Source organism: Diceros bicornis, chromosome 32, assembly GCF_020826845.1.
Source record: "Diceros bicornis minor isolate mBicDic1 chromosome 32, mDicBic1.mat.cur, whole genome shotgun sequence".
Lineage (NCBI taxonomy): Eukaryota > Metazoa > Chordata > Mammalia > Perissodactyla > Rhinocerotidae > Diceros > Diceros bicornis.
The window spans coordinates 38,951,028-39,023,116 of NC_080771.1; the positions used below are offsets into that span (position 1 = coordinate 38,951,028).

A 72,089-nucleotide genomic window follows, 5' to 3' on the forward strand; every position below is an offset into this window, starting at 1 on the left:
TTTTGAAAATTTCCCCAAAATTCATATCTTAAATAAAGTCTTTTTTTTCATTTTTTTCTTTGAGAATTTTCAAAGGGCCCTGAAACTTCTCAAAGAAATTTGCTCTCTTCCTATAAGGGGAAAGATACTAAACTTATTAGACTTATTCTGTATGTTAAATTACATAGAAAACATTGTCAGACAAGTGATGATAAGCCTGCTTAGGTGGTATTTTGTGGGAAAACATTATTGATATAGGTGTTTTAAAATTGTATAATATTATTAAAACTCTGATCTGTCCTAGTTATCAGTCATAATTCTGGTTATTTTAAAGTGTGTATGTCACAAAATTAACCAAATTTCTCTGTCAATTGCCATTTTGAGGTCTTGTTGTTTACAGACTTATTTCTTTGCTCTAATGCTTTTGCAAAATGTTTCAACTTCAGAAAAATTCGTGGAAAGGACTCTGACATTTACACTGGAGTACAGGTTTCTGACAAACTTTCTGATCATAAAACTGAACTGGGTAAGAAATTATAGAAATCTGATAGAAAAACTGACTTCATAAAGCTGCTAACAAAAAGATTGGGATCAAAAATGGATTACACAGGACTGAATGAACGGATAAGGATGATTATAATTTTTATGATTTTTCGTTTGAAGAATTGCTGAATTTTTAATGTTTTGTTTTTTCAGATTTAAGGAAAACTTTTTCTCTTTTCTCGTAAGCTAGCTATGATTTATAGCAATTTGGCAAATGATACTTTTGTAAGGAAAATTGAGATATTTCTTTTTCTCTCTACCTGATCCCTCCAGAATTTAAAAACTCTTAGTAAGTGAGTATTGTTGTTTTCATGGCAAAATAGTTATTTGCATAAGTTCAATAAGAATCTGTTCTCCTTATAACAGGACACAATTGGAAACACTGGTTATATTACCAAGGTTGTGACTGGAACATCATATTTGCAATATAACCATACAGTTTTGAGGAATGAAGATTGGACTTTATGGAATAAAGCCGCGTGGAAATATTGGCCTGGTACCTTATGTTCCAAGCAGCACTTACCAGGATAAGTAAAGAATGTCACTTATCTGGCAGGTACAAGGAACCTCGAAATACTTGGGGGAAATCTCAAAAGAGAGGAATTCACCCAAATCTGTAGGTATTACAGGCGATGTCTGATGACAAAATCCTTGGCTTGGCTTTCCTGGCCTCGAGAGGCCTTTAAAGTTCAATCTGAGATTCCTTATAAAAAGTTCCAGCAAAGCAGATTTAAAAGAGCTTGTATGATCAATTGCTATTCTTGCTGTACTTATGTAAATAATTGGGCCACATTCATTGAAACTACTTATTTTGAAAACTAGTTAGTTTTAATTTGGCTATCTTAATAAAAATGAGGGTGATTTTAGAGAGAAAAATTATATTTCAGTGAAAACTCTAGTATACATTTGTGGATATTAGATCCTAGTTTTGTTAATTGTCTTTTGAGGTTTTTGTTTTATATCTGTTTACTGGAGTAGATCCTGATTTCTTCTAGCCTCCTAAAATATCTGCCTACAGATGTCCAAACTAACGTTTTTCATTTTTTTCCATCATTTTCATTTGGAATCACTGAAAACTGAACCTACCCTTTTTCCTGAAGCCTTACAAACTGAAGCTGATGGACTTGATATAAACTTAAGAGATTACCCGTTGACATCATCAGAGACATTTTAAACTGCAAAAGACGCTTTGACGCTGACATCTAAAAATCTTCTTCACTGGCTGTCCTCTAAACTCAGAAACTGCTTTACAACTTGCTCCAACCATTAACCTTGTTTTTCTTTCATTTACATAGAAATGCTTCTATTAAATACTTGATTGCTTGCTTCCACAATATAGGCGAAACCTTGAGAGCCCACCTGCATCACCACCTTCTAAAATGAACTTAATTAAACTGATCTGTTATCAGGACAAAGAAATGTGTTCAGTGAGATGAAACAATCTACCAACACAGCTTCTGGACTATGAAACTTCTTTGAGTTTCAAAAGGACTGTGAAACTTCTAGGGAAGTTTCAGAGGAGGGAACTGATGGTGCTCAGGGCAAGCTACCCCAGGAGCCACCACTCTGGTATGTGGATTATTTCAAGCTGAAGACAATAAGGACTCAGAGAACTCAGGAAGAATATTTGAGTTTCCCCTCCCAAACTGCCTAAAGAATTTAAAACAAAAGATTTGTTTCAGGAAGGAGTTATTATCATGATGGCTGTAAAGATAATGTAGGATAGATGGTACAATAGGAAAGGCATCAACCCTCTTTTATCAAAAACTCTGTCTCTCCCTGACCACATTATCTATAGATGACCCTGAAAAGAATTGTCTTCCTGGCCTCTGAAGTCCCAGACCACTACCCACCCCCAACACGCTCCTCGCCTTTAGCTGCAATACTTAAACAAGTAGCTTAGACAGAGGGACAAGTTGCTCATTTCTAAGTTTCTCCCATCTATACATGTTATTAAACTTGGTATTATTGTCTCCTGCTAACCTGTCTTGTTAATTATTTGGCCAGCCATAAGAACCTTAAGGAAAAGGGCAGAGGGAGAGTCTCCCTCTACCTCGACACATACCAGACTGGAAACCAGAAGTCTCATAGACATTTTTTTGACTTCTTTACGGAGATATAATTGACATTCACTCAGTAAGCTGCACATATTTAAAATATACAATTTGATAAGTTCTGAGATATAAATAAACCCATGAAACCACTGTCACAGTCAAGATAATGAAGATATCCATCATGGCTAAAAGTTTCCCCATGTCTCTTGGCGATCCCACATTCTCACCTCTCCTTCTCCCAGACAAATACTGATCTGTTTTCTGTAATTATATATCAGTTTAGAGTTTGTTGAAAATTATAAAAATGGAGCAGTAGAGTGTGCATTCCTTATTCCTGGGTTCTTTCACTCAGCATACATTTTTCAGGTTTATCAACTTTGCAACATGGAAGAACACTTTTTTACTGCATAATTTTCCATTGTAGGTGTATGTCACTGTTAGTTTGTCCATTCATCTGTTGATGGATATTTAGATTGTTTCCAGTTTTCAGCTATTACAAATAATGTTTCTATGAACATGCAAGTCTTTATGTGGATATATGGCTTCATTTACTTTGGGTAAATACTGACGAGTGGAATTAATAATATATGTGGTAAATTTTTGTTTAACTTTTCAAACAAATGGCAAAATTACCAAGTTATTATAACATTTTGTATTCATAAAAACATTGTATGAGAGCATCCATTTCTCCATATCTTTAACAAAATTTTATATTGTCGATTGTTTTTATTTCAATCATCCTAATAGGTGTGATTTTAATTTTTATTACCTATTGACTATTGATGTGGATTCTATCTTTATGTGCTTATTTGCCATCCACATATCTTCTTGAGCAAAATGCTTGTTGAAATTCTTTTCCGTTTTTTTTATTGTGATGTTTTCTTTCATATGATCAAGTTTTGAGAATTACTTTTTTTTTTTTTAATTGTTAGGTAGTTTTATTATTGTGATATTCACACATGCCATTGGCACATAGTAGACACTAAAACATTTGATGGATGAACGAATGAATGAAGGAAAACAATGTTACATTGACAACTGGTACACATACACTATTATTTCTCTCTCTGGTTTGCAGAAATGAATCAATTTCAAAGAAACACAACCAAAACTTTGATGAATGAAGAGACAACTGAACATTTACAAGCCACATTTTGGCCACTAGATACAAGTCTTTTATGAGGTATATTATTTGAAAATATATTCTCCCAGTTTCTAGCTTGTTTTTTCATTCTGTTAGCCATATCTTACAAATATCAAAAGTTTTAATCTTGATGAAGTCCAATTTACCAAATTGTTCTTTTATTGATCATGTTTTTGGTGTCCAATATAAGAAATATTTGCCTAACTCTGTCAGAAGTTTTTCTTATGATTTCTTTTAGAAATTTTGTAGTTTTAGGTTTTACATTTAGACTTATCTGTCAATTTTGAGTTAACTTATGTATATCGTTCAAGATGTGGTTCAAAATTCTTTCCTACATATGGATATCCAATTGTTCCAGCAACTACTGTTTAAAAGACTACTTTGTCCACTGAATTGCCTTTATACCTTTTTCAAAAGTCAGTTGTCTGTATTTGTGTGAATCCATTTCTGGATCCTCTCTTTTGTTCCACTAATCTGTCTATTTTTATACTAATATCATATTCTCTTTATTGCTGTAACTTTATAATAATTCTTGTGTTCATCTTTCTCTCTCAAGGTTGTTTTGGTATTTTAGATCATTCTATTTTTATATGAGATTTAGAATTAGCTTTTCAGTTTTCTGCAGAAATAATTGTTATGATTTTGAGTGGGATTTATTTGAATCTATACATTAATTTGGAGATGGTGTATTTTTCTATTTATTTAGGTTTTCTTTAATTTCTGCCAGTAATGTTTAGTAATTTTCAGTGTACACATCTGACACATCTCTTGTCAGGTTTATTTCTAAATACTCATCTATTTATGCTATTGTTGATGGTTTTTCCTTTCAGTTTTTTGAGATATAGTTAACATACAGCACTGTACAAATTTGAGTTGTACAGCATGATGACTTTACTTACATATAATCTAAAATGATTACCACAATAAGTTTAGTTAATATCCATCATCTCATTTAAATAAAAAAGAAAAAAATATTTTTTCCTTGTGATGAGAACTTTTAGGATCTCCTCTCTTAGCAGCTTTCAAATATACCACAGAGCTGTGTTAACTATAGTCATTATATTGTACATTACATCTTCAGTACCTATTTATCTAATAATTGTACTTTTTACTATTTTCATCCAATTTCCTCACCTGCCATCTCCTGCCTCTTGTACCTACGAATCTGATCACTTTTTCTATGACTTTGTGGTTTTATTTTTCAGAGTCTACATATAAGTGCAATCATACAGCATGTTTTCTCTGTCATAACTTATTTCACTTAAATAATGCTCTAAAGGTCCATCCAAGTTGTCACAAGTGGCAGAATTTCCTTTATTAAGGCTGAATAGCATTTGATTGTGTGTGTGTGTAGATAGATAAATATCACATTTTCTTTATCCATTTATCCATTGATGGACACTTAAGTTGTTTTAATGTCTTGGCTATTGCAATTAAGGCTGCAATAAACATAAGGTGCAGCTATCTCTCCAACATACTGATTTTATTTACTTCAGATATATACTGATGATGCACATATTTAAAATATACAATTTGATAAGTTCGCCTTTAGCTGCAATACTTAAGCAAGCAGCTTAGACAGAAGGATGAGTTGCTCATTTCTGAGTTTCTCCCATGTATACATGTTATTAAACTTGGTATTATTTTCTCCTGCTAACATGTCTTGTTGATTATTTGGTCAGCCAGAAGAACCTTAAGGGAAAGGGCAGAAGGAGATTCTCCCTTTCCCCCTACAATACCCAGTAGTGGGATTGCTCGATCATATAGTAGTTTTATTTTTAATTTTTTAAGGAATCTTCATAATGTCCTCCATAATTACAATCACCAACAGTGATTATAACAACACAAGGGTTCCCTTTTCTCCATAAGCTTACCTGCACTTATTATTGCTTGTCTTTTTGATGACAGCTATTCTAACAAATATGAGCTGATATCTCATTGTGGTTTTGATTTGCCTTTCCCCAATAATTAATAATGTTTCTATGTACCTTTCTATGTAGCTGTTCATCATTTGTATATCTTCTTTGGAAAAAGTGTCTATTGAGGTCATTTGCCAATTTTAATTGGACTATTTGTGGGATTTTTGTGATTGAATTGTATGAATTCTTTATGTATTTTGGATATTAACTCCTTATCAGATATGTCCTTTGCAAATATATTTCTTATGCCATAGGTTACCTTTTCATTTTGTTGATGATTTTTTTTTTGCTGTGCATGAGCGTTTTGTTTGATGAGGCCCCACTTGTTTATTTTTGATTTTGTGCTGCAGGCGTCGCATCCAACAGATTATTGCCGAGACTCATCTCAAGGGACTTTTTCCCATTTTATCTTCTAGCACTTTCATGATTTTACATCTTACATTTAAGTCCTTAATTTATTTTAAGTTAATTTTTGTGAGTAGTATATGACAGGGGTCTATTTTCTTTCTTTTATGTGTGAAAATCCAATTTTCCCAGCATTGTCTATTGAAGAGATTGTCTTTTCTCTACTGAATAATCTTATCTTCCTGCCAAATATTAGTTGACTGTATATGGGCGGGTCTATTTCCATTTATATGTGTCTTTTTTATCTCTTTCATCAGTTTTATAGTTTTCATTGTAAAAATCTTTCACCTCCCTGATTAAGTCTATTCATAAGTGTTTTATTATTTTTGATGCTATTGTAAATGGGATTATATTTTTCAGAAAATTTGTTATTAGTGTATAGAAATACTACCAATTTTTTTATGTTAATTTTTTATCCTTTAAATTTACTGAATTTATTGATTAGATCTAACAGTTTTTTGGTGGAGTCTTTAGGATTTGCTGTATATAAAATTATGTCATCTGTGAATAGAGACAATTTTACTTTTCTCTTTCCAATTCTGATAACTTTTATTTTTTTTCCCTTGTCTGTTTTCTCTGGCTAGGGCTTCTAGTACAATGTTGAATGGGAGTAGTGAGAGTGGGCACCCTTGTATTGTTTCCAATTTTGGGGAATAAAGCTTTCACCCTTTCACCTTTGAGTATGATATTAGCCACGGCTTGTCACATATGGCCTTTGTTATATTGAGGTACATTCCTTCTATACCTAATTTGTTCCTTGATGCTGTTTTCTGCAATCTTGCTAAACTCACAGTTCTAGTAATGGCAGAAGTAAAAAAAGTTAATTTAACAATTGTCTCTATATTTCATTTTTATAGAACAAATCCAATAATGAAATTAAATGTGTGCTGTAATTCGATAACTCTGTAGCTTTAAATTAGAAATAACAATTTTACACTCACACTTGTGCATACAAAAATATCACTTCAGACTTTTTCCATGGGATATGCATTTTTTCAGTGTGATATGGTGTATGTGAGCATGTGTGTGTTTGAGCAGCATTAGCTATATAAAAAGTTTGAGAAGTGTATGTCAATGATAAAGTGTGATTATTGCTGGGAAGGTGGGAGTTTACATTTCCTCATTTTTCTTATTGATTTCATGTTTTCTCCTATGTTTCCCTTAATATATGAACATATATTACTTAAGTAATAAAAAAGGAGAAATTATGTAAATAAAATAATTAATAATAAAATGTTCATATAAATCTAATGTATCAGAACACTAAAGAGGCAAAAATTTAAGTTATTTGAAAATAAATTTGAATAATGTTAAATATTTTATTTCTCATTCAATTCTGGTTTTTTTTATATTTTAAATTTATCCAAATATAGGCAAACTAAGACATAAACAGAGAGCTTCATTCTCCTGCTTCTCTTTCAAGTAATAAGGAATATTGAGTTATTCACCTCTGTTAACTTCAATTTGTATATTGTCACTCTTTAAAGAAACTCTCTTCTGATTTTCCTAATTTGGGGAGACTCCAGACTCCACAGACCTGTGTACTTCTGTTCCTTTACCTGTTCCTCAATGATTTGGATGTCAACCCCTCACTGTTTCTAAAATTGTCACCATCTTTTTTCAGACAGAACCAACATACTTCATGTGGGCTGTGAAACACAAATATTAGTCTAATTTGCTCTAAGAGGTATTCAGTGCATCTTCCTGACTCTCATAGTCTATGATCTAAATGTGACTGTATGTAATCTCCCAAAACACCTAGGCACAATAACCTCCAATGTCTGCCTACAGATGGCTGACCTCTCCTGGGTTGAGGAGCCTCTAAATTTATTCAGTAATACCGCATACACCACTTTCACATTTATGTATCCAGACAAGTACACCACTTCTATTAGGTGATAGCCATCCTAAATTTATCTTGTGAGGGCACATAACCCTACAAGACAATGTTGCTAGTAATCAGTATTGTGTTGTTCTTGATTCTTTAGGACATATCTTGGAATCCTGAATGCTTATCTTCAAAACTGTCTTCCAAAGGGGAGAACTAAGGCCCTGGCCTTCTGCTTATCTCATTTGACCTTTGTGAGCCAATATTTATTCCCCATTTTGGCACACTCCAGAGCAGGACCAAGTTGTGTCTCTTTTCTATATCATTTGCACTCCTATATTTAATCCTTTCATATTTAGTGTCAAAAACAAAGAGATTGTTGAGGCTCTGAAAAAATCTGAGCAAACATATTTTTCTGAAACAAAGTAGACTATAACATTAATAATATATTTTATCAGGAAATATAATTCAATACCTTTGACCAGAATGTAAAGAAGGATAAGGAAAATATTTCTGTTAGACTTTTTTCCCAAAGTATAGGTTGCATATGCAGACAGTAAAATATTGTGACATGTGGATATATTGGTTTCACTATTTTATATTTGATGTCTATAGAATATTTATTTTATATTCTTATTTTTACAACACTATATTTGATTATCTTTATTGAAAAACTATGTTATTGATATTTTTAATTTCATGATTATTTTGGCTTTGTATGAGTGTAGATGCATTATAATTGGAGAGGTCTAGTTTTCATTGCTTTTCATTTTTCCTCCCTAAGAATGAGAAAATGTATATTTAATGGGATATTTCTATTTTGACAGGTTTTAGCAGAAAGATTTTTGAAAGTCCATAGTTAACAATACCATATTTTGTACTTAAACATTTCTTAATAGGATATATTTCATGTTAAGTGTTCTTATCATAATAAAAAAATACAAAAACACTTAAAAAGCATATCTATAAGGCATTCTGGGGTTGCAGTATACCATATTTGTTGTAAACATATTCCCAAATGAAAAGCACCATCAAAAAGACTTTCCCAAAAATAACTGCTCTATTTATTCATTTATTCTAATTACTTTTGATTATGTAATATTCTTTATTTCCCATTCACTTCTACTGTGTGGTTTGAAAAAGGATCCTGTCAGATTTTCAAATGGATCTTGTTTCCTGTTTACACATAGACATGCAGTGCTTGAAGCCACATAGAAGAAAATGCCAATGAAGAATAATTTTTAATTCCATGTTTGCTTGGACAAGAGGTGGGGCATACCAAATAAAAGGCCACAGATAAATATGCTTAATAATCTCCACTCCAAAAGGAGTTATTCATTTCTATAGTTGGAAAAACAACAACAAAATTGTAACACATTCTTCATTTGTATCATAAAAGGAGTTTTTGATAACAAATATTTTAGACTTATTTAAACTTATCTATAATGTAAAAAGAATAAAGAATTTCAAGTAAGTCACTAATTTTAAAATATTTTGCCAGTGGGGAAGTCAAGATGGCAGTGTAGGCAGACTCTGAACTCACCTTCTCCCATGGACACAGCCAGTTTACAATTACTCTTGGAAAAATTACCCCTGAGAGAGAACTGAAAACTGGATTAGAGGAACCCCTGCAATAAATGACAATCTTGATTGAGGTGGAAGAGGCAGAAATTCCCTTCTGGAGAGAAAAAACACCACCTCCACATGCTGCAATGCTTCACGGCCACCCAAGAGCAACCCAAAGGTACACAGCCCTCTCTGGAGGAGAGGGGGCCTGGAGTCAGGGAGCATGCTGCTATAGGCATTTTTCGGACCAATCACAACTAAAATGAGTGGCATAATATCTGACTTTTCTTGCTGTTAGCAACATTGAGGAACACTCCCAGAAAAGCTGGTTCACACAGAAATTAAAGCTGGCTCTTAAAGGGCCCACGCATAACTAACTCGTTTTGGAAAGCAACCTAAAATCACCAGAAAGAAAGATGCACAGTCCTTTGGTGAAAAGAGACTCACCTGATAGGCTCTGAGTGCATCTTGGTGAGAGGTGAGAGCTCTCCAGGGATTGGGACATTGGCAGTGGCCATTGTTGTGACCTGGTGTGGGTGTACTGACACAGATGCTGGCAGGCACCATTGGAGTTCTTCCTGTGGCTTGCTAGACCAGGGTCTGCCCCACCCACTATAGCACCAATTTAATCCAGCTCAGCCAGGGTAGGCAACATACCTTAGGAACTGGCCCACTCAACAACAAGCCCTAAGGCAACCTGTGGGCCTGCTAAGTGAACTGCCTGTAGTCTCTGCAGCCTGGCAAGTGGACCCACCTCTGTGGGGCAGGGCATGCACAAGGAGCAGATGGAGAGTGTGGGGCAGTGGTAGAGTGTGTGGTGCTCCTGCTTTGGAGAGACTGGGTCCACTTCAGCAGGTTCAGGCACGAGCACAGGGCAAGACTGTGTTGACTATGTGTGCAGACTTGTGGGCGGTGGGGCTTGTCAGCTGCAGAAGACTTGTGTTCTCAAAGAGTCACATAAGGGATTGGTCCCACCTTCCAAAGCCTTAAACAATTGGGTGCTCCCATGCCTGGGGCCAGCCACACATAGCTGCAATCCTCAGAGAGCTGACAAGAGACATAAAGGCTGGAGGCTTATAGGAATTGTAAACCCCTGATCCTAGCAACCTTCCACACTGGGAGCCTACTCACTTAATAGATATACTGCAACAGGAATGTGCTATTAGACCTTGCAGCCAACTGTGCTGGGGTTTCCCACACTCGATAAAGAGACTGAAGGGCCCACAACAACTACAAGCAGCTGAGCATTACAACACCTGGCCAAGAGCTTAGCTCAGCCCCTCTGGGCACCTATGCAGAGAGCAACCCTGCCACAACAGAGGGACACATGTAGCCCACATAGGGGTCATTCCTGGAACATTTGGAACTGAGGGAAGCACACTACTGGGCCTCATAAGGCATCATTTATATAAGGTCACCTATCCAAGAGAAGGAGAATTAGCTGACCTACCTAATATGTAGACACAAGCACAGAGAAAGAGACAAAATGAGGAGGCAAAGGAATATGTTCCAAGTAAGGGAACAGGACAAAATCCCAGAAAAGGAACTAAATGAAACATAAATGAGCAACCTACCAGATGGAGTTCAAAAAAAGAGCGTTAAGGAGGCTCACTGATCTTGGGAGAAGAATGGATGACCTCAGTGAGAACGTCAACAAAGAAATGGAAGATATAAAAAAAAAAAATCAGAAATGAAGAATACAATACTGGAAATGAAAAATTCACTAGAGGGACTCAAAAGCAGAGTAGAGGATACAGAAGAACAGATCTGCAAGCTGGAGAAAGGACTAGAAGAAATCACCCAAGCTGAACAGATAAAAGAAAAAAGAATGAGAAAGAGTGAGGACAGTCTAAGGGACCTCTGGAATAACATCAAGCACACTAACATCCGTGTTATAGGTGTCCCAGAAGGAGAAGAACGAGACAAAGGGGCAGAGAATATATTTGAAGAAATAATAACTGAAAACTTCCCTAACCTGAGGAAGGAAACTGACATCCAGGTACAGGAAGCACAGAGAGCACCAAACAAGATAAACGCAAAGAGGCCCACACCAAGACACATCATAATTAAAATGTCCAGAATTAAAGACAGAGAGAATCCGAAAAGCCACAAGAGAAAGGCAATAGGTTACATACACCAAGATGAGACGGGATTTATTCCAGGGATGCAAGGATGGTTCACTATTCGCAAATCAATCCACGTGATACACCACATTAAGAAAATGAAGAATAAAAATCACATGATCATCTCAATAAATGCCGAGAAAACATTTGACAAGATACAGCATCCATTTATGATAAAGTTCTGTATAAAATGGGTATAGAAGGAAATTACCACAACACAATCAAAGCCATATATGACAAACCCACAGCTAATATGATTCTCAGTGATGAAAAACTGAAGGCTTTTCCTCTAAGAACAGGAACCAGAGAAGGATGCCCGCTCTCACTACTCCTATTTAACATAGTGTTGGAAGTCCGAGCCAGAGTAATCAAGAAAGAAAAAGAAATAAAAAGGGATTCAAATTGGAAAGGAAGGAGTGAAACTGTCACTATTTGCAGATGACATGATTTTATATATAGAAAACCCTAAAGAATCCACCAGAAAACTTTTAGAAGTAATAAACAAATATGGTAAAATTGCAGGATACAAAATCAACATACAAAAATCAGTTGCATTTCTATACACTAACAATGAAGCAGCAGAAAGAGAAATTAAGAATACCATCCCATTTACAATTGCAACAAAAAGAATAAAATACCTAGGAATAAACTTAACCAAAGAGGTCAAAGATCTGTACACGGAAATCTATAAAAGATTGCTGAAAGAAATTGAAGAAGACACAAAGAAATGGAAAGATATTCTGTGATCTTGGATTGGAAGAATTAACATGGTTAAGATGTCCATACATCCTAAAGCAATCTATAGATTCAATGCCATCCCTATCAAAGTTCCAACAACATTTTTCACAGAAATAGAACAAAGAATCCTAAAATTTATATGGAACAACAAAAGACCCCGAACAGCTAAAGGAATCCTGAGAAAAAAGAATAAAGCTGGAGGTATCACACTCCCTGATTTCAAAATATACTACAAAGCTATAGTAACCAAACAGCATGGTACTGGCACAAAAACAGACATACAGATCAATGGAATAAAATCAACAGCCCAGAAATAAACCCACACATCTATGGACAGCTAATCTTTGACAAAGGAGCCAAGAACATATAATGGAGAAAAGAAAGTCTTTTCAACAAATAGTGTTGGGAAAACTGGATAGCCACATGCAAAAAAATGAAAGTAGACCCTTACCTTCCACCATACAGAAAAATTAACTCGAAATGGAGTAAAGACTTGAATGTAAAACCTGAAACTATGAAACTTCTAGAAGAAACATAGGCAGTATGCTCTTCGACATCGGTCTTAGCAACATATTTTCAAGCACTATGTCTGACAGGGCAAGAGAAACAATAGAAAAAATTAACAAATGGGACTACATCAAACTAAAAATCTTCTGCACAACAAAGGAAACCATCAACAAAATGAAAGACAACCTAACAATTGGGAGAAGATATTTGCAAACCATACATCTGATAAGGGGTTAATCTCCAAAATATATAAAGAACTCATGCATCTCAATAACAAAAAAACTACCAACTCAATTAAAAAATGGGCAAAAAACCTGAACAGACATTTCTCCAAAGAAGATATACAGATGGCCAACAGACACATGAGAAGATGTTCAAAATCATTAACTATCAGGGAAATGCAAATCAAAACTACAATGAGATATCACCTCACGCCCGTCAGAATGGCTATAATTAACAAGACAGGAGACAACATGTGTTGGAGATGATGTGGAGAGAAGGGAACTCTCATACACTGCTGGTGGGAGTGCAAACTGGTGCAGCCACTATGGAAAACACTACGGAGATTCCTCAAAAAATTAAGGATAGAACTACCATATGATCCAGCTATTCCTCAGCTGGGTATTTATCCAAACATCTTGAAAACACTGATGAGTAAAGATACATGCACCCTTGTGTTCATTGCAGCGTTATTCACAATAGCCAAGACTTGGAAGCAACCTAAGTGCCCATCAAGGGACAAATGGATAAAGAAGATGTGGTATATACACAAGGGAATACTACTCAGCCATAAGAAACGACGAAATCCAGCCATTTGTGACAACATGAATGGACATTTCAGGTATTATGCAAAGTGAAATAAGTCAGAGGGAGAAGGTCAAATACCATACGATTTCCCTCATTAAGTAGTAGGTAATAACAACAGCAAACAAACACATTGAGACAGAGATTGGATTGGTGTTTACCAGAGGTGAAGGGAGGAGAGAAGAGGGCAAAAGGGATAATTTGGCACATGTGTGTGGTGATGGGTTGTAATTAGTATTTGGGTGGTGAACATGATGTAATCTATGCAGAAATAGAAGTATAATGATGTACACCTGAAATTTATACAGTGTTACTACAGTAAACAAAAAATTAATAAAAAATTATCATACTAAATTCAACAAGGCATTAGAAGAATCATACACCATGACCGAATGGAGTTTATTTCAGGGATGCAAGCATGGTTTAATGTCCACAAATCAGTCAATGTCATATACCACATTAACAAAATGAAAGTTAAAAATGCTATGATAATATCAATAGATGCAGAAAAAGTATTTGACAAATTCAACACCCATTTATGGTGAGACTCTCAAAAAAGAAGGTAAGGAGGGAATGTACCTCAACATAATAAGGCCATGTATGACAAGACCACAGCTAACATTATACTCAACAGTAAAAAACTGAAAGCTTTACTTCTAAGATCAGGAATAGGACAAGGATGCCCATTCTCACCACTTTTATCCAACATGGTATTGGAAATCCTAGTCAGAACAACTAGACAATTATAAACAAGGTATCAAAATTGGCAAGAAAGAAGTAAAGCCCTCACTAGTTGTGGACAACATAGTTTTATTTATAGAAAATCCTGAAGCTTCCACATAAAACACAGAACTAATAAATGAATTTAGTAAAGTTGCAGGGTACAAAATCAATACACAAAAGTCTGCCGTGTTTCTATACACTAACAATGAATTATCAGAAAGGGAAATTAAGAAAGCAGTTTTGGGGCCAGCCCGGTGGCGCAGGTGGTTAAGTGCGCACATTCCGCTGCGGCGGCCCGGGGCTCGCCAGTTCGGATCCCGGGTGTGCACCGATGCACCACTTGTTAGGCCATGCTGTGGCAGCATCCCACATAAAGTAGAGGAAGATGGGCATGGATGTTAGCCCAGGGCCAGTCTTCCTCAGCAAAAAAGAGGAGGATTGGCATTGGATGTTAACTCAGGGCTGGTCCTCCTCACAAAAAAAAAAAAAAAAAGAAAGCAGTTTTATTTGCAATTGCATCTCAAAGAATAAAATACCTTGGAATAAAAGTACCCTAGGTGGTGAAATAGCCATACACTAAAATCTAGAAGACAGTGATGAAAGAAAAGAAGAATTAACATTGATTCTTAAATGTTTTGAAAAAATTTGAAGTGGAGGGAACACTCTCAAACTCATTTTACCAGACCAGTATTATGCTAATACCAAAGCCAGATAAGGACACTACAAGAAAAGAAAACTAAAGACCAATACCCCTGTTAAATATTGATGCAAAAATTCTCAACAAAATACTAGCAAACTTAAGTTAACAGCAAATTTAATAGATTATACACCGTGATAAAGTAGAGTTTATCTTGGGATGCAAGGAAGGTTCAACATACACAGATGAATATATGTGATACATAGCATCAATAGAATGAAAGATAAAAATTATATGATTATCCAATAGATGCAGAAAAATCGCTAGATAAAATGCAACATCTTTTCATGATAAAATCTGTCAACACATTGGGTACAGAAAGAATGTAACTCAACATAACAAAAGCCTTATATGGCAATCTCTCAGATAACTTTATACTCACTGGTAAAACATTTTCCTGTAAGATCAGAAACAAAATAATAATGGCCACTCTCACCACTCCTATTCAAAAGAGTACTGGAAGTTTTAGTCAGAGCAAACAGGAAAGAAAAGAAAAGAAAAGTCTGCTGTATTGGTGGAAACGTAAACTGGTTCAGCCACTATGGAAAACAACATGGAGGTTCCTCAAAAATTAAAAATAGAACTATGTTATGATCCAGCAATTCCACTTCTAGGCACATATACAAAAAAATGAAAATAAGATCTGAAAGAGATGTCTCCCCTCCCATGTTTATTGCAGCATTGTTCACAACAGCCAAGATATAGACAACCTAAGTGTCTGTCAGCAAATAAATGAGTAAAGAAGAATTGGTATATACCATACATAATCAATTATCATTCAGCCATGAGAAAGAAGGACATCCAGTATCCAGCTATTTGGGACAACATACATGTAACTTGAGGACATTATACTTCATCAAATAGGACTGATAGAGAAAGACAAATACGGTATGATATAACTTATATGTGGAATCTAAAAAAGCTAAACTCAAAGAAACAGAATAGATGGTTACTAAGGTCTAGGGAGTAGGGGAAATGGGTAGATGTTGGTCAAAGAGCACAAACTACCAGTTATAAGACGAATAATCCTTGAGGATCTATTGTACAGCATGATGAAAATTGCTAATAATACTATATTATATACTTGAAAGTGGCTAAGTACACATTAAATATTCTCACCACAAAAAAAGAAATGGTAATTAGGTGATGTGATGGAGGTGTTAGCTAATGCTATGGTGCTAATCATTTTCTAATATGTGTATCAAATTAACACTGTGCACCTTAAACTAACACAATGTTATATCTCAATTTTATTTCAATAAATCTGGAAAAAATGTACAGCATGTGATGCACCTAATATAAACATTGATATCTCAATCAATTCGAACTTCTCCTAGCAATATTTTGATACATTATGCTAACAAATTTTCTCCTCTTTCTCCACTTGAAATAAAAATCCTTAGTCCAACAGGGCTAGAAGAGGATTACAGGGAAGGAAACAAGACAAACCCAAACTTCCATGAATGAAAATGTTTATTAATATATAACAATCACTTACTATATGTCTACATCAACATTAAAAAGTACAATCAGGGGCCCGACCCCGTGGCTTAGTGGTTAAGTGCATGTGCTCTGCTACTGGTGGCCTGGGTTTGGATCCTGGGCGAGCACTGATGCACCACTTGTCCAGCCAAGCTGAGGCGGCATCCCACATACAGCAACTAGAATGATGTGCAACTATGACATACAACTATCTACTGGGGCTTTGGGGGGAAAAAGAAAGGAGGAGGATTGGCAATAGATGTTAGCTCAGAGACGGTCTTCCTCATCAAAAAGAGGAGGATTAGCATGGATGTTAGCTCAGAGCTGATCTTCCTCACCAAAAAAAAAAAAAAAGCAAACAACAAATATAAAACAAATTGTTTGCATCTTATTAACAACTATTTATAGATTTGAATAAAATAAAGTTTGATTTTTACCTTTGGGAAATAAATGTAGAAATGTATTACTAATAAAATATAAATAAGTTTTGTTTTTTGTATTATTTTTTTGTGAAAGTTGGAATTCTTCATTGTGAAATAAATGAACTCCTTACTTTTATATTTAATTCCCTTCAGTGTTAACACTCTTTTACTATAATTTTAAGAATTTTAAAACATCAGCATTTGAATGAGGCTTGCAGATGTATGCAAGTATAAGTAGTCTTGGCTGTTTTTACCAGTTTGACCTACAGCTCAGTAAACTTTGTTATAGACGTACATTCAGATTTAAGGGCAGTGGTGCCTCCCATGAACTGGTTGATCATAAATAAGTCTCTAAAATAAATAAATATTACTGGCAACTCAAATTCAATATATATTTCTGAAGTTGTTAACTGTTTCCCACTGCCTAGAACCATGCCGTCTTTCTGGTTTTGCTTTACCCATTAATGGTTTACTTTGTTTTAATCATCCTGCTTTAAAAATTAATACTTCATTTCAGTGTTAAGAAGTATGGACAAAGTCTATTCACACTGAATTCCCATTACATAGCAGAGTCTGGGGCTCATTGTATGTTCTCAATAAATGCTTGTTACAGGAATTATTAACTTATGTTTCTATGACCTCTGATATCAAAAGTTTTCAATGATGCATTAATTATATTTACAATTTTAGAGAGTTTGTCTTGTCTCCACAAAAAGGTCTATAATTTGTCTTCAGATATTGGAAGCACTCCATAATATATTCCCTAATTCCTTCATCATCTTATGTTTACTACTTTCTCCCCACTTCCACTAGTCACCAGAAGTTCCCACGACTCTCTTTTATGATTTTTTGCCTAACCAGTCAATCAGGTTTCTGGACTATCCTCCCATGATGCTGGAATGATGGACAAAAATCTTTTATGCCACCCCAGATTGAGAATGAAATCTATTCTTGAACCGAAGAAGAATGCTCTAGTGGTGAGCTTCCTAACTCTAAGTTCAAAGGTGGAGGAAACACACACTACATGTCACATGGCCTTGTCTACGTTTGTGCAACTCTTATCCAAGGTAAAGTTTTTTTCTCTCCATCTAGCATCCAATTTTCCTTGTTTAATAATACTAAAAGTTCAGAAAAGATATTAGCATGAAGTTTACTTCTTTCTTTCTTCTAGAAACTTGTATACTAATCATAGAAGATCACTTTTAGATGTAATTTTTAGCTTTAAATACAGTCATATCTCAATGTTTCCTCCCAGAAAAAAGAAAAACCTTTGTACTTTTACTCAGTGAATGTACTACAGTCAAATCAGTCTTACCATTTTGCTTTTATCAAGATCCTCAAAATACACTATATATTCATTAATTTTTACTTAACTGGACTCAAATTTTTTTTTATTTCTCTACTAGATTTCTCATTATATAAATAAAGCATACAAAATACGTCTTTAAATTTATATTTAACTAGAGGCCATTTACTCACTAATCTTGGTAAGACTACGTATTCATATGTTTAAAAATTATTTATATGTTCCTACCTTATGTCATTACATTGAAGTTTTGACTGTAAAACAAACAAAAGACAAAAACACCAAATCATTTCTTACTGAAAGATGTTTGATATGGAAATCCTGGGCAATATTAAGTCTGAGGTACACATTTATATTTTATACTATATGACACTGTCATTTTTATTTTTGGAATTTTTGTATAAATCTATAATATTGATGACCCACTTGAGGTAGCAATTATAAACTTTATCGTAAAACTTCAAATATCAGACTTACTTGACCAGTGTGCATATGATTCCAAATAACTGGTTATTACTCATAATTCAGTCAATTGCAGTAAAAATTCATGGAAGAGGCAGAAGCCACTGAATTGCGCTAAAAACAAATGGAATGAAACCATCACTCATTTTTAAGGAGTTTATATGAAATATGGGTACAATCAATATATGATAGATGTTACTTAGCCTAGGGAGATGAGTGTGCTATTGAAGAAATAACTATATTAAGAAAGTAGCAATATAAACTAAAAATTTCCTAATGCTTTGAAGAGATAAGAAAATTTAATGCAAGTAAAGTATCTTTAAAATATTTCATTTTATGTCTCATCTTAATACAAAACACCAACCAGATGTGAAATTACATATGAAATTAATTTCTATTATATCAAGATGATAATGGTACCTTCCTCACAGGGTTGTTTTGAAGATTAAATTAGACACATTAAAAAACACATTAAACAACACACACACATATACATACATGCATATGCACACACATATACATACATGCGTATGTGCACACACACATAGAACAGAGCCTGGCACATAGTAAGTACTCAAAAACAATAGTTATTATTGTTATTTTTATTATTACTATTGTTTCTATAGTCTATTAGTATTTCTATTATTACTATATTGTTATTATTTCTTTACATTTTAAATATTCATTTAAGCTATTATATATTTGAGAGAGAGAGAGAGAGAGAAAGGGAGAGAACGAAATACACAGGATGCGAGAGAATATACCTGAGAAAAGAGAAGTGAATTTCAATGAGGTGAATCAGAAGTATAATTGTACTCTCTCTCTGGTAAAATTGGTCCATGAGGCCCCCTGGGGAAGAAAGCCACCCAGCATGTTGAATGAGAATGTGTGGGTTGGCTTCCTCACTCACACACACACATACAGGTAGTGTGAGAAAGTAAGACTGTGTTTCTTATTCTGAAATCAATCTGCTGAGCTTCTCAAATTTTATTTCCTACTAGCCAATTGATGTTTTTATTAACCATTTTCTGCCCTTCTGACTTTTCAGGGCACTGCATCGTGCCTTAAGAGTTATTGCCAGAGTGATATTACCTCTGTCCCTCCTTGCTGCCACTTCACATTAGGGGAAAATTGTAATTAGTGTCTCACAGTGATGTAAAAATCATTGTGCCCAATACTGATCTGCCCAAGTAAGTCCCCTGAAACAATGAATGGAAGCACAATGTATAATTGCCCAACACAGAAATCAGAAAATCATGCTGACTTCTCTTTATCTCTGCTCTCTGCCATGCACATATCACCATCACCTGCCTGTTCTACGTACAGGAATACCACTCATGGGTTATTCTTTCTCATGGGCTGCATACCATGTGCAACCATAATGGTTCTAATATGTCCGTTCTACCACTAGTTTTCAGTTGAACAGACCTGTCTGGGCTCAGCACCACCAGTATACAATCACACACATCTCAGCTCTCCTTGAAGCCAGTGGAGGGTGTCCAGCCAAGCACATGTGGACAATGACAACAGAAGAGTGCTGGAACTGGAGGCACACACCTTCTTGCTCCTTCATCTTGCTGGTTAGCATTTGAATGTGATGATATGTGGTTCTGCATTCTTCCTGGATGAGTTGTACAGAGAACAAAGCCCAGGGATTCAGAAGCAGAAAGCTGTGACCCACCAGACAACATAAAAATGTGGGAATATTAATGAAAAATAAGTCACCAAATTGTTCAAAAAATTTGATTTGGGAAGGGAAAAAACAGGAGGTTGCTCTGTGAAAATTGTTTGCTATCGTTAACATTTCTTTCTGTTGGATCACAAATTTTGGGGAGTAATGGGTCTAATATATTTCCAGTATATTTTATTCAAAATGCATAACATTTGTTTCTATGAGATAGAAATTGAAAGTATTATAATATCATAATGATAATTCAAGTAATGTTCTGCCTCAAACTTCTGCCCACATCAATACACTTTTGCCCCAGTCTAGGTTAATCTTCCTGGAACATACTTTTGAGAATGCAAATAATTTGCTAGGTTACATTTTATGTACATTCCCTTACATTTACATTAAAAAATGACACATAAAATCTCCCTATTTTTAGTTCCCACTTCCAGCGAAACTGAAGTATTTATATCTACATAACATTGTCTTTCTTGCATCTTTGCCCACACCCCTATTCTTTTTTTCACGTAAACAGTCTTCCCCACCATTTCTAAGGGCTTTGAAGTCTTCTAATCTTTCAGGTTTATGTTAAATCTTCCTTCTGTGGAGACTTTCTTGCTCTCTTTAGACTTCTTTTCCTTGCTTGTCTTTGTTGCCCAGAACTAGACAGCTCTGTCAGGATATCATGTTTGATCTCAAGCTTCACCATCCATGTTTAGTTGTACTCTCTGCATGCCGAACATGACCAAGCTTTCTAACTTGGCCCCTAATGTCCCCCAAAGGTTCACATCTCTCACTCCATTTCACTTTACCAGTTTTACACCACCCAGTATAGGACCTTCTTGCCAAGTCTTTTCACGTCTAGCATACTGGGCTCACTGCTGCCTCAAAGGCTGCAAGCACAGAGCCACACCAAGAGGACCCCCTGGGCTTATACTCTTCTCAGTGGGAGAAAGAGAGCCCAAGGTGGACATCCAGCTCTGCCAGCATTGTGGGTCACTTCCTGGGAGGCCCATTTGAGACTCGCCTCACAGGGATTGTGGGGGTAATTTGTGCGGCTGACTGCTGGAGATCAGACTGTGATGGGGAGTGGGAGAGGGGCTTACAGCAACCAGCTCTCAGATTGTGGCTGGCTGAGTTTCTACTCACTGTGGCACCCAAGTAGATATATCAGCCAGGGGATCTGCCCATCTGCAGAGAAAAGGCAGTAGAGCTGTGTGGCCAGGAAAATTGTGAGCAGTTCTGCCTGATTTTCAACACCAAACAATGAGCATCACCAACCTTGGAACCTGTTCTGCTACTGCACATAGGCAGGAAAAATAATTCATAGCTCTGCCTACTGCTGAGTACTACCCCCAACCCTGCTAATCAGAAAATTTGACTTCATCACCTGGAAAGCTGCATATCTCAGCAGCACTTGAGTGGAGAGACTGACCAGTGGATATGTAAGGTGGCAGAGCAAAGATGTAGGCCTCATTTGGCCATGGAACTCAGGGAGAAGTTCTGCCTGATAGGAGACCCCAAACACTGAGCCTCACTGAGGGCCTGTTCTGCCTCCACCTCCAGGCAGGGAAGCTACTTTATTGGCCCACCTACTGTTGAGTGTATCCCCCCAGCTCTGGCAACCAGGAAGCCTGACCACAGCACCTGAGAAGCTGTATGGCCCGGCAGAACTCAAATAGAGAGTATGGCCAGCAGCTCTGGCCAGAATAAGAGCCAGAATTTTTAACGCACCTACTCAGTGACTCCTTGCACAATTTTACCTAACTTGAGACCCAGAACAATGAGCCTTGCTGGCTTTGGTGCCTCTTTTGTTGCCATTCAAAAGTAACAAAGTTAATTCATACCTCTGCCTATGGCTGAAGGTAACTCTCAGGCGTTTCCAATCAGGAAGACATACCAGAGCAACTGGGAAGCTGCATAGCCCAGCAGCACTTGAGCAGAGAGCCTAAAATTGGCTCCGCCCTTCTGCAGAGCCAGCCAGTGGCCCTGTCTGGCCAGGGAACTTGATGTGCAGTTCTGTCTGATTTGGTCCAAAACAACAAACCTTGCCAGCTTTGGGGCATGTTCTGTGGTCCCACTCTGGCAAATATGCTAATTAGTAGTGTGACCCACTGATGGATACAGTCTTCAGCCTGTATCCTTTCCTCACCAGGAAACATACCCAGAACATCCAGGGAGCTAGGTAGCCTATCCTGCAGCTCTGCTTACAGCAGCATATGAGCAGTGAACCCAGGCAGCCAATCTGCTTACCTGTATAGCAAAATTGGTGGTCCTATCTGGCCAGGAACCTTAGTGCATAGTTTGCCAGATTAAGATGCCAAGAAAGAGCCATGCCATCTGTAGAGCCCATTCTGCCACCCACCCTGGCTGGGTGGTAAAGCTAACATAGTGCTTCCTACTGCTGAGTATAGCACCTAGTCATGCCTGACAAGGAAACCTGACCAGAGAATCCAGGCAAATGAAGAGCCCATAACATAGGACTCAAATCAATATAAACAATCAAGACTAAATTAGGAAGAAATAAAAAATCTGAACAAACCAGTAATAAGTAAGGGGATTGAATCAGTAATAAAAATCTCCCAACAATGAATAACCCTACTAGGTTGTTTGTTTCTAGGAATTTATCCATTTCTACTAGATAGTGCAATTTATTGACATATGGTTGTTTCTAGTAGTATCTTATGATACCTTGTATTTTTGTGGTATCAGTTGTAATGTCCACTCTGTCATGCATAATTTTATTAATTTTGGTCCTCTCTTTTTCTTGATTCATCTATCTAGAGATCTTCCATTTTGTTTATCTTTTCAAAGAATCAACTTAGTTTTGTTCATTTTTCTCTTTTACTCTTCTCTATTACATTTATTTCTGCTCTAATGTTTATTATTTCGTTCCTTCTGCAAATTTTGGGCTTAGTTTTTTCTTCTTTTATTAGTTCATTTAGGTGAAAAGTTAGGTTACTTATTTGAGATCTCCCTCTTTTCTTGATGTATATGTTTATAAGTATAACTTCCCACTTAAAACTGCTTATGATGTATTTCAAAAGTTTTGGTACATAGTGTTTCCATTTTTGTCTCAAGATAATTTTTTATTTCCCTGTTAATTTCTTATTTGATCCATTAGTTGTTCAGCAGTGTGTTGTTCAATTTCCATGTATTTCTGGATTTTCCAGCTTTCTTCCTCTATTGTTTTCTAGTTTCACATCACAGTGGTCTCAAAAGTTACTTGATAGAAATTCTGTCTGCTTGAACTTGTTTAGATATGTTTTGTTGCATAATATATGCCTTATCTTTCAAAATTTTCCATGTGTACTTCAGAAGGATTTGTTGACTGTTTGGTCCATTTGGTCTATAGTGTTGTTCAAATTTGCTGTTTCCTTAATAATCTCTGTCTAGACAACCTATCCATTGTCGGGAGGGGTATCAAAGTCCACAACTATAATTGTATTGCTGATTATTTTTCCTTTTTTTTCAATATTTGCTTTATATATTTAGGTGCTCCAATGTTGGGTGCATAAATATTCACAATTGTTATATTTTCATGAAGCATAGATCCCTATTATTATATATTGACCCTATTTGTCTCTTTTTTACCATTTTTAGCTTCAAGTCTATTTTGTCTGATATAAGCAATGCTTTATTTTTGGATATCAGTTGCATGAAATATCTTTTTGTTTTCCTTAACTCTCAGTCTACATACATCTTTAAACTTAGAATTAGTCTCTTGAAGTCATCACACATTGAATCATTTTTTTATTCAGCCATTAAATGCCACCTGATTTAAGAATTTAATCCATTTATGTAACTGTAGTTATTAATAAGTAAGAATATGATATTGCCAGTTCCTTGTTGTTTGGCTGTTCTTAGATCCATTGTTTCTTGCTTTTTATCTTACTGTCTTCTTTTGTGATTTGATAACATTTTGTAGTAGTACGTTTTGACTCCTTTATCATAATCTTTTGTGTAACTATTACAAGTGTTTTCCTTTGTGGTTACTATGAGGCTCACATAAAATATTTTATATTTATAACACTTCATTTTAAGCTAATAACAACTTAACTTTGATAGCATTCCTAAACCTTATAAATTATTTCCCCCTCCTCACATTTTAGGTTATTGGTGTTAAAATGTACATATATTTTTTGTACATATATTTCTATGTCGTGTCTCCAATAACAAATTATTGTGTCATTGTTATGTTTTAATGTTTGTTTTTTAACTTCAAAATAGAATTGTTAATGAATAATGCACCACCATTATAATATTAGAGAATCTGACTTTGACTATATATTTATCCTTAATAATGGGTTTTAAACCTGATTTCATATGCTTTTGCTATGTTAATTCGCATCCTTTTATTTCTGCTGGAAGAACTCCCTATAGAATTTCTTGAAGACAACCCTAGTGGCAATAAGTTACCTGAGCTTATGTTTGTCAGGAAATTCTTTCTCTCTTCTTCGTTTCTTCAGGATAACTTTGCAGGGTATGGTATTCTTGATTGATAGTTTTTTTCTTTCAATATTTTGAAAGTATCTTCCCATTTTCTCCTGGCTCGAAAAGTTTCTGTTGAAAAATCCATCAATAACCTTAATGGGGTTCTGTTGTAAAAGACATGACATTTTTCCTTGCTACTTTCAAAATTCTCACTTTGTCTTTGAATTTGGCAATTTAATTACAATGTATCTAGGTATAGCCCCTCTTGGGTTCAACGTATTGGGACTCTTTTTGCCTTATGACAAAGAAGCCCGGCTGGAGTACTTAGAAAGCTGTGAGCCCAGCAGCACTCAAGCTGAGAGCCCAGCTTGTGGCACTGCCTAGAGAGAGAACCAGGGTGCTGGCCCCATCTATCCAGGGAACTTGGTGCATAGTTCTATGTGATTTCAGACCACAAACAAGCCTTTCTGGCTTTGGAGACTCTTCTGCCACTCTGCCCAGGATCAGAAGTTAACGTCACAATTTTGAAGATGATGTCATGTTCCTCCATTTAGACTTCTTAAAAAAGAGGGATGAAGGTGATGTAGGTTAGAGTTCAGGGAAAAGATAAAAATACTTATTCTAGCTTGTACTTACTGGGATATAAAATGTATCAGTAAGTTCCTATCAAATGAGTAAATATGTTTTATTTTCATTTTCCCCAATGATAATACATGTTATTCTTTAATTTGGAATATTTTTTCTAAATTTCCTGTAACTCATCTTGTAATCACTTCCTTAGAAAGAAAACTTCAGCATTGAAAAAATAATTGAATGTCAGTTTTAGATGGGATACACATTTTGGAATCCAAACACCAAATTTTAAATGAAAAATCTTAAGGATGATTCACACTTGCCTCTACTTAATCATTGATGGAAATATTATAAAATATAAAATACAAAGATGTATATGTGGTGCTTTTCCTCAAGCAGTCCACCATTAGAAAGGTAGACAAAGAGATCATTATGATATAGTTACAGAGATACTCGTGGGTACATTGTGTTCAAGGGAAAAGGCATCTAACCTGGCCATGGCTGGCTACAGAGAAGAGGAAAAGGAGGTGGAGTTGGCACATATTAGGAGGCAATGCTATGGAAGATGTAATAACTAAGTGTAGACTTTGGACATGACTCAATTTTAGAGTTATGCAAATATGTGAGAACATCCCTGGAAAGTTAATATGATAACAATGTTAAACTAAACATTGTAAATATTCAACCTTTATCTAAAGGAAAAATGAGTAACTACAGTGGGCTGAATATAGAGAAAGTATGTTACCAGGGTACAATAATCATTCTGTTAAAGTGAAATTTAGCTCTGATCTCATATTTCCATTTTACTAAATAACAAAAGAAAAAATACAAACAAGAATGCAACAAAAAGTCAAAAGTTAATTAGAACTATGTTTCTTGAAAACCATCTTTCATATGTTGACTTCCAGGAATGACTTCCTCTCTGATATTATACCACTACTTACTTGCACAACTCAGCAAGTAACCCTTTGATCTACGTGCAATAGTCTTCATGACACATGACCTGGTGAATACAGTATTCTCTCCATTATAAAGTAATATAATCATATTACCATGACTAGTTACATTGACATCCTAGATACCTACTCAGCTCTTGGGCATCCTTAAGCATAATTTTCTACATTTTATAAAAATACAGATAATTTTATGGAAACATTTGTTATATAATGTGTGTGACTGTATTACAAAAAATAATTCTTACAAATTTTTAAAATTTTAGGAGGAAGAAGTTGAAGTCTTGGGTAATCATTTACTTTCAATAAGGGCCTTGGAGGATGATAATTAGGACCTCAGAGGGAACAATACATTATATGAGGTGTGTATTTACAAAAACAATCACACATGAAAACTTTATCAGGAGTTTGGAAATGTCTACTTCTTTCTATACTTAGAGTGACAGAGACTTTGATTTTGTTCTCAGAAGAAACTAATAATGGATTTCTTCTCACTATTGAATATAGGAAATACAACAAACATTTCAAGCATTTTTTTCTACTATTTTTATGTGGAAAGTTTTTTTGGAACATATTTATCACTGTTGCCCAAACATTTTTATTCCTAAAGCTATAGATAATAGGGTTAGTGTGGGTGTGACGATGGGGTAGAATATGCCCAGGGGTCACCCTGGCCTGGAGTGTGGTATGACTGAGGCGTCACGCTTGAATGTGGGTGAGAGGATGGGGTAGAACACGGCCAGGCATTACCCTGGCTTGGAGTATGGTAGGACTGAGGTGTCATGCTTGAGTGTGGGTATGAGGATGGTGTAGAACACGCATAGGCGTCACCCTGGCCTGGATTGTGGTATGACTGAGGCATCATGCACATGAAAATATGGTTAGTGTAGGTATGAGGATGGTGCAGAACATGCCCAGGCATCACCCTGGCCTGGAGCGTGGTATGACTTAGGAGTTATGCACGTGGAAACAAATGGCCCATCATGATGACAACCATGTGGAAAACAGGAGGAGAATGACTTTTCTGTGCCTCAGATGATTTCATTTGGAGGACAGTAAGGAGAACCTAGACATAAGAAGGAAAGATTAGAGAGAAAGGGATGAGGAGGAAAATGATGCCACTTCTATAAACTCCTCATTTGTAGTGTCTTGTGTCCACACAGGAGAATTCCAACATTGCAGGGACTTCACAGAAAAAATGAATAGCTCTTGAGCCACAGAAGAAAGGTAGAGTGTGTAAGCTGTGTGAACTACAGAGTTGACCATCCCAACAAACCAGGACCCTCTAGCCATGAGAATGCTGACCTAGTCATTCATAAAAATGGGAGAGTGCAGTGGTGACAGATGGCTACATAGCAATCATAGGACATTGCTGCCAGGAGAAGTCACTCTCCATTCAAGAGGGTGAGGGATAGAAACATCTGGAAGCCACAACCTGCAAAAGAAATAGTTCTGCTGCCTCATAAAAGGTTAGTGACCATTTTGGAAACAATATTGGAAATATGCAAGCTATCCATAAAAGAGAGATGGCTGAGCAGGAAATACAATGGAGTATGGAGTTGTGAGTCCCTGTGGATAAGGAGAATCATGACTGTATATTCTGTTGTAGTCATAATAAAAATAATGAATATAAAGGAGAAGAAAAGCGGACAAATTTGGGAAGAAGAGAAGAGTTCCAGCAGAATGAAGTCACAGCTGAAAGTGTGATTCTCAACCCATGATGTATTTTCCTATGTTAAATAAAAAATAAAAATACAAATAAATAAAAACTAAATAGAAAAGGAAGAAAAAGTAGTGTAAATGTCAAACTCATTTCCATACATCTGCATAATAAAAGAGAGCTAGTGATGCACAGTTTGCCATCAGAGTCAAAGGACCCTCAATCAGCTTTTGAAAAGGGGATGTTTTACAAGATGGGCATTTATTTGTTTAAATTAAGTGATGATACTCATAATATTGAGTGGGCACTTAGCTCTATGTAGAGTCACAAACTCTTGATTCCATATTGTTCACTCAAGTCTAGTCTTTTCCCAAATGTCACCTTCTCCAAGAAGTCTACCCCTGAACACCCTATTTATAACCACAAGGCTTCCACTAGCAGTCCCACTTTCCTGGTCCTCTTTACTGTGGTCATTTCACTTTTTTGCAAATCACCTTTCACTTTTCAGCATATTAAATAAACATGAACTATAATTTCCCTTTATTGTCATGTCACCCAAAAGAAATTAATCTTCATGATGGTAGACCTTTGTTTTGTTCACTGCAATAAACCAAATACCTAGAACAGTGCCTGGCACATAACAGTTGCTCACTGATATATGTGAAATATGTGAAAAACTGAATGGGCCATGGAACTCAATTTTCTCATGCAATTTTTATTCAGATAAAGTTTAAAGAGATTGGAATGTATTGTTTCTAAGATTTTCCAGAAATAATAATAATGAAATGCTGTTAAAAAAAAAAAACTAGCTTAATCTATGTTGGTAACTTGAAACATCACTTATATTTCAAATCAAAAAGAATAAAAATTTTATTCAGTGAAAATCAACAGTCTTTATAAGAATAAATTTTATTTTTGCCAGTTTTATTAACTTATAGAAATTGAATTATATTTTATTAATTCTTTATTGGGGCATCATAGGTGCTAACAATATTGTTTTTACATGGATAGTGTTTACTTAACTGTTCACTTTATAATTATTTGTGCAAATTCAGTATGCATGATCTATCCTTCAATATGAATAAAAGCCAGGAGTTTTTTGGATCTAAGATTTTTTTCAAGGAAGCCTTTATGTGTATATTAAGATTTTGTGTCTTTGTATATATGAAAAGTATTTATCATTTGAAAGAAACAACCAATGACTTCAGTCACTTCAGTGCAAAATTAACCTTTGTTCACTATTTTCTACATAAACTTCTTGTGGCTTAAATTAGCCACTTTATTTTAAGGCAACATAGACTCTGGTTATGGATAAAGAAATATAAGATAACATTGGCATGAATCATGTAGGCTATTTTATACTAGGAAAATTTAATGCAAAGAAACAAATAGTTTTAAAAAAGGTTAGGCTTGGCTTCTAACCATTTGAATAACCTCTGAAGCCCACCACATTTCTAGATGAAAATCTTGAACATTTTAAAATATTAATCCTTCCCAAATATTTTTTAATTACATTCTAATCAAAATTTTATTAGATCTTCTGAACCTGACCAAGTGGTTTAAAAGATCAACTTAAAGGAGAAACGAACAGGCAAGAAATTGACCATTTTGAACTTGAATATAATGATAACAAGGAGATTTGTTCCACTAGATGTTAAAAATTCTCATGAACAACATCAATAAAACAAGATATTTTAGACGAGTTTGGTGATAGGTCATTCGAAAAGAAGGGGGGAGATGGAAATTTAACCTTGTCTACACTGGCTCCTGGTGTGAGACATCTTCTCTCCCTTCTCATGCAATCCCATTGCTTCCTCCGTGCATTGCTCATCCCCTAACCCATGACTTCAGGCCTGTCCTCCCCTTTGAACTCTTGACTCAGTCATCCAGTGGCATTGCCTCATCTCCATGCACGTGTCTACTGAGTAATTTGAGTTTCAAACTCAGTTCTAAGTTTCCCTTCCAACTTGCCCAGCCCCAGTGTCCTGAGTACATGCATAGTGTTTCAACCTAACATTCTCCATCACCACCCTCTCACTCAGTCTCCACATCTCTCACCAGGACTCACTCAAACCACTCCTTGCATTCTTGCTTCCTGGATTTATTCTCCATTAAGCCTCTGGTGATGGTTGTACACCTAAGTCATATCACGTCCTTCTTCTCAATCCTCCAGTGGCACCTCAGAGTGGGATTCACTGAGAGCTAGGAGAGCTGAAACTCTAGGGCCCCTCACTCTGTGGGGCTCTGTGAGTGCTGCCAGTTCTTGGGAGTTGTAGCATGTTGTGGTGGGGAGGGCAAGCCAGGCTGTAGTCAGGACAGAAGACAATGTGAGCATGTCTGGTGAACTGTCCAAAGAGATGTTACAAGAAAGGGACCGTTGGTCGGTTGTGATTTCTTTTCCTTTTCTAAATACACATTCACTCTTTTGAGTTTTATACATGTGGTTTTTTTAACCATTTCCCTAAACACATCTTGAGCATCCCTGATTCTTCTGAAGCTCCTCACAATCCTGGAGACCTGCCTCTTGACTCCATGTGTAACATCATTTTCTATGTTTCTCCAACTTTCTCACCACAACCTGGAGGTGTGGATCTTCTTGCTGTCATTAAACATGGAAAGTGAGTATCTGTCTCAGGGCCTTACTTTTCCTGTTCCCTCTGCTTAGACATCCCTGCCCAGACGTTTAATGGCTGGCTCCCCCTGTTTCATTGGTGGGTCTGAGGAAATTTCACATTCTTATCAAATAGATTCCCCCATGATTCTCACCCTGCCTTTAATTTTCTTCACTGTAATTATTAATACTTGATATAATATTGTGTATTTAGTACTTTATTGCCTTTATTTACCACTAGAATATGAGCTGTATGAGGGCAGAATCTTTGTTTTCACCATCATGAACCCATAAGAGTGGCTGGAACATAACTGGTACTGAATAAATACTTTTGGAACTAATGACAGTGAAAAAAGGATCATTTAGCACCTGAAGTTAGTCTCTACTTGAAAACAATCATGTTAGAAATCTAATTCATATCACACCCCCAATAAGTTCCTGCTGTATTAGAAGTTAAATTAACAAAATTATGCTCAAGCTCATTCTTAAAAAAATGTCGAGGTGAAACTTTTAATGAAGCGTGAGGACTTTCTCCCCAAAAGTGTGAGGACTTTCTAAACACAAAGGTGCTGAAAGAAATCATTAAAGTTAATATGTTAAACTAAATACTTTCTAAAGTTCTTATGGAACAAAATGTCAGAATTGAAATTGAAATAAATATATAGTCCATACTACTCAGAAAGTGTTACTATAATTAATATGTAAACACTTTTATATTTATAAAGAAAAGCTTTCAATAGAATAAATGTACAAAAGATATAAATAGATATCGGCGTAAGTAGTTGCAAGGATAAACATATGAAAGTCACATAAACATATTATTAATCAAGAAAGGAAGGTTAAACAATGATTTACTTATCGTATTGACTGAGATGAAAAAGAACAGAAAATTTAATGCTAGTTCAGATGAAATTTGAGGTCATAGCACAATTTGAAGAGGCTTTTGGAAAAGCAATTCAGTGTGGTATATGAAGAAACTTGAAACACTTTATAACCTCTGGTAAGTTGTCTAAGGAAAAATTACATTCACAAAGTGCTTTCTATATAAGTACTTTTACTTCAGCAAAATTTATAATTTAGAAATCTGAATGCAACATAATTATTCAATATTAAGGGAGGAAGTCAAGATGGCGGCATAGGCAGACTCTGAACTCACCTCCTCCCGCGGACACAGCCAATTTACAACTACTTGTGGGAAAATTACCCCTGAGACAGAACTGAACACTGGATAAGAGGAACTCCTGCAACAAAGGACAATCCGAATTGAGGTAGAAGAGGCAAAAACTCCCTTCTGGAGAGGAAAAACGTCACCATCACAAGCCGCAGCTCCGCACGACCACCCGGGAGCAGCCCAAATGTACGCAGCCCTTCCTGGAGGAGCAGGGCCCTGAGCCGGGGAGTGCCCCTGCTGTGGGCATTTTGTGGACCCAGCACAATCGAGACAAGTGACATTATATCTGACTTTGACTGCTACTAAAACATTGGGGAGTACCCCCAGAAAAGCTGGTTCACAAAGAAATTAAAACCGACTCTTAAAGGCCGCACGTGCAAACTCACCCATTTCAGAAAGCAACCTAAAATCACCAGAAAGAAAGATGTACAGTGTTTTAGTGAAAAGAGACTCACCTAATAGGCCCTGAGTGTATCTCAGTGAGAGGTGAGATCTCTCCAGGGACTGGGACATTGGTTGCGGCCATTGTTGTGGCCTGGTGTGGGCATGCTGACACAGACGCCATTGGAGTTCTTCCTGAGGCCTGCTAGCCCAGGGTCTGCCCCACCCACTACAGCATCATTTAATCAAGCTCAGCCAGGGCAGGCAGCATACTCTAGAGACTGGCCCCACCCAACAATAAGCCCTCCGGCAACATGTGGGCCTGCATAGATTGGTGACTGGATTCTCTGCAGCCTGGCAACTGAGCCAACTTCAGTGGGGCAGGGCGTGCACAAGGAGTGGGTAGAGAGTATGGGCAGGTGGTGGAGTGTGTGGGGCTCCTGCCATGGAGAGACGGGGTCTGCTTCAGGAGGTTGGGATGTGCTCACGGGGTAGGACTGTGTTGACTGTGTGTGTGGACCTGTGGGCAGCAGGGCTTGTCAGCTGCAGAAGACTTGTGCTTCTCAAAGACACACACAGGGGTTTTGCCCTACCTTCCAAAGCCGGAAACATTTGGGTGCACCCATGCCCGAGGCCAGCCCCACCCAGCTGCAATCCTCAGAGAGCTGACAAGAGACCTAAAGGCTGGAGGCTTATGGCAATTGTAAGCCCCTGAGCCTAACCAACTGCCACGCTGGGGGCCCACTCACTTAAAAGAAATACTGCAACACAAATGTGGTATTAGAACTTGCAGCCAACTGTGCTGGGGCTCCCCACACCTGATAAAGAGACTGAAGGGCCCACAACAACTACAAGCCGCTGAGCATTACAACAGCTGGCCAGGAGCATAACACAGCCTCCCTGGGAGCCTACAGGGAGAGCAAACAGGCCATAACAGAAGGACACATATAGCACACATAGGGCTCACCCCTGGAACATTGAGAACTGAAGGAAGCACACTGCAGGCCTCCTAAGACATCACTTACATAAGGTTACCTATCCAAGAGCAGGAGACATAGCTGACCTACCTAATACATAGACACAAGGCCAGGGAAAGAGGCAAAATGAGGAGGCAAAAGAATACATTCCAAGTAAGGGAACAGGACAAAACCCCAGAAAAGGGACTAAGTGAAACAGAAATGAGCAACCTACCCGACAGAGAGTTCAAACAAAGAATATTAAGGAGGCTCACTGAGCTGGGGAGAAGAATAGATGAACTCAGTGAGAATGTCAACAAAGAAATGGAAGGTATAAAAAAGAACCAATCAGAAATGAAGAATACAATACTGGAAATGAAAAATTCACTAGAGGGACTCAAAAGCAGAGTAGAGGATACAGAAGAACGTATCTGCGAGCTGGATGAAAGACTAGAAGAAATTACCCAAGCTGAACAGGTAAAAGAGAAAAGAATTAAAAAGACTGAGGACAGTCTAAGGGACCTCTGGGATAACATCAAGCGCACTAACATCCATGTTATAAGTGTCCCAGAAGGAGAAGAGCGAGACAAAGGTGCAGAGAATCTATTTTAAGAAATAATAGATGAAAATTTCACTAGCCTAAGGAAGGAAACAGACATCCAGGTACAGGAAGCACAGAGAGCCCCAAACAAGATAAACACAAAGAGGCCCACACCAAGACACATCACAATCAAAATGTCCAGCATTAAAGATAAAGAGAGAATCCTAAAAGCCGCAAGAGAAAGTCAAGTTACATACAAAGGAGACCCCATAAGGCTATCAGCTGACTTCTCAGCAGAAACCTTACAGGCTAAAAGAGAGTGGCACAATATATTTAAAGTGCTAAAAGGAAAAAACTTACAGCCAAGAATACTCTACCCAGCAAGGTTATCATTCAAAATGGAAGGAGAGATCAAAAATTTCCCAGACAAGCAAAAATTAAAGGAGATTGTCACCAAGAAACCAGTGCTACAAGAAATGTTAAAGGGACTGATTTAAGGGGAATAGAGAAGACCACAAATAGGAAAAATTATCTATTTGCATGATAAGAGGGTAATGGATACAAAAGCACAAAAAAGAGGTTAGATATGATATCAAAAACATAAAAGGAGGGAAGAGAGGAGTAAAAGAGCAGAGCTTTCAGACAGATGTCAAACTAAAGAGACCATCAATTCTGTATAGAAGAAAAAAGGAAGAGAGAAGGACTACTAAAACACTGAGGAAAAGAAAAGTTAAAAAATGGCAGTAAGTACATACTTATCAATAGCTACTTTAAATGTCAATGGACTAAATGCTCCAATTAAAAGGCATAGGGTGGCTGATTGGATAAAACACCAAGACCCATACATATGCTGCATGCAAGAGACACACTTCAGACCTAAAGACACTCACAAACTGAAAGTGAAGGGATTGAAAAAGATACTCCACGCAAATGGCAAAGAAAAGAAAGCTGGGGTAGCAGTACTCATATCACACAAAATAGACTTTAAAAAAAACTGTAAAAAGAGACAAAGAAGGGCATTACATAATGATCAAGGGAACAATCCAACAAGAGGATATAACACTTGTAAATATCTACGCACCCAATGTAGGTGCACCTAAATATATAAAGAAGTTATTAACAGACAGAAAAACAGAAATAGACAGTAACACAATAATAGTAGGGGACTTTAACACTCCACTTACACCAACGGAGAGATCATCCAAACAGAAGATCAATAAGGAAACATTGGCTTTAAATGACACACTAGAACTGATGGACCTAGTAGATATATACAGAGCATTCCATTCAAAAACCAAAGAATACACATTCTTTTCAAATGCACATGGAACATTCTCCAGCATTGATCACATATTAGGCCACAAAACAAGTCTCCATAAATTTAAGAAGATTGAATAATACCAAGCATCTTTTCTGACCACAGTGGCATGAAACTAGAAATCAACTATAGGAAGAAAATCAGAAAAGCCACAAATACATGGAGATTAAACAAAATGCTACTGAACAACAACTGGGTCAACAAAGAAATCAAAGAAGAAATCAGAAAATACCTGGAGACAAAGGGAAATGAAAATAAGACATGCCAGAATTTATGGGATACAGCAAAAGCGGTTCTAAGAGAGAAGTTTATAGCAATACAGGCTTATCTCAACAAACAAGAAAAATCTCAAATAAACAATCTAACAATGCACCTAAAGGAACGGGAAAAAGAAGAACAAACAAAGCCCAAAATCAATAGAATAAGGGAAATAATAAAAATCAGAGCAGAAATAAATGAAATAGAGACCAAAAAAAAAAAAAATAGAAAAAATTAATAAAACCAAGAGCTGGTTCTTTGAAAAGATGAACAAAATTGACAAACCTTTAGCTAGACTCACCAAAAAAAAAAGAGAGAAGGCACAAATAAGTAAAATCAGAAATGAAAGACGAGAAATTACAACCGAAACCTCAGAAATAGAAAAGATTATAAGAGAATACTATGAAAAGGTATATGCCAACCAATTCGACAATCTGGAAGAAATGGATAAATTCTTAGAATCATACAACCTTCCAAAACTGGATCAAGAAGAAGTAGAGAATTTGAATAGACCAATCACCAGTAGGAGATCGAAACAGTAATCAAAAACCTCCCCAAAAATAAAAGTCCAGGACCAGATGGCTTCCCTGGTGAATTCTACCAAACATTCAAAGAAGACTTAATACCTATCCTTCTCAAACTCTTCCAAAAAATTGAGGAGTGGGGGAAGCTCCCTAACTCATTCTACAAAGCTGACATCACCCTGATACCAAAAGCAGACAAGGACAGCACAAAAAAAAGAAAATTACAGACCACTATCCCTGAGGAACATCCATGGAAAAATCCTCAACCAAATACTAGCAAATGGCATACAACAATACGTTAAAAAGATTATACACCGTGATCAAGTGGGATTTATTCCAGGGATGCAGGGATGGTTCAACAGTCGCAAATCAATCAAAGTAATACACCACTTTAATAAAATGAAGAATAAAAATCACATGATCATCTCAATAGATGCAGAGAAAGCCTTCGACAAGATACAGCATCCATTTATGATAAAAACTCTGAGGAAAGTACCTCAACATAATCAAGGCCATATATTACCAACCCACAGCTAATATTATCCTCAATGGTGAAAAACTGAAAGGAATCCCTCTAAGAACAGGAACCAGACAAGGATGCCCACTCTCACCACTCTTATTTAACATAGTACTAGAAGTCCTAGCCAGAACAATCAGGCAAGAGAAAGAAATAAAAGGGATCCAAATTGGAAAGGAAGAAGTGAAACTGTCACTATTTGCAGATGACATGATTTTATATAGAGAAAACCCTAAAGAATCCACCAGAAAACTTTTAGAAGGGGTAAACGAATATGGTAAAGTTGTAGGATACAAAATCAACATACAAAAATCAGTTGCATTTCTATACACTAACAACGAAGTAGAAGAAAGGGAAATTAAGAATACAATCCCATTTACAATTGCAACAAAAAGAATAAAATACCTTGGAATAAACTTAACCAAAGAGGTCAAAAATCTGTACACAGAAAACTATAAAACATTGCTGAAAGAAATTGAAGAAGACACAAAGAAATGGAAAGATATTCCGTGCTCTTGGATTGGAAGAATTAACATAGTTAAGATGCCCATAATTCCTAAAGCCATCTATAGATTCAATGCAATCCCTATCAAAGTTCCAACAACATTTTTCACAGAAATAGAACAAAGAATCCTAAAATTTATATGGAACAAGAAAAGACCCCGAATAGCTAAAGGAATCCTGAGAAAAAAGAACAAAGCTGGAGGTATCTCACTCCCTGATTTCAAAATATGCTACAAAACCATAGTAACCAAAACAGCATGGTACTGGCACAAAAACAGATACACAGATCAATGGAATAGAATCGAAAGCCCAGAAATAAACCCACACATCTATGGACAGCTAATCTTTGACAAAGGAGCCAAGAACATACAATGGAGAAAAGAAAGTCTCTTCAACAAATGGTGTTGGGAAAACTGGATAGCCACATGCAAAAAAATGAAAGTAGACCCTTAGCTTACACCATACACAAAAATTAACTCCAAATGGATTAAAGACTTCAATGTAAGACCTGAAACTATGAAACTTCTAGAAGAAAACATAGGCAGTACGCTCTTTGACATTGGTCTTAGCAACATATTTTCAAGCACCATGTCTGACCGGGCAAGAGAAACAATAGAAAAAATTAACAAATGGGACTACATCAAACTAAAAAGCTTCTGCACAGCAAAGGAAACCATCAACAAAATGAAAAGACAACCTGACAATTGGGAGAAGATATTTGCAAACCATACATCTGATAAGGGGTTAATCTCCAAAATATATAAAGAACTCATGCATCTCAACAACAAAAAAACTACCAACCCAATTAAAAAATGGGCAAAAGACCTGAACAGACATTTCTCCAAAGAAGATATACAGATGGCCAACAGACACATGAAAAGATGTTCAAAATCACTAACTATCAGGGAAATGCAAATCAAAACTACAATGACATATCACCTCACGCCCGTCAGAATGGCTATAATTAACAAGACAGGAAACAACATGTGTTGGAGATGATGTGGAGAGAAGGGAACTCTCATACACTGCTGGTGGGAGTGCAAACTGGTGCAGCCACTATGGAAAACAGTATGGAGATTCCTCAAAAAATCAAGGATAGAACTACCATGTGATCCAGCTATTCCACTGCTGGGTATTTAGCCAAAGAACTTGAAAACACCAATGCATAAAGATACATGTACCCCTGTGTTCATTGCAGCGTTATTCACAATAGCCAAGACTTGGAAGCAACCTAAGTGCCCATCAATCGACAAATGGATAACGAAGATGTGATATATATACACAGTTGAATATTACTCAGCCATAAGAAACCATGAAATCCAGCCATTTGTGACAACCAGTATGGACATTGTGGATATTATGCAAAGTGAAATAAGTCAGAGGGAGAAGGTCAAATACCGTATGATTTCCTTCATTAAGTAGTAGATAATAACAACAATAAACAAACACATAGAGACAGAGATTGCATTGGTGGTTACCAGAGGGGAAGGGTGGAGGGAGGAGGGTGAAATGGATAATTTGGCACATGTGTGTGGTGATGGGTTGTAATTAGTATTTGAGTGGTGAACATGATGTAATCTATGCAGAAATAGAAGTAATATGATGTACACCTGAAACTTATACAATGTTATAAACCAATGTTACTGCAATAAACAAAAAATTAAAAAAAATCAAAATAAAAAATAAAAGGAAATTTATGTCACTACTGAAAAAAAATTATTCTTCAATATTAGAGTGGATGGTAAAATTGAGTTATAAGTAATTTGACAGAACATTAGTCTCACTATTTGTCTCCAATCATATACAAGCACTTTACACATTTCAAACTGAAGGGATTTAATGCAGGAGATTGGTTACAGAGGTGACAAAAGGCTGGAGTGAAGGCTGGGAGAGCATGAAGGAGAATGTTGTCACCCAAGGACCAGGAGTCCTTACCAACCACTGGAGCCCCATGTACCCCTCACTGCTGAGCTGATGAAGACTGTGCATTCTGGGGATGATGGTGGGACCCCTCCACCCACCGGCTGCCACACAGATGCCTGCACCCCACCAATGCCACTGAAACTGCCTTTGGGGTGCTGGATCCTGCAGCTCCCCCATGGTCCTCAGTTGTCTACAGCTGCTGCAGCTGCCAGAGACTATCACCAGGAGCAGGAAAAAGGAAGAAATTTCTTTCTTCCTCCCACTGTCCAGTGCCCCCCAATACCTGCACTCTCAGAGCCTTATGGGAAACCAGGTGACAAAGGGGTCTGGATAAACCATTTGCAGGCTGAAACCCTGGAGGACACTGGAGGCTCCAGCTCCCAAGTGTGGGCCTTACAAACAGAAGTCACAATCTGGACAAAGGATAGCATGGGAAAATGATCAATATAGTTCCAGAACATGCATACAGAAAAAGATTCAGAAGAATTTGGCTGGAAGTTCCATAAGAGTGGGTTTGCTTCTGTCTTGTTCCCTGGTTTATCTCAACTGCCTGGTACATGATATATACTCCATACATATTTGTAGTTTGAAGACAAGACGTAACATTTAAGGCATGATTTTTGTCTGAGTGATTGCATTATGGTTGATTTAAATTTTGTTTTGTAATTTTGTTTTTATATTTTTCTATAATTATCATTCAACATTTAAATTAAATACAAGTGCCCAAAAATGCAATGCAATGTTAAAACCACCTAGGTTGCAACTGAGTAACAGAAGAAAGAGGACCATAAATAGCCTAATTAAGAGTGATCCAGACAAAGATGTAAAGGAGACCACCTCAATTTTTGTCTCAACCACAGTACTGATTAGTGGTGCTGCCTTTGGCACATCAATTAGACTGAGTTTCAGAGTCTGTATCTGTGAAAGATGAGGACAATATCAATAACTCACAAAATAATTTTGAAGATTAAATGAAGGTAGAGACATACAAGAAAAATATGTTGTAAAGGGAGAAAGGCTAAGGCTACTAAAATATATTTCATAGATATGGTTTTATTGATGATGGTGATATTTGAGATTATTGTTAATATTGGTTAAGATTTCTAGTGAACAATAAAAGGAGATAAGAAAAAAGACATGAGAAGAAAACCAGAAAGTGCAACAGAGATGTCTATTAGCTTTTTTAGCTCTCTTAATAGCACTCTTTGTCAAAGTCCCATATGGGATTAATCAACAGAAAACCTTTATCCACTCCCTTATTGGGCATAGTAAAACCAGGGACAGTGTCACCCTGTTATTTATCTTTGTAGAGTTGACAATAACCACACTCTGTTATCTCATCTGGATGAGGACTGTGGCATCATCTGATGATGGGTTAAATCAGATAGGAAGACAGAACTACAGGAGCAACAGGGTAATTACTGTTTATGACTTGTTCTGCTTCTGACACATTCTGTTAATTCTTGACTGTATTTCCCCAAGTTTTTCTCTATCATCTATTTTTATAGAGAAAAAAATGTGTTTTTTTAAATCTTTTGTATATCACTTATTTACTGCAACTTATTAGTAAATGAGTTTTTGATTCCCAATTATTTATGAGCAAAAGAATTCACATTCCTCCTATATTATTAGATGATGAGTTTGTTTTCTTGAGACTGAAATTTTACCAGAAAAAAGTGACAGATTTTACTTTGATTGGGGATGATTTCCGGCACTTAGAACATTGAAACTCATGTCTCAGTCATATTTATGTTTCCCAGATGAAACTGACAGTGACTGGTAATACCCACATTGTAGACTGTGCAGGGAGGACTGTGCTCCTGGAGAACTAAGGCAGTGTGACAGGCTCTGGGTCCCACACCTGCGCTAAGACATGGATCCTCCCTCAGCCTAGTTGTGTGATATTCAGCAGATGCCCTGGGCACCTGAATTTTTTTATCTGTAAAGGCAGGTAATAAGATGAATAAGTACCTCATAGGCTCTTGGGGAAGATGAAATGTGGTAAAACAATAGAACAATTGCTGAGATGATGTCAGCTTCAAATAAAGATTCAGTATTATTCTACCACCACTGTTAATAATTCCCCAAGTTAAATATGCACTAAGCTGTTTACATGAAACTCAAGGAAGTGGATAGAGAAGAGTAAGAATGAGCAGGGAGGCCAGTTGCCTTGCTTGGTACAGACAGCATTCCTTTGTCTGTCTGGTGTCCCTAGTGGGCTGTTCCGTGTGGCTTGATCACATTCACCCCCATTTGCCAACATGTGACAAAGATTTGCCCAGTGACCCATATGTGCCCTACTGCTTTCCCTCCCTTCACTCCCAAAACAGCTTCAAGGTCTGTACATGTGGCCAGTCACTGTGCTGGTCCCTGCTTCACTTTGAAAACAAATATAGACTCAGTCAGAAAGTGTTTTGCATTAATTGGACTGTTTGTAAATTTTGCACAGAGCTCAGCTTTCATCTGCCAGTGGGGGTGGAATTTGACAGAAAGCTTATATTTTTTTAACGCAATGTGTCCCAGATTTGCTGGATATTTATGGTAAATCGTCACATTCATTTTTGGTGTTGTCTACTGCTTCAGCACTCCGGAACTTGGGACTGTTAATAAGTTGAATACCGTAATTAGTCTTTGGAATTATTGCAAGAGTATAAAATGTATTTGAAATTTGGAAACTGAAATATGCCTGTATCATGACCACTTCTAAACTCTTCTCAGAAAGAAGTGCCAATGTATCCTTTTTGTTGGTAAGGACTTGTAAAATTTTACATTTAACATGTCAGCAATAGAAAAGTTGCACAGGTTTAATCTCCATAAGAGAAAAGTTAGAAAAAGCTATTACTGATTTTCTTCGGAAAAGTCAAATGTATTTTGCTTCTATTGTTCTTTCTTATTTATTTTGTAGCTATTTTAAGACTCTACTTTAAATCACATTTATATAATATTTCTCCCTAAATAGACTGACTGATACCTCCTTAAGTGTAACCAAGTTTAATTTTTCTTTGATTCATCTTCAGCAACTAACACAGACACAGACTGTGAGCAGCATGATAGAAGAGGAAACAGTGAGTTGGAGTCAGAGACCTCTCAGTGTTGTTCAGTTTTCCTGTCTGCATCTCAGTTTCCATAAAAAATTAATTGCTATAGACAATAAAGCAGGTGTTGTCTGCAAAAACAGCTAAAGTCTTGTCTCATAAATGGCAGTGAACTTCATAATGCTAGCTCTTCTCCCTGAGATTCAGAACAACTGGTAGAAGTTTTAAGGAGATCAAGTTGTAGAAGCACGTACTAGACAGAACCGAGATGGGATTCTCCAGAAAGCTCTGGTTAACCATGGTTAAAATAAAAAAAATATATTACATATTTATTTATGTTTCATATTTGTATATATTTATACAAATACACATATTTGTATAGGGTTTATATGTATTTATATAAAGTCTTGTACATATATATAGTCTGGGACTACAGAAATTATAAAATTCAAATTCTTTTGTTTGAATTAAGTTTTCTTTGTTTATGCTTTATTTTTAAAAATTTTTTTAACACATTTAGCATGTTCAAGCTCAGTGATAGTATTGGGGCTGCAAATATGATTAACAAAGAACTAAAAAAAATGAACATATATATTATTTTTCTTGGTGTAGCTGAAACAACTTGCCTTGAAATGAGGAAATTTCATGTCTAATTCACAACTTTCAAATATGCAATACAGTATTATTAACTATTAACTATTATTAACTATAGTCACCATGCTGTATATTACATCCCCATGACATTTATTTTATAAGTGGAAGTTTGTACCTTTTGACTCCCTTCACCTATTTTGCTCACCTCCACCCTTTGCCTCTAGCAACCACCAATGTGCTCTCTGTATCTACGAGCTTGTTTTTTTTTTTTTTTAAGACTCCACATGTAAGTGAGATCATATGGCATTTGTCTTTTTCTATCTGGTTTATTTCACTTAGCATAATTCCCTTAGGTTCCATCCATGTTGCCACAAATAGCAGGATTTCATTCTTTTTTATGGTTGAATAATATTTTATTGTGTATATATATATGCAATAAATATTGCAGCATTGTGGTATTGTTATATGTACATATACATATACATACATACATACATACATACATATATATATATATATATATATTCCACATTTTCTTTATCCATTCATCCATCCATGGACATTTAGGTTGTTTTCATATCTTGACTATTGCAAATAATGCTGCAATGAACAAGAGGGTGCATATTTTCAAGTTAGTGTTTTTGTTTTCTTCAGATAAATACCCAGAAGTGGAATTGCTGGAATCTATGGTAGTTCTATTTTTAATTTTTGAGAAACTTCCATACTGTTTTCCATAGTAGCTGCACCAATTTACATTATCACCTACAGTGTACAAGGTTTCCCTTTTTTCCACATCGTCATCAGCATTTGTTATCTCTTGTCTTTTTGGTGATAGCCATTCTAACAAGTGTGAGGTGACATGTCATTGTGGTTTCTGTTTGCATTTCCCTGATGATTGTGATGTGTAGCATCTTTTCATGTACCTGTTGGCGACCTGTATATCTTCTTTAGAAAAATATCTATTCATGTCCTCTGCCCATCTTTTAACCAGATTATTACTTTTTTGGTATTGAGTTGTATGAGTTCTTTACATATTTTGATGATTAACGCCTTATCGGATATATGATTTGCAAATATTTTCTCCCATTCAGTAGATTGTTTTTTATTTTCCAAATTCTTATATGTATAAATAGATACTAAGACTGGAGATCTAAAGTAATACATCTAAGTCAATAATAGTAACAGACGTCTGTTACATAGATTCTGCACAGTAAGTTTTGTAGATATTAACTCTTTAAACTAACAGTATATGTACTTACTCACCTGTAACTAGTAATGTTCCTAGCACTTTCATTATTTTACCTCGTTTAATCCTCACTGCATCTGAGGTCAATCAAAGTTATCTTTTTTTTTATTGTGTCAACAGAGGAATGGTGGGTAGAGGATAAATGACCCACAGCCACAGTCCAACCTCAGAGTTTGGGCTCCTTACTTGTTGTTCCCAGAATATCTTAGGGCTTCGTCATTGGTGAAAACTCCAACCTGTTCGGGTGATTACACACAACCACAGAACCTCACAGCATGTCTTGAGCCTACAGGCAAAGGATGTTCAAACTTTTGGTATGGAATTTCCCCAAATTATATTTCAGTTACTCTCTAAAGCTTTTTTATATGTAATACACCTTCCAGAGTTTTTAAGCTCACAGTTGGATCCTTAAATCAGAGAGGTTGATTCAATTCTTACTTCTATAACAAAAAACTCTAGAAATAAGGAGTTTGATTTATCTTTTTTTCAATGATTTACTTTTTGTTTTTGCATAGGGCGGTGGTTTTGCAAATTTTCATACTTCTTGATAAACAACACTGTCTATCATCAGAAAATCTCATGACCTTGAACTATGGCAATCTTACTGCAAGTTAAGGATTCTTTTCACCCACAGTTGCAAATTCTTAATTTTCTGATAATACTGTTGAATTACAGATAATTTACAATCCCCATATCTGGAGACTCATGGAATCTCTTCCTGTTAGCACAATTGGGTTGGCATGCACACTCACCCCCCAACACACAGACACACAAGCTCACAAATCATTCATTTCAGGCCATCACATCTCATGAATAATCTATTAATCTCTAAGCTTTCCTTGGTGATCTAGGTGAAATCTCATGGACAACACCACCTGGTTGGCCAACAACACCAGATGGTCAGATTTCATTCTGGTGGGACTTTTCAGTCATTCCAAGCACCCAATTGTCCTTTGTGTGATCATTTTTGTTGTTTTATTGATGACCTTGTCTGGAAACACCATCCTGATCCTTCTGATACACTCTGATGCCCACCTCCACACCCCCATGTACTTCTTCATCAGCCAGTTGTCTCTCATGGACATGATGTACATTTCTGTCACTGTGCCCAAGATGCTCATGGACCAGGTCATGGCTGTGAATAAGATCTCAGCCCCTGAATGTGGGATGCAGATGTTTCTCTATTTGACACTAGTAGGTTCAGAATTTTTCCTTCTACCTGCCATGGCCTATGACCGCTATGTGGCCATCTGCCATCCACTCCATTATCCTATCCTCATGAACCACAGGGTATGTCTCCTCTTGGTATCTGGCTGCTGGATCCTGGGATCAGTGGATGGCTTCATCCTCACCCCTGTCACCATGACCTTCCCCTTCTGCAGATCCCGGGAGATCTATCATTACTTCTGTGAGGTCCCTGCTTTAATGAAGCTCTCCTGCTCAGACACCTCCCTCTATGAGACACTCATGTACCTGTGCTGTGCCCTCATGCTCCTCATCCCTGTGACAGTCATTTCAAGCTCCTATTCTTTCATCCTCCTCACCATCTACAAGATGAGCTCAGCAGAGGGGCGGAAGAAGGCCTTCACCACCTGTTCCTCCCACATGACTGTGGTCATCCTCTTTTACGGAGCTGCCGCCTACACCTACATGCTCCCCAGCTCCTACCACACCCCTGAGAAGGACATGGTTGTATCTGTCTTTTACACCATACTCACTCCTGTTCTAAACCCTTTAATCTATAGTCTTAGGAATAAGGATATCACAGGGGCTCTAAAGAAAATGTTAAATTTGGGATCTATCTTTCGGGAAAATATAAAATAGGAAATTTTGGTACTAATGATTGATTTTCCTTCTCTCTACACATCAGAAGTTTAGTACCTTATGCCAATGTTATTCTTCGGATTCTCATACCATGATATGTCATCCTATATTCATCCCTTTTGGAGGCTTCGTTTTCCTATACTGCAGAACTCTTCATTTTTATATTCCTTCTGCATTGAAAATATTTATACAACTGTATCAATGCTAAATTTTCTGAAGCTGATACCTGCACTGTGATTCTGTGGGAGAATAGCATATTCTCAGGAAATATATAATGAAAATATTTAGAAAAAAATATCATAAGGTGTGCAACTGATGAGTTACAGAAGGAGAAACATGATGAAGTAGAAGGGGTATAATATGAATAAGTGAATCTAGGTAAAGGGTATATGCATGTTAATTGTACTATTATTATTCATCCTAGTTTTCTGTAAATTTATAATTACTTAAAAATAAAAAGTAAAGTGGCAGACTTTTCTCCCTTTTTTTGAGTTCCTATTTTCTGCTTGGTGGACATGTAAGTGACTTACCTTAGAAATCATACTCATTTTAATGTGGCTGATCATTACTGTGGCAATCCAGTCATCTGCCCACCTTTACTGAAGGCGACCTTGCTCTTCTTGGTCCAACCCTGAAAGTTTCTAGTGGGTGTTATCCCCCTGAAATCATTAGCACCTTACCGTAGATTGAGGATCCACGACCATACAAGGTATTGTGGGAACAATATTAAGCCCAGGTGGAAGGAGGATCTAGGAAAGGTTCAACACATGAGGTGGTATCTTGACATACACATGTTATATTTTATACAAGCAGGCAGAGGAAGAACATCAAACATTCAATCCTTCATTTATTCAGCAAACATTTATTATGCTATGTTATAATAAAAATAGCATCTAATAGCTAAATAAGTATAAAATACGAATAACACATGGCTGCTCTCTCCAAGAAATTTGAATTGTAGGTGCAGTTTGTGCAAATAGTTGTAATAAAATATACAAATTGTTTTGATGCTCCAGTAGAAATGGTACAGCTCATAGGGACACCAGTTCTACCTGTGATGTGCTAGTTCAGTGAAAAAAAGGGGGCTAGGAGAAGACCCCAGAGCTCCATGTTTAGTGATGGCTAGATGTTACCTTCAGATGACTACAGGAGGCTGGAGCTGGGGCACATGCTCAGGAACGTGATGCCGTGGAAAGGCACAGCATGAGCACAGGGCAGATGGCTGACCAAGCAGGAGAGTAACTCCTTCCCTGTTTCACTTTATAGCATCATTTCTTGCCTTGCTGTGACTTAGGATTTTACAAACAGTAGTGAAATGATCAGATTTGCCTTTGAGAAATGTTATATCAGTGGTAATTAATTGAAACAGTGCAAGACTGGAGGTGAGGAGACAAGAGGAGTGAGGTCAGTAAACTGAATGGTGTTGATCTAAGTGGAATAGACCATGGCTTAACACCAGGAGTAAATGAGGGGGTGGTATTTGTGGTAAGCAGTGCCTTGTTGAACCTGTTACATAACACCACAAACTCGTTTGTGTTTATACAAATTTCCAATTGACTGTCTCAATTTGTGAATTATCAGGTGGTTTCAACAGTACAGATTCCCTTTCCTCTTGACACACTCAATTACATCATGACTGTAAAATAAGGATCTTGCAGTATTTTGGGAAACAATGTTGGAAAACCAGTTTACGATAGTTTTGTGCAGTCAAACAGACTGAATACAAGGTGCACTCTCTGTAACTTTTAAAGGAATTGAGAAGTGTATGTATTACTCCTCAATTTGCTAGACCATAATTATACACACATTTGGTCTCTACTTACAGCACCATAGACTTGGGGAACAAAGTGGAAGAAAACAATAATATGAGATGCAGAACCATATTCTTCCAAAGATGACTGTTTTAGTCTATCTCCAGCAAAAAAAAAAAAAAAAAAAATTAGATAGAAATGTTTTTAGAACAATGAATTATTTTTTAATTAAAGTGTTCAAAATATAACTTTCCAAAGCCTCTACTAATAAAGATTCATAAGAAACTGTGCAGTTGGGAAATTCTTAGTCAAATGACACATGGTATGTAACACTCAGAATTTGTGGATGTGGAGGAACAATTGCCTCCTCAAATTTCTTGTTTGCAGAATGAAATAAATAAATGGAAATGTTTCAGGCACTCAAGTGCACTTGCTTAGGTGCCGAATAAGCAGCTGTGCATGAAGTAGTTTAAAATTTTCAAACTTCAGAGTGTTTTCATGTGTTTGTCCCTGTGATGCCATCAGCTTTTGGCCAAACAAATCACTTCTACCCCATAAAAACAAGCTCTCAGGGATTCTACATCCTCCAAAGGACATTAAGAACTATGATTGGAATTCTTACCAAATGTAGAAGCTAACAAACATGGATTAGGTTAGACAAGCTGGCATTCTTTTTCACAAATTTTCTGCTTTTTAAAGTTTGTTCAAAAGTTTGATGAAACAGGAGGAGCAAATTGATTTTTCTGGGGATGACCCAGGGAATGAGGCTTAATAAACAAAATTAGATGCATCAGAATTCACATTTAATATAATTTAGATTGCCTGTTTTCTCTCTTAGGTTATTATTTTATGACCAAATGGTCTCTGTATCAGTTTGCCACTGAGTTCAGAAAATGTAAACTTGTAATGTTATGGCTAGGAACTCTGGAGTTATGTAACTCAAATTTCTTTTTTAATGAGAAAATCAAGTATTTATCTGCAACATGCTATTTTAACTCAGCAATCTAACTTCAGTGTCTTACCAGTTCAATGCATAGAGACTGGATTATATTTCATATATAGGCTATATATGTCATAAATTTTAAAATAAATTCCTCATTAATAATAATAATAAATAATAAATCATCTATTAATAAACTTATAATACTTTTATTATTAAAAAATGAATGTCTTGGATCTGGCCCGGTGGCGCAAGTGGTTAGGCACGTGCGCTCCACTGGGACAGCGGGGGTTCGCCAGTTCAGATCCTGGGCACGCACCGACGCACGGTTGGCAAGCCATCCTGTGGGGCGTCCCATATAAAGTGGAGGAAGGTGGGCACGGATATTAGCCCAGGGCCAGTCTTCCTCAGCAAAAAAAAGAGGAGGATTGGCAGATGTTAGCACAGGGTTGATCTTCCTCAAAAAAAAAAAATTGAATGTCTTGTACCTACATCTTTCTTCACATATATGATTATTTCTATAGCAGAGATTCCTAGAAGGAGATTATTGTTCAAATGGTCAATGAGTTTTGTTCAAAGTGCTAATTTTCTAGACTAATTTAGCTCCCATCATGCATGAAGAAATGGACCAGTTCCTCTTATTCCCATTGGGCTCTATTCTTCCCCTCAAGTGTGCCTGTTCTTCCAAGTCAGCCCTGTTACCAGAGGGGGCTACTTGTCCCTCTGCCTTCTGGATGGTCAGGTCCAAAAGAGACCTCAGCAGGCGACTGGAAGATAGGAACACACTGAGGTCTGGGTATTTATTCCCTCAGCACTGTCTCTGCCGGGCTGTGACCGGCAATGGCCAAGTTCGAAAACCTGGGGCCCAGTTCTCCCCAGTGTCTGTCTTCCTGTGATCCCTGGAAATGGTTGCTCCTCCTGTTGCCCCTGCGGACAAGGCTGAAGAGATCTTCTCCTTGTCGGGGCCTTTTGGTCATTCTCCATTCCCTGATAAAAATCCTTGCCCACATTCTCCCCTTTTATACTTCGATGCTGATATCATTATTGACTATACTCTGCAGACTTTTTCCAATGCTATTATTGATTTCATCTAGATTGTATATTTGATTTACACTTCTCTAATTTTGACTTGGCATCTTTTCATAAGTTCATTGTCCTACATCACTTCTTAAGCTCTGAATGAGTCTTCAATAGCTTTGTTTATTTTTTGACGACAGTTTATCTGAATTTCTTGCCTCATCTATTACTAATATTAACCCTTTGTTATATACATTGTGCTTTTCTACACAAGACCTCAACTTATGTTTACTCTTTCCTTGTTATACAGATTTTTAAACAAATAGGGTCAAATATGGCACTCAATCTCTTTCATGTTTGGAATTTCATATCATGTTTTAAAATGCCTTCCTGTTCTCAGTAACTGAAATTGCCTTCTGCACTCTTTTCTAGTACACTCTTTTACATTTATATATAGCTAGTTAATCTGCATGAATTTATTTTTAGTATACTGTGACATGCATGTCAAATTTTATTTATCATTGAGATAAAATTCACATACAAATCACTTTTTACACCATTTTAAAGTGTAAAATTTAGTCGCTTTTAGTAGGTCAATTAGTAGATAATGTTGTTTAGTCATCACTAATATCAAATTCCTGAGAGAGATAGAGAGAGAGATAGAGGGGCAGGTGAGTGGATGGGAAGGAAATGGCTTATACAACTGTGGAGGCTAGAAAGTCTGGCATTTGTAGGGCAGACGGGCAGGCTGGAAATTCAGGTAGTAACTGATGCATTTTTGAGTCTGAATTCTGTAGGACAGGCCAGCAGGGTGGACACTAGGCATAATATCTATGTTACAGTTCTGAAGGACAATTCCTTCTTATCTGGGAAACCTCAGTTTTGCTCTTAAGATCTTCACCTGATATAAGACCCACTCACTTTAAGGAGGATAATCTGCTTTATTTACAGTCAGCTGATTTTATTTTTATTTTTTGGTTTTAAATAGCTATATTTCAGTAAATTAAATGGACAAATTTGCAACCCTAGTTCTCTTTTAAACTTTTAAGTCAGTATACAAAATTTTTTTTTCTGTTTTGATTGAGTAGATTTTAGCACCCACTTCTAAGAGGTCATTGATATTTTGTTCTGTTTCTAAACATAATTAATTAGACACACTTCAAACAATTTATATTGCATTTATAAATTCAATGTTTTGAGTAAAAATGGCTTCTCTTGGAGGAGGAGTGAATAGAAGAAGTACCTGGAGGGAGGCTTCTGGGGTTCGAGTAATTCTGGGTTTCTTGATCTGGTGCTGCTTACATAACTGCTGGTTTGCTTTGTGATCTGAGAACTTTTCTGAGGGTATGGTATGCCTCAATAAACTTCTCTTATTTTGTGACATGCAAATGTTATAGATATTTAATATTTGCAACTTGAAGTGTTTGGATATAAGTATATACCCACGAAACCATCATCACAATCAATGCCATAAACTTATCCATCACCTCAACAAGTTTCCTTTCAGCCATTTTTTGGTTTTATTTTGTTTTTCTTTTTGTGATAAGATCATTTAACTTAAGATCTACACTCTTAGCAAATTTTGAAGCATATTGTTAATTATAGGCACACTGCTATACACTGGATCTCTAAGACTTATTCATCTTGTATAATCAAAACTTTATACCCTTCAACCAATACCTCCTAATTTCCCCCTCCACCCAGGCCCTGGCAACTACCGCTCTACTCTCTGATCCTATGTGTTTGACTACTTTAGATTCCACATATAAGGGAGATCATGAGGTATTTGCCCTTATGTATCTGGCTTATTTCACTTAGCATAATGTCCTCCGGACCCACCAATGTGGTCACAAAGGAAGGATTTCCTTCTTTTTAAAGGCTCAATAATATTCCATTGTATGCCACATTCCATATTTTATCACTTTTTTAAATCCATTTGTCAGTTGATGGAAATTTAGTTTGTTTCCGTATCTTGGCGCTTGTGAATAATGCTGCAAAGAACATGGAGTACAACTATCTCATTAAGATCCAGATTTTAATTCATTTGGATATAAACCCAGAAGTGCAAGTGCTGAAACAAATGGTAATTCTATTTTCAAATTTTTGAAGGACCTACATATTTTTTTTCCAAAGTTTCTACATCAGTTTACATTCCAACCAACAGTGTACAAATGTTTCCTTTTCTCCACGTCCTCATTAACACTTTTTCTTTGGTTTATTTTCCTGTTTTTATTTTTGTTTTGTTGATAATAGCCATCCTAAGAGGAGGGAGATATCTTATGGAGGTTTTGATTTTCATTTTCCTGATGATTAATGATATTGAGCACCTTTTCATCTATATTGGCCATTTTTAGGTCTTGTTTGGAGAAGTGTCTATTCAGTTCCTTTGCCCATAAATGGGTTATTTGCTTTTTTGGTATTGAGTTGTATGAGTTCCTTATATACTTTGTATATTAAAACTTTATCTTATATATGATCTGCAGATATTTTCTCCCATTCTGTAGGTTGACTATTCATTTTGTTGTTTCATTTTATGTGCAGAAGCTTTTTAGGTTGATGTCTGTTTTATCTTTTGATGCTTGGGCTTTTGATGTCATACGAAGAAATCTTTGCCTAGTACAATGTCCAGAAGCTTCTAACCTAAGTTTTTCTTCTAGGAGTGTTAGCGTTTCGAGGCTTATATTTTAAGTCTTTTTTATTAGATATAATTGACATGCAACATTATATGTTTCAGGTGTACAACACAATGATTCTATATTTGTATATATTGCAAAATAAGAAGCATAATAAGTCTAGTTAATGTCCATCATGATACAGAGATATAATTTGTGTGTGTGTGATGAGAACTTGTATGGTCTACTCTCTTAGCAACTTTCAAATATGCAATACTGTATTATTAACTATAGAACCATGTGGTGCATTACTGCCCTATGACTTATTTACTGTATAACTGATGGTTTGTGCCTTTGGCCACCTTTACCCACTTCACGATCACCCCACATTCTGCCTCTGGTAACCACCAATCTGTTCTCTGTATCAATGAAATCTTTTTATTTTAGGTTCCACATATAATTGAGATAATAAAACATTTGTCTTTCTCTGTCTGACTTATTTCACTTAGCATAATGTCCTCAAGTTTTGTCTATGTTGTCACAAATGGCAAGATTTCCTTCTTTATTTATGGATCAATAGCATTCCATTATATGTATATACACGTTATATATACTATATATATATATTTTTTGTTTATACATTCACCCATGTAAGAACACTTAGGTTGTTTCTATGTCTTGGATTTTGCAAATAATGCTGCAAAAAATGGGGGTGCATATTTTTTTTTTAGCTAGTATTTTCAATTTCTTTAGATAAATACCCAGAAGGGAAATTGTTGAATCATGTCATAGTTTCATTTTAAATTTTTTTTTTTTTTTTTTTTTTTTTTTTTGTGAGGAGATCAGCCCTGAGCTAACATCCGCCAATCCTCCTCTTTTTTTGCTGAGGAAGACGGCCCTGGGCTAACATCCGTGCCCATCTTCCTCCACTTTATATGGGACGCCGCCACAGCATGGCTTACCAAGCAGTGCGTCGGTGCGCGCCGGGATCCGAACCAGCGAACCCCGGGCCGCCGCAGCGGAGCGCGCGCACCTAACCTCTTGCGCCACCGGGCCGGCCCCCATTTTTAATTTTTTAATGAACCTCCAAACTGTTTTCCATAGTTGGCTATACCAATTAACATTTCCACCAACAGTGCACAAGAGTTTCCTTTTCTCCATATTCTTTCCAATACTTGTTATGTCTTGTTTACCTGATGATATACACTTAACAAGTGTGAGGTGATACCTCATTGTGGTTTTTACTTGCATTTCCCTGATTATTTGTGATGTTGAGTACATTTTCATTTACCTGTTGACCATCTATATGTCTTCTTTGGAAAAATGTCTATTCAGAACCTCTGCATATTTTTTAATCGTATTGTTTATTTTTTACTATTGAGTTATATAAGTTATTTGTATATTCTAGATATTAACCTCTTATCGGATATATAATTTGAAATTATTTTCTACCATTCAGTAGGTTGCCTTTTCATTTTGTTGATGGTTTCTTTTGCTGTATATAAGCGTTTTAACTTGATGTAGTTCTACTTGCTTATTTTTGCTTTTGTAGCCTTTACTTTTGGGTTGAAATACAAAAAAAATCATTGCCAAGACCAATGTCAAGGAGTTGACAGCCTATGTTTTCTTCTAGGATTTTAATGGTTTCAGGTCTTTTGCTCAAGTCTTTAATGAATTTTGAGTTAATTTTTGTCTATGGTGCAAGAAGATAGTGGTCCGGTTTCATTCTTTTGCATCTGGCTTTCCCGATTTCCCAACACCATTTATTGAATGGTTACCATTTTCCCATGACATATTCTTGGCTCGTTTATCATAAATTAATTGATCATATATGTGTGGGTTTATTTCTGTGCTTTCTATTTTGTTCCATTGATCTGTGTGCCTGGTTTTATGTCAATACCATACTGTTTTGAAGCTTGGTAATATAATTTGAAACCAGGGACCATGATGCCTCCAGCTTTGTTTTGTCTCAGGATTGTTTTGTCTAGTCAGGGTCTTTAGCGTTTCTATACAAATTTTAAAATTATTTGTTCTATTTCTGTGAAAAATGCCATTAGAAATTTTAAAAAGATTGCTTTAAATCTGTAGATTGTTTTGAGTAATAGGGACATTTAAACAATATTAATTCTTCCAATCTATGAGCATGAACTATCTTTCCATTTATTTGTATCTTCTTCAATTTATTTTATCAGTGTCTTATAGTTTTCATTGTACAAGTCTTTCACATCTCTGGTTAAATTTATTTCTAGGTATTTTAGTCGTTTTGAAGCAATTGTAAATGAGATTTTTTTCTTAATATCTCTTTCTGAAATTATTAATGTCTATAGAAGCACAGCAGAATTTTTACATTGACTTTGTGTCCTAAAACTTTACTGAATTCATTTATTAGTTCTAAGAGTGTTTTTCTAGAGTCATTAGGGTTTTCTATATATAATGTCATGTCATCTGCAAATAGTGACAATTTTACTTCTTCCTTTCTATTACATGTCTTTTATTTCTTTTTCTTGCCTAGCTGACATGGCTAAGCTTTCCAATACTATGTTGAATAAAAGTGGCGAGAGTGGGCCTCCTTGTCTTGTTCTTTATCATAGAAAAAAAGTTGTAGGCTTTTCACCATTGAGGAGGATGTTAGCCGTAGGCTTGTCATACATAGTCTTTATTATGCTGAAGTACATTTCTCTATACACACTTTCTTGAGAGTTTTTATCATAAATGAATGTTGAATTTTGTCATATACATTTTCTGCATCTATTGAGTTGATCATAAGATTTTTATCACTCATTCTGTTAATGTGGTTTTTCACATTGATTGATTAGTGGATGTTGAACCATCCTTGCATCCCAAGAATAAATCTCATTTGATCATGGTGTATGATCCTTTTTATGTATTGTTGAATTTGGTTGGCTAATATATTGTTGATGATTTTTGCATCTATGTTCATCAGAGATATCGGCTTGTAATTTTCTCTTCTTGTGGCTTTCTTGTCTAGTTTTGTTTTGAGGGTAATGCTGGTCTCCTAAAGTGTTTAAGTTTGAAAGTGTTCCCTTTTCTTCTATGCTTTGAAAGAGTTTGAGAAAGATTGGTATTAATTCTTCTTTGAATGTTTGGTAGAATTTACCAGTGAAGCTGTCTAGTCCTAGAGTTTGTTTTTTGGGAGGTTTTAGATTACAGATTCAATCTTCTTACTAGTAATTCATTTGTTTGGATTTTCTATTTCTTCTTGATTCAGTTTTGGTAGGTTGTATGCTTCTAGGAGTTTCTCCATTTTTTCTAGGTTGTCTGATTTGTTGGCATATAATTGTTCCTAGTAGTTTCTGATGGTCCTTTGTATCTGTGGTATCAATTGTAATTGTAATGTCTTCCCTTTCATTTATTTGAGCCCTTTCTCTTATTTTCTTGGTAAATTCAGCTAAAGATTTGTCACTTTTGTTTATGTTTTTAGAAAAAAACAGCTCTTAGATTCTTTGATCTTTTCTATCATCTTTGAAATCTCTATTTCATTTATTTCCACTCTGATCTTTGTTATTTCCACCTTTCTACATTCTTAGGGGTTCTTTTGTTCTTCTTTTTTAGTTCCATGAAGTGTACAGTTAGGTTGTTTATTTGAGATATGTTTTTGTTCCTTGATGTAGGCACTCATTGCTATGAACCTCCCTCTTAGAACTGCTTTTGCTGCATTCTATAAGTTTTGGTATGTTGTATTTCCACTTATACTTGTCTCAAGGTATTTTTGATTTCTTTTTTGACTCACTGGTTGTTCAGTAGCATGTTATTTAATCTCCACATATTTGTGAATTTTTTGTTTTTTTCAGGTAAGTGATTTCTAGTTTCATACCGTTGTGGTTTGAAAAGGTGCTTGATGTGATTTCAATCTTCATAAATTTATTGAGTTGTTTTGTAGCCTAACATATAATCTATCCTGGAGAATGTTCCATTTGTGCTTGAGAAGAAAATGTGTATTCTGTTGCTTGGATGGAAGTTCTGTATATATCTGTTAAGTATATCTGGTCTAACATGCCATCTATGGCAAATGTTTCCTTGTTAATGTTGTCTCTGGATGATCTATCCATTGATAAAAGTGTGGTACTAAAGTACCCTACTATTATTGCATTGTTGTCTATTTCTGGCTTTAAGTCTGTTAATATTTTCTTTCTACTTAGGTGATTCTACTTTGGGTGAATAAATATTTACAAATGTTTTATTGTTTTGTCAGATTGACCTCTTTATCATTATGTAGTGCCCTTCTTTGTCTTTTATTACAGTTTTTCTTTTAAAGTCTATTTTTTTCATCTATTTCTCTTTGTTCTTTCAGTTTTTGTTTCACATATTTTGATGTGTTATTGGATATATTCACATTAATAATTGCATTTATCCTTGAAGAACTTACCCAATTTGTCTTTATGTGATGCCCTTATTTGTCCCTGCTGATTTTTCTTCCTCTGAAGTAAGCTTTGTCTGAAATTAATATAGCTATCCCAGATTTCTTTTGATTATCATTAGCATGCTACGACTTGTACCATCTCACTAGTTTTTATCTCTTTGTATTTATATTTAAAATGAGCATATTGTAAAAATGTTTATATGTGTGTGTTTTTGACCATGCCAGTCTTTTAATTGGTATATTTAGACTATTGACATTTAAAGTGATAATTCCTATGGTGGGATTAATATCTACCACATTTATAACTATTTTTATTATTTGACATTGATCTTTTTTATTTTTATTTATTTTTTTGGTGAGAAAGTTTATCCCTAAGCTAATGTCTATTGCCTATCCTCCTCTTTTTGCTGAGGAAGATTGGCCCTGGGCTAACATCTGTGCCCATCCTCCTCTACATTATATGTGGGACACCACCACAGCATGGCTTGATAAGTGGTGCATAGGTCTATATCCAGGATCTGAACATGTGAACCCCAGGCTGCTGAAGTGGAGCATGAGAACTTAACCACTATGCCACCAGGCCGGCCCATTTACATTGTTATTTGACTTCTGTTTTGAGTTCCACTTTTTTTATGCCTTCTCTAGGTTTCATTGAGAATTTTATATTATTTCATTTTATTTTTCTCTTAGTGTATCAAATATACTTTTTAAAACTTCTTTATCTTTTATTAGTAATTTTCCTACAATTCACAATGTATATTCACATTTTATCCGTCAACATTGAAATGGCATTTTACTGCTTCACAGGGAATGCAGGTACTATATAACATGATATTCCTAACTCTTCCCTCCCATCTCATCATATTATTGTCACCCATTTACTTGTCCATAAGCTATGGTGACTCACTACATTTTTGCTATTATTATTCTGAACAAACTGGTTTCTGTTTGATAAATTGAGAATATTAAAATTAAAATAATTTATTTTAACTTTTTATTTCTTCTCTAATGTTCTTCCTTTCTTTATGTAAATCTAATTCTCTGAACTATGACATCGTCCTTCTCTCTAAAGAACATTTTTTTTTTTAACATTTCTTACAAGGCAAGTCTATTCCCTACTTTTTGTTTAAGAAAGTCTTTATTTCTCCTTCACTTTGAAACATAGATAAAGAATTCTAAGTTTGTGAGTTTTTTCTTTCAACACTTTATTTAACTCCACTCTATTCTTACTTGCATGGTTTCTGAAGAGAAATCAAAGTAATTCTTATCCTCACTCCTCTATTTTTAAGGGTTTTTTTTTTTTAATCCCCTTACCTTCTTTCAATATTTTCTTTTTGTCTTTGAATTTTCTGAAGTTTGAGGATAATATACCTAGGATAGATTTTTTTTTTTTTTTGCATTGATACTGCTTTATGTTCTCAGGGCTTCCTATAGATGTGGTTTGTTATCACTCATTAATGTTGTAAATTTCTCAGCCATTAGTGATTCAAATATTTCTTCTGTTTCTTTCTCTTATTCTTATCCTTCTGGTGTTCTCATTATGTGTATCTTATGCTTTTTGTACTTGTCCCACAGTACTTGGGTTTTCCCTTCTGTTTTTTTCTTTCTTTTTTTATCTTTGCATTTTAATTTTGAAAGTTTCTATTGACATATCCTTAAGCTCAGGTATTCCTTCCTCGGCTGTGTCCAGTCTACTGATAAGAACATCATATTCATTCTTCCTTTCTGTTACAGTTTTTAATTTTTAGCTTTCCCTTTTGATTCTTTACTAGAGTTCCCACCTATCGGCTTACATTATTCCTCTGTTCTTGAATGTTGCCCACTCTTTTTCCATTACAGCCCTTAGCATATTATCACAGTTATTTTAAATTCCCAGTCTATTTCCAAAACTTTTCCATGTCTATATCTGGCTCTGATACCTGCTTTTTCTCTTCAGGCTATGTTTTTGGCTTTTTAGCATGCTTTGCAATTTTTTTGTTGAAAGTTGGTGTTTTAGTTTGCTAGAGCTGCTGCAACAAAGTACCACAAAATGAGTGGCTTAAACAACAAAAATTAATTGTCTTATAGCTCTGGAGGCTAGAAGTCTGAGATCAAGGTGTAGGTAGGGTTGACTCCTCCTGAGAGCTGTGAGGGAGAAATATGTGCCACACATCTCTCCTTGCTTTTGGTGGTTTACTAGAAATTTTTGGCACTCCTTGGCTTGTATAAACATAATTCTGATGTCTGCCTTCATCTTCACATGACATTTTCTCTGTGTTTTTGCCTGTGTCTAAATTTCTCCTTCTTATAATAACACTAGTAATATTGCATTAAGGTCCCACCTTACTCCGGTATGACTTCATCATAGTTTAACCTATGACATATGCAACAATACTATTTCCAAATAAGGTCACATTCTGAAATAGTGGGGGTTAGAACTTCAAAATATGACTTTTCAGCAGATACAACTCAACCCATAACACATGGTCATGATGTATCAGGTAAAATGAATTGAGGTAAATAGGGCTTTAGTGTGAGGTTTATGTTTGGATATGAATTAGGCTATGCTTACTGTTTCCTGTACCTGTGGTTTCAGAGACCATAATTTCCTCTAATGTCCTTGGGTTTGTGTGCTCCATTTTCTTTGGGTTCTCTAAAGATTTCTCCTTAAACAGGGTCTATGGCCTGCAGGTCTTTCTGCTGCTATCTGCTGTTATCATACTGGAGACCTATTTATGTGGCTGTATGGTGTGAGAGGGAAGGAATGCCTTCTACAGTCCTATGATTATGGTTTAACCTTTTAACCAACCTGTGTCCCTTGACTGTAACCTTCACAAGTGAGTCTCAACTTCCCCCTCCCTTTAGATAAAACAAGAAGGCTAGAGGGCTTAATGTTGGGAATTTCTGTTCTCCCAGATTGATGAGGCTGTGGTAAAACCCATGTAGGCTGGGCTCTGGTAAATAGTTTCCATTGAGGACAGGCCTTTGTTAAAGACAACAGAGAGCTCTGGGAATATTTTGAATGGTCATAATTTCTTCCCATTTCCATAAACACGAGGGAATTTTTTCTCTGGTCTTTACAGTGAGAACATATTGGGACTCCTGGGATTAAAATCATGAATGTGTGGCGATTTCCCTAAGGATGAACCCTAACAGAGTTTTTATTTCTTAAGTTAGTCCATGTGAGTTTTCAGCAGTTCATCAATTCTAGTTTAAATGTTCCTACTCATACTGGCTCCAGCTCCTGACTGCTGAGCCTGGGCTTCTGCTTCCAAAAGTTGTGAGTCTGTATATCCTCCTGTCTTTCCAATTTTCAAGGCAGTATTTTGTTCTGTGACTTCAATTTTCTGAAGGATCTAAGAAGAGTGTTTGATCTTCAATTTGTTATGCTTTTCTCCTTATTGTGAGGAAGGAGTGACAACCTCCAAGCTACTTACATGTTGGACCAGAAACAGAAGTTCCCACCAAACTATTTTTATGGATAAATGAATCATATTAATTATTATTGATATAATATAGATATTCTTAGTTTTCACAGTCTTTTATAATATTCTTTATGTTTTTGTAATTTCTGTGCTTCTTTTCTCTTATTGTATGCCCTTGTATATTTTTCTTCTGTGATCATTTTTACCAAAATGAGATCAACATGATGAAGTTAGTTATAATAATCACTAACACTAACAAGTTAACATACTGTTTGAAGGTTCTTGTTCTGGTAAATGGAAAGAGTTCTGCCTGAAACTGACAAACCTAGGTTCCTGAGGGACCAAGAGAAAAAATATTAGCAGAATTCTAGTTACAGTGACCAAGACCAAGATTAATCAAACTTCTCCTGTAGGTGACAATACTCATTTTCTCCTTACATGATCACCTGGGGATAACTAGCACTGTGTCCCACTGAGCACTTTCTTGCATGCCAAGGAGCCTCTTTTTATGCTCAATTATAATCTCATGTTCATAACTTTTCTTAATATTCTATTTTCTGTCACAAAGACTAGAAGAGAGAGAAGTCCAAATGAAGCCAGGATCTTTTCTATTTGGAACATTGTTGATTGAGAAGAAGAATAATTTGCTAATTTACTTCACTCTTTTTCTGTTGGGTTCTCCCTTTATTCATGTTATCTATTTTTCACTCCAACTATTTTTTTTTTCACTCACATAGTTATTTTTCTCCCACATAGGGGAAACTGATCCTGGTAATAATCTATAGAAGAATAAAACGGTGGTAAGTACTAAAGTTTACAGCCCTTCCAAACATATCTGGTTTTTTTTTTTAAGTTAAATTCTGATGACCAACAGGTGTACCATTCAATATGTGTAAGGCGGAGATCCATAATACCATGGGGGTTGGTGGTGGACATAGTCACCAGGGTCTGCTGAGTGTAGAGAAGGAGATAGGAATTATCTTCACTTTATCGCCGTATAGCCTTTCTTCAACACACTTCTTGTGTTTAAAACACTATAGGGGCCGACCCAGTGGCATAGCAGTTAAGTTCGCATGCTCCACTTTGGCAGCCCAGGGTTCACAGGTTCAGATCCCGGGCACAGACTGATGCACTGTTGGTCAAGCGATGCTGAGGCAGCGTCCCATATAAAGTGGAGGAAGATGGGCACAGATGTTAGCTCAGGGCCAGTCTTCCTCTGCAAAAAGAGGAGGATTGGCAGATGTTAGCTCAGGGCTGATCTTCCTTACAACAACAACAAAAACACTACATTCAAAGTGGTCCTTTTTGATGTTTTGCAATTGTCCTTTAATCTCAGACTTTTTTTGTTTGAACAGTTGGAATTATAATAGGCAAAACCAATCCTTGTTTGTTGTTGTTTTTTAATTTTCATGATGATGGGATCAACCCTCATGCTAACCCATTGCATAGAGATTTAATAGTGATTTGCTGAGGTATTGACTAATGCCCTTTGAAATGTTCCTTCCTCTTGTTGTTCATGAGTCTTCTTATAAATAAAGTAGACTTTTTAGAAATATTTATTCCATTTATTTCACAATTACATTGCACTCAATGGCATGTTTGCCTATTTCTGATCCCACAGGTAACTTGAGTCCATATAGTGGCACATCTACTCAGTGTTACAACTGCTATGAACTCACCAGTCCAACAGGTCCAGTGTCTTAGGGACCAAAATGGCCAACTGCTTGGAGGTCCTGTAGACACATTTTTAGTTCTTTTTTCCCTAAGCTGCATAGAGCATTTTTACTTTTTTCTTCCTTGAAAAAGGGCATGGAGATGGTGTTGAGTGGCCCATAATAAAACGGCAAAAGTTACGAAAATGCGTTTGTAGGAAATATTACACATCGACTGAGAAAAGGAGGTAGGGAACCAGAAGGTTTCCTCATGGGTTTGACTGTAACCTGGCTCTCCTGCTATTTCAGGGGACAAGCCCATAAAAGTGAGGGAAAGATGGGGCAGGAGATATTTCGCCATCACCAGGTCGGGGTTTGAGTGATTTAGAAGCTATTAAATAAGTGCTTTTAGTTCCCGAGGGGCCCTATGTATAAAATCATCTTCCTTTCCCACTCGAGAGAAAATTTATGAAGTTGTGCATCTGTGACAGCGTTACAACTCGTGGGATTTTCTGAGACAGTGGCCGCAGTTCCTGTGTGATGTGTTGATTTCTCTAATTCTTATCATGGCCTTCATTAAATATCCTTATACTTGTGGCTTCTGCTTTTGGCCAGCGACACTCATGTACTTCTTAAAACGTTTGTCCTCTATAGCCCTCTATTGTGTCTTGGACATTCTCCCCAAGGTCATTGTAGATAACTTGAACAGTAGCTCCTTCTCTCTCTAGGGATAGGTCCTTCAACTTTTTTTCCAGCTTTTTTGAGGTAAAATTGACAAACAAAATCATTATATATTTAAAGTATACAGCTTAATGTTTTGATATCTGTACACATTGTGAAATATTACCAAAATCAATCTAATTAACATATCCATAACTTCACATAGACTCTTTTTTTTTGTAGAGATTACACTTGAGATTTATTGTTTTTGTAAATTTCAAGTACACAAAACAATATTATTAAGTGTAGTCACCAGGTGCTACATTAGATTCCCAAAACTTATTAATCCTGTATACCTGAAACTTTGCACTCTTTGACCAGTATCTCCCCATTTCTCCCAACCCCTAGTCCCTGGATCTATGATTCTATTTTCTGCTTTTATGAGACTGACTTTTTTAGGTTCCACATATAAGTGACATGCAATATTTGTCTTTATGTGTCTGGCTTATTTCACTAAGCATAATGTCCTCCAGGTTCATACATGTTGTTGCAAATGACAGGATTTCCTTTTTTAGGGCTGAATAATATTCCTTTATAATAATATTCATATATATTACATATATTGCATATATGTTACTATATATAATGTATTACACATATATGTAATATATATATATTATATATATGTAATATATATTTTTTATATATAATGGAAACATAGGTTGTTTCCATATCTTAGCTATTGTGAATAATGCAACAATGAACATGGAAGTGGAGATATTGTTTCATGATCCTAATTTCATTTTGTGTAGATAAATACTCAGAAGTGAGATTGATAGTTCTGTTTTTAATATATTGACGAACATCTATACTGTTTTCCATAATGGCTGTACCAATTTACATCCCCAAGAACAGTGTACAAGAATTCTCTTTTCTCCACATCCTCTTCACTCTGTTGATTGTTTCTGCTTTGTGGAGAAATATTTTTAGTTTGATACAATCCCACTTGTATATTTTTCTTTTGTTGACTGTTTGTTAGAAGTCATATCTAAAATATCATTGCCCCACACCAGTGTCAAGAAGCCTTTTTCTCTGTTTTATTCTAGTATTTTTTTAGTTTCAAGTCTTACTTTTAAACATTTGATCCAATTTGTGTTGTTTTTGTATATGTTTTTATGCCAGTACCATACTTTTTGCTTGATTACTGTAGCTTTGCAATTAATTTTGAAGTCAGCTAGTGTGATGCCTCCATCTTTGTTCTTCTTGCTTAAGATTGCTTTATATGTTTTGGGACTCTTTTGGTTCCATGTGAACTTGGGTTGTTTTTTTTTTTTATGTTTCTGTGAAAAATGTCATGGGAATTTGGACACAGATTGCCTTGACTCTGGAGAACACTTTGGGTAGTATGGACATTTTAACAAATTTAATTCTTCCAATCTATGATGGAATTTCTTTCCATTTATTTGTGTCTTCTTCAGTTTGTCTCATCAGATTTTTATAGTTTTCAGTGTACAAGTCTTTCAAATCCTTGGTTAAATTTATTTCTAAGTATTTTATTCTTTTTGATGCTATTGTATATAGTATTGTTCTGCTAATTTCTTTTAGATAGTCTATTGTTAGTGTATAGAAACAATTGATTTATGTATGTTCATTTTGTATCCTGAAACTTCACTGAATTTGTTTATTTCTAACAGTTTTTTGGTGGAGTCTTTAGTTTTCTATATATAAGATCATGTCATCTGCAAACAGATAAATTTTAACATTTTCCTTTTGGATTTAAATATATTTTGTTTCTTTTTCTTGCCTAATTGCTCTGGCTATGACTCCATTTTTTATTTCATTTTTGGGTCCTCCGTCATTTTTTTCTTGTCAAGTCTGTCTAACGGTTTGGGAGTTTTGTTTACCTTTTAAAAAATATTTCTTAGTTTCTATGGTTTTGTCTATTTTCTTTCTAGCCTCGTTTTTTTTTTTTTTTTTGCTCTAATCTTTATTATTTTCTTCCTGATGAAAACTTTGAGCTCAGTTTGTTCTTCTTTTTCTACTCATTGATGTGTAAAGTTAGGTTGCTTGAGAGCTCTCTTTTTTCTTATTGTAAGAATTCACCACTATAAACATTCCCCTTAAAATTGCTTTTGTGTGTCCCACAATTTTTGATATGTTATATTTGCATTTTTATTTGTCTCAAGATACTTTATGATTTTCCTTGTTGTTTCTTCTTTAACCCGTTATTTTTCCAGGGGTATGTTGTTTAATTTTCATGTATTTGTCAATTTTCCAATTTTCCTTTTTTGAAAAATAATTTCTGATTTTATTCCATTGTGGTTAAAAAATATACTTGATATGATTTCAGTATTCTTAAATTTTTTAGGACTTGTTTTTTTTCTCAAAATATTCTCTATCCTAGAGAATACTTTGCATGTGCTTGAAAAGAATGTGTTTTATGGCTCTGTTGGATGGAAGGTTTTCTATATGTCTGTTAAGTCTATTAGGTCTAAAGTATTATTCAAGTCCATTGCTTCCTTCTTGATTCTCTGTCTGGATGCTCTATCCAATGTTGAAAATGAAATACTGATGTCCCTATTATTATTGTATTGCTCTCTATTTCTGTCTTTAGTTCTGTTAATGTTTCCTTTATATGTTTCAGTACTCCAAATTCTACCACATATACAACTGTTATATCCTCTTGATGAATTCCTCCCTTTATCACTATAGTTATCTTCTTTATCTCTTGTGACCAATTTGACTGAAAGTCTATATTGTCTGACATGAGTAGATCCATGTCTGCTCTCTTTTGGTTCTCATTTGTATCAAAAATCTTTTTCCATCTCTTGACTTTAGGTCCATGTGTCTCCTTAAAGGTAATGTAAGTCTCTTGTAGGTAACATGTTGCAGGAACTTGTTTTTTTGTTAACCCATTTAGCCATTCTATGTCTTTTGGTTGGAGAATTTAATTCATTAATGTTTGAAGTAATTATTGATAAGCAAAGATTTACTTTTGCCATTTTGTTTATTGTTTTCTGACTGTTTTCTTGTCCTTTTCTTCATGTTTTGCTGTCTTCTTTGTGATTTGATGATTTTTTTTTGTAGTGATATTCTTTAATTCCTCTCTCTTTGTCTTTTTGTGTTCACTGAAGTGTTTTTTTTTTTTGTGGATACCATGAAGATTACATGAAACATCTCATAGGTGTTACAGTCTGTTTTTAGTTGAAAACAACTTCATTCACACACAAAACTCCACACTTTTACTCCACCCCACATTTTATGCAATTGATATCACAATTTACATATTTTTATATTGTGCATCCTTTAACAAATTATTGTAGCTATACTTATTTTAATCCATTTATCTTTTTACTGTTGTACTATAGTTAAAAGTAATTTACACCCATCATTACAGTGTTCGAGTACTTTGAATTTGACTATTTACTTAAGATTACTATTGAGTTTTACACTTTCATCGTTTTCACATTATGACTTAGGGTCATTTCAACTTGAAGAGCTCACATGAGCATTTTTTTGTAAAGCAGTGCTAGTGGTGATGAACTCTTCAGCTTTTGTTTGTTTGGGAAAATCTTTATCTTTTCTTCATTTCTAAAGCACAGCTTTAATGGTTATGATATTCTTGTTTAGCATTTTTTTCTTTCAGCACTTTGAATTCATCATCTTATTGTCTCTTGACCCTCAAGGATTTTGCTGAGAAATATACTTAGAGCCTTATGGGGGTTCCCTTGTATACTATGAGTCACTTTTCTCTTGATTCTTTCAAATTTCTCCTTTTGTTTTTGACTTAATAATTTGGTTATAATGTGTCTTAGTGTACTTGTCTTTGGATGGATCCTATTTGTGAATTTTTGAACTTCTTGAACTTGGATATCCATATCTTTTGCAAAATTTAGGAAGTTTCAGTAATTATTTCTTTAAATAAGTTTTCTGGGGACTGGCGTAAGTGGTTAAGTGTGCACACTCCGCTGCGGCAGCCCAGAGTTTGCCGGTTCAGATCCCGGGCACGCACCGACGCACCGCTTGTCGAGCCATGCTGTGGTGGTGTCCCATATAAAGTAGAGGAAGATGGGCATGGATGTTAGCCCAGGGCCAATCTTCCTCAGCAAACAGAGGAGGATTGGCAGATGTTAGCTCAGGACCAATAAATAAATAAATAAATAAATAAATAAATAAATAAATAAATAAATAAAAGTTTTCTGCCCCTTTCTCTTTTCTCCTTCTGGGGCTGTGTATGTTAATAGTGTGTATGTTAGTGTATGTGTAACACCATGTGTATGTGTTAATAGTGTGTATGTGTAACACCATGTTAATAGTGTGTATGTTAGTTTGTATAATGGTGTCTCAAAATCCTGTAGGCTTTCTTCAGTATTTTCCATTCTTTTTTCTTCTCTTACTGTATAATTTGAAATGAACTGTCTTCAAGATCACAGATCCTTTTTTCTGCTCAACCAAGGCTAATGTGGATGATCTCTATTGCATTTTTCATTTCATTCACTGTATTCTTCAGCTCCAGAATTTTTGTTTGGTTCTTTTCATGATTGTTTATCTCATTTTGTTCATATATAGTTGGTCTGATTTCATTGAGTTGTATATCTGTGTTCTTGCTAAGCTCCCTTCAAACAATTACTTTGAATTCTTTGTCAGGCAGTTTATAGATCTCTATTTCTTTGGTGTCAGTTAATGGACAATTATTGTGCTACTTTGATAATATAATGCTTACTTGATTTTTTGAAGTCTTGCATTGATGTCTTTGCATTGGAGAAACAGTCACCTCCTTCAGTCTTTACTGACTGGCTTCCAGAGAGAAAAATCTTCTCCAGTCAATCAGCTTATGGATTCTGGGGGTTTCTCAGACCTTTTCTGTGGATATACCAGCTACACTTCCCTAGTTCCATCTTGGGGGAAGTTGTAAGATCATATGCCTTCTTCCTAACCCACAAAGCCAGGGCGGGTTCTAAGAGCTTTCTGTTCGTTTTCCTTAAGACATTGATCTAAAATATTCTCCCAACCTAGCTGAATCCAGCCAGCTGTCTAAATATTCTTATGCATGATTTGCAGAGGTGTTAGCCCACTGTCTGCATTGGTATTTGGGGCACTGGCTACAGAGTCAGCTGGGCACATGTATTGCTAGGACACACGTGCACTAGTTGATGGGGTCTGCAGGTGATATATTCTCTGAAGCTCAAGGGGGGGCCTATTGAAGGAGTTCACAAGGTGTTTAGTAGAAACCACTGTCTTTTGCTGAGTTCTGCACTCAGTTGCTGTGAGCCCCTGCCCCTTTCTCTGCTCCTAGCTGACCCAGACTAATCAGCCATGCAGAGACTCTCAGTGTTTTGAGTGAATGAGAAAGAAATGGGCCTCTTGGGAAGTATCCTGTATGGCTGGGGAAGCTGGGCACTAATTTATCTCTCACTTTTCCCAATGGGAGAAATCACAGAGTGAGGGGGTCTCTATTGGCACTGAGCTGTGCTGCCTTAGGGAAGGGGTGACATAGGTAGTCAAAATTTTCCTTTTACTCTCTTTATGCACCTATTTGCACACTTATTTGCTCCAACAAGGTGCCAGTATCTCTCCTCTGGGCTCCTGCACTTTTATAGTGGTATACTTGTCCATGGGAGGTTACCAAAAATCAGTGTTTCTGTAGGGGAATGAGGGCCAAAAACTCCTATTTTGCCATATTGTTGATACCATCCCCACACTTCATTTCTTCTTTGTGTTTTCTTTGGCCTGCATAGAGATGACCTTGCACATGGTGATGTTCTGTGATTGCTACGTGACCATCTGCCACTCTCTGTGCTATGATGTCATGATGAAGAGGGGAAACTGCATCAAGATGGCCACTTTTCCTTGGTTCAGTAGTGGAGTGTCTAGAATCATGCAACAGCCTAAACATCCTCCTTCCCGCTCAGGGAATTGATCCAGCCTGGTGCATCAATTCTTCTACAAGGTCCCCTAATTACTCAGACTTTCCTGCTCAGATGAGGTCTGAACAGTTGCCATTATGTCTTCATTTAACTTTGTCTGTTTGCTCTCCTTCGTTCTCTTATATTTTCACACAGCCTCTATGGTTCTGAAGATCAGATTTACTAAGGGTCAGTTGAAAGCCTTCTCCACTTGTGTTCCTTACCTGATGTAGAATTATCTAAAGATATATTTTGGTTCTATCATCTTCTGAATGAGTTAAAGCCAACGGAAGCCAACTGGAATTCTGGGCATAATACCTCTTTAATTTCCATTCAAAAATATCTTATTCTACCAATCCTTTTGTTCAATTTCTTAATACTAGTGTTTTTTACACAATTCTCCCTGCTTGTCTTCCAACTACCTCAATTTTTCTCAAATTTAATTTTCTAATTTGCCTATAATTCACATTTCCTCCAATTCAATGAACTCTCCAATTCTTTGTTATCTGCAGTTTCTCTCATGTAACATCAAATAAAAAGCAAATATAAACAAATTTGTTAATATTGGAAATTAAACTGTGCATTGACCTAGATGAGCTTATTCATTCATTTATCCATCAAATATGTATTGAAAGACTACCAGAGATTATTCAAGGTCCTTTGGATTCATCAGTGAACATAGCACACAAGATTCGTGACCATAGTTAGCTGACATTCTAGCAGCATGAGATAGACATAAACTGAGTTAAACATTACGTTAAAATAATAAATACTATAGGGAGAACACAAAACATAAAATCTGCAAAAGAAAGTAGTTTGGGATTTCTCAGGGGATTGCACTTTTAAAAGAATGAGTTTTGAAGACAGATGAGGTTTGAGCAGAGAATCGAAGGAAGGGAAGTAGTTAGCTGTACAGATATCTGCAGAGAAGGCACTCTTGGCAAAGGAATCAGTCAGACAAAGGCCTTAAGGTGTGACATCATCAATTTTTTGAGGACAGCAAGGCAACCTATGTGAAAGTTGTGGACTGATAAAGAGTGAGAGCAGTACAAAGTCAAGTCCAAGAAGAAATAAGCAAATTAGACTCAATATATCCGTGCTTTGCAGACCATTATGAGGACTCTGAATGAAATGGGGAGTCTCTGGAGAGTTGTGAGCAAAAGGAAAATTTCTTGGCTAGGTTTGAGTAGATTACACTGGCCCCATTGTTGGCAAGAGAAGTAAGGAGGTAACCATCTAAAGTCTGAGAAAATGGCGTTTCCATCATGAAAGCTGGTGGGGAATGTTTCGTAGTTGGATGGGATAAGGATCCTAATCTTGAAATATTGAGAGTTTAATAGACACTAAAATGCAGATGTGAAGTTGGTGGTTGGATACACACATCTGTATTTGGAAGGAATAAGATGGGGAATTAAATCTGAGAGTTGATATAGAGAGACCAAAGATGTAGAGAAACCAAGGAAAGTATATGAAATCACTGAAAGTTAGTCTCAAAATAGAAGAGAGAAAACATTGAACTCTTGGGCACACGTATGTTAAGAAATTGGACAGACGAAGTGAAATTTATGAGAAAAAAAGGAGCCACACATAAGGATAAAGAAAAACCAAGAAATTAAGGATCCTTTAAGACAAGTGATAAACCACATCAAGGAGCAGATAGTTATGGATTAGTCAAATGTTGCTGGTAGCATGAAAAAGACTGAGAATTGATATTTGGTTATAACAAGATAAACATCCTTGGTAGCACTCTCAAGAGTGGTTTTTGTGGATGTGGTGGGGCAAATGACTAAATGAATTGGGCTTAATAGAGAACAGAAAGAAAATAATTGGGGATAGTGACTGCCATGATATTTTAAGAATTTTTTTCTGTAATGTACTTAAGACTGGTTGGTCGGTTAACATCCAACTTAGGTTGGATGACAGAGATAAGATAAAATTAGATCAAAGAATAATTTCTTTAAGTTGAGAGAAAAATATATGCTTAGTAACCTGAGGGAAATAGTCAAGTGAAAGGAGAGAAAAATTGTGTTACAGAAAAGAGAAGAGGACAGCTTTAAGAATATCCTGTGAGGGGCTGGCCCCATGGTGTAGCGGTTAAGTGCACACGCTCCACTGCTGGTGGCCTGGGTTGGGATCCCAGGCATACACAGGTGCACTGCTTGTCAGGCCGTGCTGTGGCAGCATCCCATATAAAGTCAAGCAAGATGGGCACAGATGTTAGCCCAGGGCCAGGTTTCCTCAGCAAAAAGAGGATGATAGCTCAGGGCCGATCTTCCTCACACACACACAAAAAAGAATATCTCTGTGCAGGTGAGAGGCGTGGGAATCTGCTTTATATGGGGAAAGTCCGGCCTTACCTTGCAGCATGCACAATGTCTTCACATTGACAGGGGAGAACATAGAGAATATATGAAAATTTGCAGATGAATCAGTGGCAATAATGCAGACATGGACATTTTCTTCTGAATATTTTAATATATTCATTGAAATAGGAAACAAGTCATCACATAAAAGTAATGTGGAAATAGGAGGTATTCAAGTATTCAGAAAAACTAAAATGGTGTAAAATAGTCATCTAGAAAAGGAAAAAATGAATGGACTGTAGATGTGTACTACTATTCTTGGAAATTTAAAAGTTCACTAGAGGTTATAAATTTAAAGTGGTAGAATTCAACCTAGCTCTGTTTTTTTTTTTCCGGTCACATTCAGGAGGGTGTGGTCAGAACTGAGTAGGTTGAACTTGAATAGGTAGCGGGCTGCAAGGAGATTACACTGAGGTTACAGAGATGCACATGGATGAGACTGTGTGCAAAACATCATCATAAATACGTACCATGAGATTTAAGCTGGATAATGGGAGAAAGTCTCCTTAAATCTTAGATCTAAAGAGAGTAAGAGATAAAAACAAAAGTAGAAAGGAAAATAGTAATTACTCAGGTGGTTAGAAATTTGCAGTTTTATAAAACAAAGATAGAAAAATATTTCCAACCAGATAACATTTTTTAAATTCAAATAAATATGATATTAAGTAGCAATATATTACAGGTCAGTTGTTGGAACTCTGCATTAGCTAGCGTGAGCAAAAACTGACACTCTCATATATTGTTGAGGAGAATATAAATTAGTTCAATAACACATTTACACATTTTTTCACTAAGCCTTTTGATAAATTTATCCCAAAGAAAAACTCACATATATGCAGCGTAAAATAAACATAATGTTAATCATCTGTCATGAGAACAAATAACCAAAAAAGGACATGTAAAATGTCATTGTATATCTTATAATGGTTCTATGCAAATTAAAAAAAAAGAATTATTATGATATTTAGATATTAATATTTAAGTGAAAATGTAAAATAAAAGTGTAGATGGACAATTGCATAAAACTATTATTTATGATAAAGAGCACAAATCATAAATATACAGAAAAAGTGTATATGTAGTGAAGGGCTCAATTAATTTTCATATCTGAGCACACTTGTGTAATGTGCTCACACATTCTCTGTGGCAGTGCTTGCAATGTGTAATTGATTGGTTAGAAACCAGTGAAGATGTGTTTCTATCATGGCACTAAATTGATATGTTTCTGTCAGTGAGTCCATTTGTGACAATACAATGTTGTCTTGAGCATGAGTTATTTTATCCAATTGGAGACTGTGGATGAGTGCAGAAGCTTAATTTATTCCTTGGTAAAATCTGTTTTAACCAAATACCATTCTTCTAAACATGTGATCACTTTGGCTTCTTTGTTTAGGGCCTACCTTTATTCATTCCTCTTATAATGACACAATTGACCACAAAACATGTTATCATGACAATTATGACCACATCTACTCTACTGTGTCTCCACTATGGAACTATATTTCTGTGATGTCATTGTTTATGTTGTAGCAAAGACTGGCTCTGTCCTATGTCATTACCCCAGGACTTTTGGGACCTGATTTTCCCAGCTGGTGGTTATATATCTCTTTGGTTTCTCTTTAGGACAAGAAAGCTTACATACCTACAGTCACTAGAAATTTATACACAATGCCATGGGAAATTCTTCTCCCTCTTAATGATATTCTTACTTCTATAATTAACCTTTTTTTTTATTCCCTGAAGAACAAAGATATAAAGAGAAGCTGACAGGGAGAATGTTCCCAAAACATGTCAGGCATAAAATAGAGAAAGTTGAAGAAACAATACAGCTTTCTCTAATTTATATATGGAAAAAGTAACACATAACCAGGAAAAGTGGTAAATAAATTTAAATTAACATAAATCTAGTGATATTTATGTTAATCATTAGATATACTGGTGTGTGAATATTTAAATATATGACACCAATATCATAGAAAGGTATAAGTTTCAAAGAAACTAAATAATCT

General features: G+C 36.0%; 1 protein-coding gene, 1 long non-coding RNA gene and 1 pseudogene across 2 annotated transcripts; 2 read left to right on the forward strand and 1 right to left on the reverse strand.

Annotated features, from left to right (window-relative positions):
* The first annotated feature begins 2,460 nt into the window (after positions 1-2,460).
* On the forward strand, positions 2,461-17,983 carry LOC131396333 (uncharacterized). The gene is made up of 3 exons (XR_009216463.1): positions 2,461-2,658; positions 3,655-3,759; positions 17,796-17,983. It is a non-coding gene; the product is annotated as an uncharacterized LOC131396333 (long non-coding RNA).
* A 1,856-nt stretch (positions 17,984-19,839) lies between these two features.
* LOC131396343 (olfactory receptor 2AJ1-like) lies at positions 19,840-32,780 on the reverse strand (annotated as a pseudogene).
* Positions 32,781-34,500: 1,720 nt separating this feature from the next.
* Positions 34,501-45,394, forward strand: LOC131396332 (olfactory receptor 2T5-like). The gene is made up of 2 exons (XM_058528599.1): positions 34,501-35,374; positions 44,431-45,394. Exons 1-2 carry the CDS (start codon positions 35,079-35,081, stop codon positions 45,392-45,394), a joined length of 1,260 nt encoding a protein of 419 aa, XP_058384582.1. The 5' UTR covers positions 34,501-35,078.
* The last annotated feature ends 26,695 nt before the right edge of the window (positions 45,395-72,089 follow it).

Coding starts and splice junctions, on each gene's coding strand:
- LOC131396332 (XM_058528599.1), top strand. CDS start 35,079: ATGAAACTAGAAATCAACTATAGGAAGAAAATCAGAAAAGCCACAAAT. Junction 35,375..44,430: donor GAAAAAGAAGAACAAACAAA/GCCCAAAATCAA, acceptor TAGGTGAAATCT/CATGGACAACACCACCTGGT.